Source organism: Medicago sativa, chromosome 6, assembly GCF_051527215.1.
Source record: "Medicago sativa cultivar Bolivia chromosome 6, Bolivia_mono, whole genome shotgun sequence".
NCBI lineage: Eukaryota > Viridiplantae > Streptophyta > Magnoliopsida > Fabales > Fabaceae > Medicago > Medicago sativa.
The window spans coordinates 34,039,088-34,111,176 of NC_140754.1; the positions used below are offsets into that span (position 1 = coordinate 34,039,088).

The following is a 72,089-nucleotide window of genomic DNA, read 5'->3' on the forward strand; positions in this document are numbered from 1 at the left end:
CAAGGCTTGTTAATAATTGATTGTGTTAAAAAGATTTGTATCCTGAATCTCTCAATTCTAAAATAAAATCTCATTCCACATTTGATATTTGTTAATTCATTGTTTGTGATTGTTCAAGCATATTTCAAATAGTCAATTTTGTTAAAATCATTTTTCACCAAATCTCCAAAAAGTTTTTCAAAAACGCTATTCACCCCCTAGCTTGGTAACCATCTAGACCAACAAGTGGTTTCATAGAGCTTGGTCTCTTCTTACGACTAACTACCGAAAGATTTGATCCATATGTCTAGCAAGGAGCCCAAGAGGGCGTATAATACAGCACCTATTTTCGACGGAGAAAATTATCACTATTGGAAAGAGTGCATGAGTGTTCACATCCAATCGGTGGATATGGACGTGTGGGACGCTGTGGTCAACAGGCGGTTTCAACAGCAAGTTGTTGCCAATGGTGTAGCACAAGATAAGCCTAAAGCCGATTGGAGCGATGATGACAAAAAGAAGGTCCAATACGATTTTAAGGCACATAATATCCTCATCTCCTCTCTTGGAGTAAACGAGTATCATTTTGTATCTGATTGTAAAACTTCCAAAGATATGTGGGATGCATTGGAAACCCTTCATGAAGGAACCGATGTAAACAATCAAAAATTAATACCCTTGTGCAACAATATGAGCTTTTTTGCATGAATGATGGTGAATCTATCTCATCCATGCAAATGAGATTCACTCATATTGTAAACAAGTTGCAAAACCTAGGTAAAACAATTTCAAAACAAGATTACACTAATAAGATTTTGAGATGTATGACAAGGGAATGGCAACCAAAAGTCACCGCTATCAAGGAATCACAAAATCTCACTCTTAGTTTGATCACACTCTTTGGCAAACTAAAAGAACATGAGCATGAGATCAATCATTTCAAGTCAAGTGAAGATGAGAACAAGTTGAAAGAAAGGAAACCAGTTGCGTTCAAAGCCTCTTCTCCAAAGGCAAACTCATCTAGCAATGGTGAAGATGACTCCGGAGGAGAATCACCTAATGAAGAAGATATGGTACTCTTTGCGAAGCACTTTAATCGTTACATCAAAAAGCACGGGTTAAGACGAAGTGACAAGGCTCCTAAAAGAGAGCAAATAAAAGGAGAGAATGGCAGAGAGAAAAATGCCCCAAGTTAATTTGGGTTTGATAAAGTTGACCATCTAAATAGTGAATGTCCCGAGCTGATCAAGTCTAAAGGAAGAGCAAGGTCATCCGATAAGTCTAAAGGAAGGAGCGCTTACATAGCATGGGAAGATGATGAAGCATCATCCACAAAAAGCGACTCGGAAAATGACGAAATTGCTCAACTATGCTTCATAGGACAAAGAAAGAAATCAATTGAGGTTAGTGATCGAAAATCCAAACTAAATCCATCCTATGATGAGTTGCAAAATGTTCTTATAGAAATGCATGGAGATGCCATGAATGCTTTTAAAACCATTGGTACCCAAAAGAGAACTATTCTCAAATTGGAAGCCGAAATTATACAAATGAGAAAAGATTTTGAAAACTTCAAAAAGGAACACGCATCTCTAAAGCAAGAAATATTTGCAACTCCTTCTAAAGAGTCACCTACTATTGATGTTCCCAAGTCATCAAATGGGGACATCAATGCTTGCTTGGCTTGTCCTAGACTACAATTGGAGATTGTCTCTCTAAAAAGTAAGATAGAACAAGTCACTAATGTCTCGATGAATTTTGCAAATCGATTTGCTAAACCTTCAAGCTTTAAAAAACCCTCTAAAAGGAGATTTAAAAAGAACAATCAAAAATGCAAAGTTCATGAGCAAAAAGTAAGGTGCAATTATTGTAGAGAAATTGGGCATACCACACCAAATTGCCATGTCATGAAAAATCTAGTTCCAAAAGGCATTATGAAGTGGGTACCCAAATTGTCTACTTGTGTCACTAATCCCAAGGACCCAACTCGTGTTGGGGACCTAAATCTTACCTAAAATATTTTGTAGGAATGCCTTGCAACCTCGCAAAGAAAGTGGTATTTGGATAGCGGTTGCTCAAGGCATATGACGGGAGACACCTCAATGTTCATTGATCTCACTAGGAAAGAGAATGGTCTTGTCTCCTATGGTGATAACAACCAAGGTAAGATCTTAGGTAAGGTTGTTGTGGGAAATCCCTCCACAACCACCATAAAAGATGTAATGTTAGTTGATAGGCTTAAACATAACCTCCTTAGCATAAGTCAGTTTTGTGACAGTGGGTTCACAATCACCTTCAATACCCAAGGTTGCATAATTGAACATAATGATGACAAGGATATTATGTTTAAGGGATTACGTGTTAATATTGTATATGTTCTTGATTTAGATGATGTATCATCAAGTGGTGCTAAGTGTCTCATGGCCAAAAATAAGGATTATTGGTTATGGCATAGACGTCTTAGTAATGTGCACTTTGATTTGCTAAACAAAATTGTGTCCAAGGATCTAGTTGTCGGATTACCTAAAATAAAGTCAGAAAAAGACAGATTATGTGATGCTTGTCAAAAGGGGAAGCAAACTAGAGTGTCTTTTAAACCCAAAAAGGTCGTATCTACTTCAAAACCTCTAGAGCTTCTCCACCTTGATCTTTTTGGTCTATCAAGGACAAGAAGTATTGGTGGCAACTATTACGGGTTTGTTATTGTTGATGACTTTTCTAGATTTACTTGGACATTATTCTTGTCTAGCAAGGATGATACCTTTTATGCTTTCATTAAATTTGCCAATAAAATTCAAAATCAACTTTATTTAAAAATTATAGCTCTTAGAAGTGATCATGGCGGTGAATTTGTCAATCATCGCTTTGAAGACTATTGTGACGAATTCGGTATTTCACATAATTTTACATGTCCTAGAACTCCTAAACAAAATGGTGTTGTTGAAATGAAAAATAGAGTTTTGGAGGAATTGGCTAGGACCATGATAAATGAAATGAAACTTCCTAAGTATTTTTGGGTAGATGCTATTAATACCGCATGCCATGTCTTATATAGGGTCATCATTAGACAGATCCTAGATAAAACACCCTATGAACTACTTAAGGTAAGAAAGCAAAATTTGTCACACTTAAGAGTTTTTGGTTGTAAATGTTTTGTTTTAAACAATGGTAAAGATAAACTTGGCAAATTTGATGCAAAGGTAGATGACGGTATTTTCCCAGGATACTCATCTAATAGCAAGGCATATAGAGTGTTTAATAAACGGACTCTCATGGTTGAAGATTCCATTCATGTTGCTTTTGATGAGACACCTCCCTAAGATGTTTTGAAAGGTACTTCTAGCTTTGATATTGCAGGAATAGATACAGAGGAGATTGTCAAGGATGATATCCAACAAGAAGATCCTCCAAAAGTTGAGGACAACAAGGACAAGGAATGTGAGGGAGATTTACAAGAGGGCGAAAAACAAGAAACCTCACCATCGTCTCCTCATGATTGGATAACCTTGAGAGATCATCCCTTGGAAAATGTTCTAGGCGATATTCGAAAGGGTGTAAGTACAAGGTCTTAAGTAAGTAACTTTTGTGGTTTTACTGTATTCGTCTCTCAAATTGAGCCTAAAATCATTAAGGAAGCAATAGTTGATGAATTTTTGACACTTGCTATGCAAGATAAATTAAACCAATTTAAAAGAAATGAAGTTTGGGATTTTGTCCCTTGTCCTAAAGGAAAGTCAATTATTGGGACCAAATGGGTTTTTAGAAACAAGTTGGATGAAAATGGTATTATCACAAGAAACAAAGCAAGACTATTTGCTAAAGGGCATAACAAAGAGGAAGGGATAAACTATGAGGAAACTTATGCTCCCGTAGCCCGACTCGAAGCTACACGACTACTTTTAGCTTTCACATCTTGCCTTGATTTCAAATTGTTTCAAATGGATGTTAAATCCGCCTTTTTAAATGGTTTACTAAATGAAGAGGTCTACGTTTCCCAACCACCCGAATTTGAAGATATTGAGCATTCGAATTATTTTTTTTAAATTGAAAAGAGCTCTATACGGACTCAAACAAGCTCCTAGATCTTGGTATGAACGTTTGAGCAAGTTTTTGTTAGATAAAGGATTCTCACGTGGAAACGTAGACAACACCTTGCTTAGTAAACGTAAAGGTATAGATATCTTATTTGTCCAAGTCTATGTCGATGATATTATCTTTTGTTCTACTAATGACACTATGTGTCAAGAATTTTCTAAGTTGATGCAGGGAGAGTTTGAGGTGTCCCTAATGGGGGATCTCACCTTTTTCCTTGGTCTTCAAATAAAGCAAACTCGCGATGGTATCTTCTTGAGTCAAACAAAGTATGCTCTAGAACTTCTCAAAAAGTTTGACATGCAAGATTGCAAGTCTATCTCAACTCCTATGGCATCCGCACTATCTATTGACAAAGGCGAAGCTGGTATTGAGGTAGATGGTAAGAGATATCGAGGTATGATCGGCTCATTGCTTTGTTTAACCGCAACTAGACCCAATATCATGTTTAGTGTTTGCATGTGTGCTAGATATCAAGCCTTCCCTAAGGAATCACGCTTAAAAATTGTAAAAAGAATTTTTCGATATGTAAGTGGAACCACGAATTTTGGATTATGGTATCCAAAAGGAAGTCCTTGCTATTTAGTTGGGTTTTCGGATTCCGATTTTACCGGTTGCAAATCGGATAGAAAAAACACAAGTGGTACATGTCATTTGCTTGGAAATTGTTTGATTTCATGGCATAGTAAAAAGCAACATAGTATTGCTCTTTCTACCGTGGAAGCTGAATATGTGGCAGCCGGGAGTTGTTGCTCTCAAATTTTATGGATTAAACAACAACTCCTTGACTATGATTTGAAACTAGGCTGTGTTCCAATCAAATGTGATAACACTAGTGCTATAAATCTTACAAAAAATCTTATGTTACATTCAAGGACTAAACATATTGAAATTCAACATTACTTTCTTAGGGATCATGTCGAAAAGAAGGATGTGTCTTTTGAATATGTTGACACCAAAGATCAGCTTGCTGACATTTTTACAGAACCACTTCCATCCGAACTTTTTCTCAAGATCCGTAGGGAGCTAGGTATCTTGGATACCTCTTGCCTTAAATAAACAATATCTTCTTTACAATATTCCTTCACATGTATATATTTTCTTCTTTGCTCTTTATTTTGCATGTTACATGTCATACCCCAAATTTTGACCAATAGTTTTTTTACCCGTATTTTTTAAACAGTTAAAACCTTTTTATTCGTATTTTAATTATTTAGAATTTCTATTCATATTTCTAATTATTTAAAACCTGTTATTTGTTTTTTAAACAGTTACATACTTTGTTCGCATTTTAAAAGTTTTATTCGTATTTTAATAGCCGAGTAATTTTGTCATCGCAGACGAATTTCGGCAGGGAGGTATTTTAAAATACCTCATTTACCGAAAGGGACAATTTTAATTTCTTGTTTTATTATTTTGTTTTATTCTATTTTATTATTTTGTTTTTATTTTTTCATTTATTTTATATTTAGTTTTATTTATTTATTTATTTTATATATGTATGTACAGGTCACGTAAGTGACACTTTTTATTTACACATAACTTTCTTTTTTATTCTATTTATTTATTTGTTAGTCCTTAGTCATTTGGGTCCCATTTATGTCCACTTGCCAGTTTATTATTGGCCCATTGATTTTCCCCTTCCCCAAGTTTCTCTAACCCAATTGCAGGGGTGTATTGGTCTTTGAATCATTATAAATAGTCTCAATCATTGGCAGAATGAGGCCGGCACTGAAACCCACACAGACACTTTGAATTTGCGGGATGGATTGTTTCCAGCAACACTTTGAATAAGCCAAGTCCAGTTCATATCACAACTCAACAATAACAAAACCGGTCTCAATCATGGGGGAATGGATGAATCCGAGTTGAACAAGAGTTTCACGAAAGTGTCACAATTGGTCCGGATCAACAAGCACAAACCGAGTCACTTGAACCAACCCAACAAACAGCGTCAAGGAGCAACCGAATCCGGCTCATACAACCAAAACGCAAATCCAAGCCTCTCAACAACTGAGACCAATCTGAAACGGTGCTGGCCGAGATCAAGAAGGAAGAAGAAGGTGATTCGCGTACAAAGAAGGTAGCAGTCTTGTGTTTGGCATGAAAAAAGAATTATAGATCCACAAGAATTTTTGAAAAAGTAGCAGTCTTGGTTGTCCGACGCGGCGGTGCCGCCCTGTTGGGCAGGCAGCCACCGCGCCGGAATAGGCTAGTTCGATCGGGGAAGATGAAGTTACTTGCAGAGCTTCTCTCTCTACAAACAACTTAGAGAGATGATTATTTTTGTTTCATATGTGTTTTTTCTGGAATCTTGATTTTATACCTCTGTATTATCCCACGCGCGCGCGTACGTGTTCATTACCATGCTCTCTTGTATGTTAAACCCTTGATTTAAATCTATCGCTATGATGAGTTTTCTGTGATTAAATCTGGACCTTCTGATTCATCAGACGGTCCAGATCATTCCTGTCTGAGCCAAACCCATACCCGCTCCATGAACCCTAGCCCACTGACTTGCGGAGCCCAATTGCCTTCGTATTGCTTTTTGTTTTCTGCACTGTTTTGCTATTCCCACCCCCCCCCCCCCCCCCCCCATGGCTTTGGCAATACCCCCTGCTTTATACTTTGTTTTATAGCGTTTTTTATCATCCTTTTGTCATTTTAAGGTTTTAAATGTTTCATACTTATTCATTTCTTAGCATCTTTTCATGCATGTTTCATTATTTTATATCTTTTTTTTTATTATTAGCATACTTAAGTATTTGAAAACTTTTATACCATTTCATGCATATTATTTCTTTGTTGTTTTAACTTTGTTCTATGCATCTTATTTAGTGTCCTAATTTTATCCCATGCATTTTTTTTATCTAATTCATTTAAGGACTACATTTTCATCTCATGCATTTTTAAACTCATTTTGGGACTTTGTTCCAAGCATTTTAAATACTTTAATCTCCATGACTTGTTTTTTTATTTTGCTTTAATATTTTCAAACATTACTTCATGCATTTAAATGTTTTTTTACTCCATAATATCTTGTGTTAATTTTGCTTTAATATTTCAATTTCTACTTCGTACATTGCTTTAAAATTTTGACATCATGCATTCTATTTGAAAATTCATCCTAATATGGGATACCTTTTAGCTTTTTATTATCTTGTTTGCTTTAATTCTAGTATAATCCCATGCATTTTTTTATCCTTGCAATTTCTTTAATTTCCATGATATTAGTGTGTATTTTAGGTATTGATGTAATTTGTTTTTGCGCATTTTTATTTCTTGTCATAGAATGTATCTAGGAGGGTATGTAATAATGTAGTAATTGCACACACCGACACAATGCACTTTAATTTCTTTATCGCTTTACGCCGTAATCGTTAGAATCGCGTTAACTTAGAAAAATCATTCTTCAAAAAAATCAAATAAGCAAAAAGTCTAAAATATTTTCTTAATAAACCTTGGATCCAAATCCAAGATATTTTTCCTTTATTTTCATAATCAAATTTCTAATGAATCTTAAATGAATTTAGACTAAACTTCTTAATTAAAATAAAAACAACCTCACTTCCATTTTACTTCCTATGCCTTGAGGCCTCTAATCTCATTCTTAAAACCATTTTCAAAAACTAATTAAAATCAATATAACCCACCAAAAATATTTTTTAAGAGTGAACTACATTGGTTTTGATCCCTCTTTAGGGTATGTAGGCAAAGGAGTTAATCCTTCCAAATCAAATAAAAAACAACAAAAACATACTTCTTCTCCCTCCATTCTTTCACTTAGACTCTAAGGCAATAATTTTCAAATTAACAAAATAATTTAGCACAAGATAAAGTTAAAGTAAAAGGTTCCCACGGAATACCGTGGTCGATACGGGTACCTAACACCTTCCCTAATCGAAACCAACCCCCGGATCCAAAGTCTTAAATAAGGGTTTTTGACTCGTTTTTTTCCCTTTCCACGAATAAAAATCGAGATTCCAAATATTGAAGGTTCAAAACCAATTAATGGATTGACACCTGAAAATCATCGACTACAAAATAGGGACTTCACTGGGGACTTAAATCCTACGCGGGTTAAACCCACCTTTCTTCCTTTATTTACGTGATTTATTATTTGTTTATGCTTTGTAAATATTTTACCTTGTTACGTGAGTGGTGAGATAAGCTCTATACCCGATCTTGAGGGAAATTAAGATAGGACCGGGTATAATCATAGTTTCCATGCCATGAGTACTCTTCGGTATTGGTACATGTGATAGCCCACTCAATGGAGGGAACTTGGAAGTATACTTTTGTCGACGTGAGTACTCACGCTTGGCATGATATTTTCAAGTGACAAGTTGAGAACCTTTAGTCACCTTTAACCCATCTTGGCCTTTTAGGACGTAGTGCGGTGGCTAGTCGAGAGTACTCTCGTATTGGTTGACACGCGATACTACACCCAAACGAGATTAACCTACGGATATTGTTGGAACGAGAGTACTCTCGTCACCTAACAAATATTCGGAAGTGGTTGAAAACTTTGGGAACTTGGTAGAACCCTTGTTACAAGTGCAAATGGAAACCATAGTCCTTACCAAATGGTGTTGTGTCCCTTAAACTCCAACATTGTGGAACTTAAACCTCATCATGTTTTCCATGCATAATCATGCATACATGCATCCATTCATAAATACTTTTTTCCATCAAACATTGAAGGACTTAGCCGAGTATTTTGTAAACATCAAAGGAATGGACCTTGTAAGAATGAACACCAAGCAATAAAATTTCAAAAAAATCTTAATTAAGCCTTTGCTTTTGTTAATGAACTCCGTCCTTGGTTTCGTTCTTACCTCTTGAAAAAGGAACAGATTGCAATATCTTTACAATGAAACCATGTTCCTCTACAATGTTTACAATTAGCTTCTATAAGTCCTTCAAAAAAAAATTCACATAAAACATATCATGCATCATTTAGCATTCATAGTTTCTAGTCTGTGTCTCATACTCTGGTTCTTTCTACAAAGGTTAATCCATTAGTCTACTCGCATATACAACACTCGTGGAAATTAGAATGGAGGGTCTTAAACAAGAGAATCACAAGCTTCGTGAAGAGGTGACAACCCTCAGGGCCGAAAATGAGATTATGAGGAACTTAGTATCTTTGATGACGGTTGCACAGAGTCAGTCATTGTCTCTTCCTATCGGCAGCACTCGAGCTCAGACGATTGTTTCCACTACCTCGATTTCAACAGTGTTTGCTAGTAGCCTTCAACATGCTATCCTTGAAGGTTATCTCTGGAGCACACCTTTGAGTTCTGGTGAAGTATTCCATCCTGATGTTTCTAAAGTTCAGGCTCCTTTTGTGCAACAGACAATGCCTATCCCTCAATCAGGCTCTTTGTTCCCTCAAGCTACTATGACTTACTCATCACCGTTGATTCGTACTACTCAGAAGGGCCCGAGGCCAATCTATCACTCAGAAAATGTGTTTGCATACAACCGGATAGCTGAACTGGAAGAAAAGTTTGACAGAATATATTTGGAATTGAAAGCTCTTCGTGGGAAAGAACTGTTTGGGAAAAATGCTTATGATATTTGCTTGGTTCCCAATGTCGTGATACCACCCAAATTCAAGGTCCCTGATTTTTAGAAGTACAAAGGGAACATTTGCCCTGAGCTTCATTTGGTAATGTACGTGAGAAAGATGGCTGCTCAAATAGGTAATGATGAGCTCCTTATCCACTGTTTCCAAGATAGTTTGACTGGTGCCGCACTGATATGGTATATGGGTCTAAACAAGGTTGATATCAAAACTTTCAGTGATTTGTGTGAGGCTTTCGTCCAGCGATATAACTACAACTTGCACTTGGCCCCAGACAGAAAGGAACTGCAGGCTATGACCTAGAATGATAATGAATCCTTCAAAGCTTATGCCCAACGATGGAGAGATTTCGCCGCGCAAGTTCGTCCGCCTCTGGGAGAGAAAGAGTTGACCGAGATTTTCCTGGAAACTCTGGATCCGTTCTATTTCGAGCATATGCTTGCAAGTGCATCTGGCAACTTCGCGAAGATGATGATTGTGGGTATGCATATTGAAGAATGGGTCCGAAAAGAACGTCTGGTGAAAGAAAGTATTCCCACTGATGGTTCCGAGGACGAAGATCAGGAAGTGAGTATGATAAAAAGTCAACAACAATATCTGGCTTATCACTCTGTTGCCACTGTCATGCCTGATGCCAATGCTGTTCAATATCCGGGTTATCAACCCCAGTTTCAACAATGTCAACAACAATATCCGATTTATCGCCCCGTTGCCGTTTTTATGCACGATGCCAATGCTGTTCAAAATCCGGTTTATCAACCCCAATTTCAACAATATCAACAACAATATCAACAACATCCTCGCCAACAGGCTCATAAAGCACCACAGTACGATCCAATTCCTATGAAGTATGCAAAGTTGCTTCCCTATTTTCTTAAGAGGAACCATGTCCAGACCAGGCCACCTCCTCCAATACTGAAGAAATTACCGGCCCGGTGGAGACCTGATCTCTTTTGTACCTTCCATTAAGGGGCCCAAGGTCATGATGTTGAACATTGTTTCTCTATGAAGATTGAAGTCTAGAAGATGATCAAAGACGATCACATACCTTTCGAAGAGTTTGAACTTGAAAAATGCAAATTAATCCGCTAACGGGTCTTGGAACCTGATGTTGATACATGGAATGTTTAGCTGCAATTGGGTCTTTGTTGATGCTTATTTCTACTACTTATCTGTTTAATTAATATGTTTGTTTATTGCTTCATGTTTTCCAAAACAAAAAAAATCCTTTCGTCCCACCCGAGACGGAAGTGAACTTGTTTTGGGCTTCTTGCTTTATGTATTTTCATCATTAATTAAAAAGTCGCTTTGATCCCAGATTTGTTTTGATTTTGTGCTTTTTCTGGAAAAATGGTAATACAAAAAACCAAAAAATATTTTTCTTTATTCATCTCCACATATCTGCATAATCATAATGTTTATATCAATAATCAAATCATGCATTAATAAACCCGTTGAACACTTTAACTTTGTACTCTCTCCCAACTTGGAGTTCCTTGTATCCGAGGCTGAAGAAAAGGAGGATGAAAGTTTCCTAATGAGATATATTGCCTACTGGGGCATCTTGGCCGTCGAAGCTACAAATATCAAGAAAGATTGTCCAGAAGATGGCATCCATTTACAAACACTGGCACATGATTCTACCATTTGCTTTATATGATTATTGTACTGCAGTACATGCTTCAACAGGGGCAACCACCCCACCATCCCTCAGTATACAACGTAAAAGCAGTGCCCCACATGGAGGTCAAACTCCTGTCAACGGAAGTTCCAATGAAAGTTAAGCTTGAGTGAAGTTAAAAGTGTTAGTGCCGTGTGCCATGGATAATTATATCAAAAGGATAAAACAAGTATTCGACAAAGGAGGCTCATCCCGTGAATGCCAAGAAAGTGGCTTTGTGCTCAAAAATATATTACCTGATTCCAGGGGAAAATGGATGCCAAATTACAAAGAATGGCGGTAAACTTGTATGTCCTGTGAATATCGATCCAGTAAAGAAATACTTTGTTAAAATAAAAGCTCGATAAGTCGCAAACCTGAAAAGGCGGTTTAGGCAAAAAAAGAGTGTCTCGATGGACTGAAAACCCGAAAGGGCGGTCCAGGCAAAAGTTAGAGACATGTAAAAAAAAAAAAGAGAGAAACAACTCGATAAGTCGCAAACATTAAAAGGCGGCTTAGGCAAAGCGTCTCGATGGACTGAAAACTCGAAAGGGCGGTCCATGAAAAAGTTAGAGACATGTAAAAAAATGATGATTATCCTGATAGGTTGAAACCCGCAAGGGCAATCTATGCAAAAGTTAAGGATTATGACAAAGTAACTGCATCTGGTCGGACATGACTCACTTGGGGCATTTCAGCCGTTAAATGACAGTCAACTTATGGCAAGGTAACTGCATCAAATCAGATTCATTTGGGGCATCTTAACTGTCAAAAGACCTCCGATATGAAGCATCTGCAAATCAAAGACTCGGAACAGTGGAATTCAAAGTTGTTAGGGAGAATAGTGGTTATTGTGTTCAATGTACCTTTCCCATATAATTACCATTTTCTAAACCTTTTAAAATCTGTGGAGCCACGCCTTTGGCGGGTCACTGTTATACCCTAATTTTGGACCTAAAAATACTTGTTCAAATTCCCTTTCATCTCTGATATATGTCTATTACTCTTGAAGAATTGCCAATTTGCTATTGTTTACACTGACATTTCACTCTGCTTTATCTCTCAACTTAGCTTTACAAATCTTTTTAACTGTGTATTTGTCCATGTTTTCTTGCATTTCAAGTCATCCAAGACATCTTTCTTGCATTTCAAGTCATTTGGATTTGTCTCTGATCAATTGCACCTTTCACTGCATTTTATTTCAATATTGTTTGCAAAGTTCATGGAGAAGGGTATTTTAGTCATTTCCTGCATTCAAACTCATTTTAGTCCTTTAAAAATTGTTTGAGTCTTTTCAATTGGTTTGAATAAGTCTTTATTTCAATTCTATGTCAAAATCCATTTTAGAAATTGCATTTGAAGTCATTTTGAGTCAGTTTAGCCCTAGGGGCATTTTAGTCTTTTCATGTGTTAAAACTCTGTTTAAATTCTAAAAATTGTCTCTGAGTCTTTTCAATTGGTTTGAATAAACTCTTGCTTTAATTTCATGATAAAATCCATTTTTAAATTGCATCTGAGTCATTTTGGGTCGTTTTAGTCCCAGGGGCATTTTGATCATTTCACACGAAATTTCGACAGAGAGAGGTTACTTTAAAGTACCTCATTTAAGTAGTTGGTTCATTTTAGTCCGTTTTGTCATTTTTAATCGTTTCACTTTACGTTATTTTCCAGATTACCAATTTTAATTCAATTTTATTTTTATTTTTCATTTTAGTCCTAAAAAATTCTAAAATTGCATTTTAGCCCCTTTGTGTCATGTTATTTTAGGTCTTTTTTTTAATTTTAGGTCAAACTTTTGTTTTGGTCCTTTTTAGGTCAATTGCAGTCCAGTCCCTTATTATTTTAAAATTTTTTTTCCAGTCCTTTTTCTAAAATTGCAGATTGGTCCTTTTAGTTCTTAATTTTGCAGAAAGGTCCCTAAAGTCCAAATTGGTCCAAGTTCGAATCAAACAAAGTCCAGAACAGGTGTCACAAGCTCATTGGTTCAGAATGTTACACATGGCCTATAAATAGAGGCCAACTCATCAATGCAACAGTACAATCACCATTCCAGAAACGACACATCATCAAAAAAGTCCTAACAAACTTTCTCTCTTTCCTCCAAACCCTAGCCACCGTAACAAACTCTCAACCACCACAAAAACCACCGTAACAGAATCAGAAACAACCCTAACCACCACAATTCATCACAAATTCATACCAATTTCACCACAAAAAACTCAATTCAACAATTGCTACACAAGATTGATTCGAATTCATAGAAGATTCTCAGAAAAGTGTTCATCACTGAATCTTCACCTTCGCAATTCGAGCAAAACTTCGTCAAGGACGAATTTGCGATCACGAAGGATTTGGGTGAAAGAAGAGAAGAAGAGGATCGAAGCAAAAAAACGAAGAAGATCAAACACCAGAAAAGTTCAAAAAAGACGAAGAGTGAGAAGACGAAGAAGCTTTGATTTATTTTCGAAGTTTGAATCAAAATATACATCAAAGACGAAGAAGAAGCTTCAAACATCTTTCTCACCTTTCCTTTGGTTCGAATCTCCAGTTTTCAACAGGTATATTCAAAGAACCTTCTCGTTTTTCACTTATAATCATCATCGAAGGTCCATAGACAAAAGTAAACGGTGAAACAATGTGGATTAACAAGTTTAGAACTTGTTCTTTCGAAAAAGTTCAAAAAAGATTCGAAAAGTTTGAAACGAAACCCTAAAAATGTAAATCCTCAAAGATTCACCGTTTCTTTTGAAAATCCAGGCTTATAATCGTAATCAGCGTAGAAAAAAGCATATATTAGAGCCTCGTTTCAAGAAGTTACAAAGAAGTTTCAAAAACCTAAAACTGTAAAGTTTAATTTCTGATCTACGTAGATCTAGGCTTTCTCTGTGATTTCTAGTGTTTGATTCGTGTTTAGATTGAAAAATAAACGGTAAAAAGCTTTAGATCGAAGAGTTTTGGTGTGTTTGAGTGTTAGTTAGGTTTCCGGTACCGGAATCTTCACCGGCGGCGGTGAAACCCGCCGGAGAAGATGACCAGAAGTCTAGAGAGAAGGGAGAGAACTTGCAACGTAGAGAGAGAAAGGGGAGTGAAGAATGAATGTTGGACCGGTCCTCATACTTTTATAGGGGAGTGAACCAGACCGGTTCACCTGAACCAGTCTGGTTCGTCCTTGAGCCTTGGTTACCACCGTCTGATCTAGGGTTTGGGATCCTGGGTCAATCCAACGTCCCTGATGCACTTGGATGATCCAGGATCCATGCAGGTTTGGGTTGGCCTTAGTTCCTTCGTTTGTTTTGGATTTCCTGCTATGTACACCACTGGACCTTGCTTTTTACACCTCCTGCATGTCAAAATTTTGTGCAAAAATTCCAAATAAATTTCCATGAGTTCTTGATAATTTTCTTGGTGTTTTTATAATATTTTTGCGTAATAAAATTTGATAAAAAATATGTGTATTAATTCTTGTTACTTGTTTACTTTTCTTGTTAATTTTTGAGGAATTTTGCTATGACTTTGATCATGATACATTGATGTATGATATTGGTACTTAATATGTGATTTTGAGATGTGTTTGCCACTGATTTTTGTGTTTACTCCACTATTTTGTGTTTGATTTGTTAGTTTCTTGTTTTACAAGTCTTGTGAAAACAAAGTGTCAAATGTGTCTAAAAATGCATCATGCCTTTTGACTTGAATATGTTCCTATAATCCCAATATTATGGCTGCAATAAAACTCTTTGGAAATTGCTATGATAAGAGAATTATGGGCCACATGCATATTGAGAGGTTATTATAAATTCTTAGTGTATTTTGACACTTTGTTCTTGGTTGATTTTACCATTTCATGTAGCATTTTCTTACCTCTATTTCGATTCATATTATTCCTTATGCCACTAACCACTTTATTTCATGTTTCATACATTTCATAAGCTCATCTCATCCCATATTCTAGTATAATTTTCTTGCAATTTAATTTTCATACAAAGGCTTAGAATGTAAAACCTAGGGATTCTTGTACTTTACTTTTATGCAATTTCAATTCTTACAAGACCATAGAATGTAAACTAGGGCATGATGTAAAGGACAATGGACTCTAATGATGTACACCGACACAAGCACCGACACATGCACACACATCACATAGACATTTTTAGATGTATGGCTAGGATATGCATGTTTAGATGTATGTTTAGGATTGTATGTTTAGATGAATGCTTAGGATTTACACTTAAAAAATCAATTTTCCAAAAAACATGAACAACATCACTCAAATCATTTTCACAATAAACCTTGGGGTCCAAAACCCCATTGATTTTCTCTTTTATTTTCTTAATCAAAATTTCAATGAATATTAATCATACTTGACCTTTTTTCAAGATAACTAATCAAACCTCATTTTTTCTTAAAACTCATGCCTTTAAGGCCTCTCAATCTCCATTCTTCAAGCTCCAATTTTCAAACTTAAAATCAACCAACAAAAACAAAAACATTTTTTGGAAGAGAACTACGGTGGATTTGATCCCTTAAACGGGTACGTAGGCAAGGAATCAAAATTCCTTCAATTCAAATAAAACAAAATTCAAACACATTCTTCTCCCTCCAATTCTTCACTTAGCAAACTTTAGGTGTAAATATCATTTTTCAAATAGCATTTAAAAATAAAGCGCGCGCGTAGAAAGTAAAGACGGTTCCTATAGGATACTATAGTCGTTATGGGTGCCTAACACCTTCCCGTAGCGAAAACAACTCCTGGACCTCGATTCTCAAGGGTTTTGCTTATTTTTTCCCTTCCCAAGAAAAAATGAGAATATCACCGGTTAAAAAGGTTCAAACGTAATCAATGTTTGACACCCGAAAACCAAGATAAAACAGTCACCACTCCATTACATCTAATTTGAGCCTGTGCCTATTTATTTGAAATTCTCATTTATTCTGTTTGCAAAATTTTCTTCCATTTTTGATGATAATACTTAAAGCAAAAAAAATATTTTCAAACTTTTTCATGTCTTTTGAAATGCATAAACACCAGGTACATCTTCTTTGAACTTATGAGTAGTAGAAACATACATCAACATCTGTCTCAAGAACAGTTAAACTCTGCAAGGTAAGCATGACCAAAAGCTGTGAGATGATCTCTGTAAAAAAAAAAAAAAAGAGAGAGCTCGCTAAGTCGAAAACCCAAAAGTGCGGCTTAAGCCAAAAATGAGCGTCCCGGTGGATTGAAAACCCGAAAGGGCGATCCAGGCAAAAATTAGGGGCATACGAAAGAGTATATTCCCGGTGGATTGAAAACCTGAAAGGGCGGTCCAGGCAAAAGTTAGGAATTTTCAAAAAAAAAAAAACAATACAAAAAAGAAGAATAAAAAAAGACAGAGGCATCACAGTTCAAGTGGATCGAATGGAAAGAGTGCACTTTGTGCTCGCTTACAAATGGCGACTTCTGCCAGACTTTGATTGATGGGTTTTATCCCAAGAAATTGCGACTCTTTCTGGTGGTTTGAAATGGCGACTTCTGCCTGTAGGTTGATAAATAGCAACTTCTGCCAGTGGTTGTATTGATGGCGACTTCTGCCAGTGGTTTGATTAAATGGCGACTTCTGCCAGAATGATTGATAGATGGGCTTTATCCATAAGAATGGTGACTCCTGCCTATGGTTTAATTGACGGTGTCTCCGATACGTGGTTTGATTGATGTATTTTATCCCTTAGAGATGGCGACTTCAGCCAAATTGTTGATTGATGAGCTGTTTCCCCAAGTGGATTGATTATGGGGCATTCTCCCTTCAGTGGTTTGATTAATGAGTTGTTTCTCCCTTCAAGTGGTTTGATTCTTGGGCTTTATCCCTTCAAGTGGTTTGATTATGGGGCATTCTCCCTTCAGTGGTGTGATTATGGGTTGTTCCCCCACCAGTGGTCTGAGCATGGGCTTCACCCTCGACAGTGTTTAACTCATCTCCAGTAATGTTATCCCCAATGAAGATTGCCTAGTGTTTGTACTGTGGTGTCAGTCCATCTCTCATCTTACCTGACCTGTTTTGTTTCATCAAGTTCACCTGTCATATACAGTCGTATATTCATACATTCATGTACTCATGCATTCATACGTATATTCATGCATATAAACATTCAGGCACACATAACTTTCATGCAAATATCATTCATACGTGATTGCATTGACCACCTGGTGTTTTATTTCAATTGTATTTCAAAAGTGTCTTCCCCAGTTGTGTCTGATCCAGAGAGGTCACCAATCAAACACTTTTCAAGTGTCAATTTCTACAAATGACCAGTACATAAATACATTTCGATTTCCCCAGTATCTGTCCAATTTTATTTGGTTTGTCTTCATACAGCTATCTTACAGATAGTAGATAACCATGCTTTTTTCTTCATACAGTTATCTTACAGATAGTAGACAACCATTCATTTGTCTCCATACAGCTATCTTACAGATAGTAGACAACTATTCATTTGTCTTCATTCAGCTATCTTGCAGATAGTAGACAACATCTCTTTCATTTGTCTTCAAACAACTATCTTACAGATAGTAGGCAACATCCCTTTCTTTTTTCTTCATACAGCTATCTTACAGATAATAGCAACATATCTTTCATTTGTCTTCATACAACTATCTTACTGATAGTAGACAATGTCCTTTTTACCTTACCTTCATACAACTATCATTGCACGATAGTAGGTAAAACCTTTCATTCGTCTTCATACAGCTATCTCACAGGTGGTAGGCGATGTCTCTTTCATATTTCTTACCTTCATACAGCTATCATTGTACGATAGTAGGTAATGTCTGTCTTTTTGTCATCATACAGCTATCAGTGCGATAGTAGACGACCCATTATTCCCCAATGAACCTGCTCTATCCCTAGAAGAATAGGTATCTTTTCCTTCTGTTCGTCTTTGCCCCAGTAAAGGTAATAGACATGTGTTTATCTTTCTTGTAATGTCGTCTTTACCAATTCTAAAGGTAATAGACATGTGTTTATCTTTCATGTAATGTCGTCTTTACCAATTCTAAAGGTAATAGACAGTCTTTCCTCCCTAGTAATACCTATTAGTTTATCCCTAGTCAATTTATCTTCGTTGTCTTTACATTCATACTTGCATCACAAAGCATTCATATCATTATATTCATCAGCATCGCATCCTTAGCATTTCAACTGGTCAAAATTGGTGTACTTAATATTTAAGTCTCTCCGGCCTGTTGATTTAAAAATTTCATCTTTTAAATCCCCATGACGAAGAAACTTAAATAAGGGCATCTGTCATACCCCAAATTTTGACCAATAGTTTTTTTACTCGTATTTTTTAAACATTTAAAACCTTTTTATTTGTATTTTAATTAGTTAGAATTTCTATTCATATTTGTAATTAGTAAAAACCTTTTATTTGTTTTTTAAACAGTTACATACTTTGTTCGCATTTTAAAAGTTTTATTCGTATTTTAATAGCCGAGTAATTTTGTCATCTCAGACGAATTTCGGCAGGGAGGTATTTTAAAATACCTCATTTACCGAAAGGGACAATTTTAATTTCTTGTTTTATTATTTTGTTTTACTCTATTTTATTATTTTGTTTTTATTTTTTCATTTATTTTATATTTAGTTTTATTTATTTATTTTATATATGTATGTACAGGTCACGTAAGTGACACTTTTTATTTACACATAACTTTCTTTTTTATTCTATTTATTTATTTGTTAGTCCTTAGTCATTTGGGTCCCATTTATGTCCACTTGTCAGTTTATTATTGGCCCATTGATTTTCCCCTTCCCCAAGTTTCTCTAACCCAATTGCAGGGGTGTATTGGTCTTTGGTTTGTATCAGGTGATAACCCTATTTGGTCACTATAAATAGTCTCAATCATTGGCAGAATGAGGCCGGCACTGAAACCCACACAAACACTTTGAATTTGCGGTAGCCTCAAAATATAGATCAAAACCTCCTTTCTTCCCAAAATTATCTCAAGAACACCAATTCATTTTTCCAGCAACATTTTCTTATCATCATCACAAGCTCGCGAAGTCCAGTACAACACCATAACAAATATGTTCACAAAACCACATCAAATCACTGTGCCATGATCACATAAGCCGATCCATAAGCCAAATCCAGTTCATATCACAACTCAACAATAACAAAACCGGTCTCAATCATGGGGGAAAGGATGAATTCGAGATGAACAAGAGTTTCACAAAAGTGTCACAATTGGTCCGGATCAACAAGCACAAACCGAGTCACTTGAACCAACTCAACAAACAGCGTCAAGGAGCAACCGAATCCGGCTCATACAACCAAAACGCAAATCCAAGCCTCTCAACAACTGAGACCGATCTGAAACGGTGCTGGCCGAGATCAAGAAGGAAGAAGAAGGTGATTCGCGTACAAAGAAGGTAGCAGTCTTGTGTTTGGCATGAAAAAAGAATTATAGATCCACAAGAATTTTTGAAAAAGTAGCAGTCTTGGTTGTCCGACACGGCGGCGCCGCCCTGTTAGGCCGGCAGCCACCGCGCCGGAATAGGCTAGTTCGATCGGGGAAGATGAAGTTACTTGCAGAGAGATGATTATTTTTGTTTTCATATGTGTTTTTTCAGGAATCTTGATTTTATACCTCTGTATTATCCCATGCGCGCGCGTACGTGTTCATTACCGTGCTCTCTTGTACGTTAAACCCTTGATTTAAATCTATCGCTATGATGAGTTTTCTGTGATTAAATTTGGACCTTCTGATTCATCAGACGGTCCAAATCATTCCTGTCTGAACCAAACCCATACCCGCTCCATGAACCCTAGCCCACTGACTTGCTGAGCCCAATTGCCTTTTTATTGCTTTTTGTTTTCTGCACTGTTTTGCCCCCCCCCCCCCCCCCCCCCCCCCCCCCCCTCATGGCTGCTGCAATACCCCCCTGCTCTATACTTTGTTTTCTATCGTTTTTTTATCATCTTTTTGTCATTTTAAGGTTTTAAATGTTTCATACTCATTCATTTCTTAGCATCTTTTCATGCATGTTTCATTATTTTATATCTTTTTTTATTATTAGCATACTTACGTATTTGAAAACTTTTATACCATTTCATGCATATTATTTCTTTGTTGTTTTAACTTTGTTCTATGCATCTTATTTAGTATCCTAGTTTTATCCCATGCATTTTTTATTTAATTCATTTAAGGACTATATTTTCATCTCATGCATTTTGAAACTCATTTTGGGACTTTGTTCCAAGCATTTTAAATACTTTAATCTCCATGACTTGTTTTTTTATTTTGCTTTAATATTTTAAAACATTACTTCATGCATTTAAATGTTTTTTTACTCCATAATATCTTGTGTTAATTTTGCTTTAATATTTCAATTTCTACTTCGTGCATTGCTTTAAAATTTTGACATCATGCATTCTATTTGAAAATTCATCCTAGTATGTGATACCTTTGAGCTTTTTATTATCTTGTTTGCTTTAATTCTAGTATAATCCCATGCATTTTTTATCCTTGCAATTTCTTTAATTTCCATGATATTAGTGTGTATTTTAGGTATTGATGTAATTTATTTTTGCGCATTTTTATTTCTTGTCATAGAATGTATCTAGGAGGTATGTAATACAGTAATGTAGTAATTGCACACACCGACACATGCACCGACACAATGCACTTTAATTTCTTTATCGCTTTACGCCGTAATCGTTAGAATAGCGTTAACTTAGAAAAATCATTCTTTAAAAAAATCAAATAAGCAAAAAGTCAAAAATATTTTCTTAATAAACCTTGGATCCAAATCCAAGATATTTTTCCTTTATTTTCTTAATCAAATTTCTAATGAATCTTAAATGAATCTAGACTAAATTCCTTAATTAAAATCAAAACAACCTCACTTCCATTTTACTTCCTATGCCTTGAGGCCTCTAATCTCCTTCTTAAAACCATTTTCAAAAACAAATTAAAATCAATCTAACCCACCAAAAATATTTTTTAAGAGTGAACTACATTGGTTTTGATCCCTTTTTAGGGTATGTCGGAAAAAGAAGTTAATCCTTCCAAATCAAATAAAAAACAACAAAAACATACTTCTTCTCCCTCCATTCTTTCACTTAGACTCTTAGGCAATAATTTTCAAATTAACAAAATAATTTAGCACAAGATAAAGTTTAAGTAAGAGGTTAACACCTTCCCTAATCGAAACCAACCCCCGGATCCAAAGTCTTAAATAAGGGTTTTTGACTCGTTTTTTCCCTTTCCACGAATAAAAATCGAGAGTCCAAAGATTGAAGGTTCAAAACCAATTAATGGATTGACACCCGAAAATCATCGACTACATTACACTAGTGCTCAATTGCGATTGCCACTTGTGTTGTTCCTTTATGTTTTTGGATTTCCACTTATGTTTCTATCTTGCGATTGCAATATCCCTTTTTGACGTTGTTAAAGCGGGAGTATTAATTGTTATTGTCTTGAGTGATGGGTTACAAATTGTTTGTTACGTAAACCTAATTAAACTATAATGCGATAATTAAAATAGAGTTAAACAAAGATATAAAATTGTTGGGATTAGACTTCATTAACCAATCTTCACACATATTATCTTGATTAAACATATAGACTATAATTATTAATTGATATTATCAAGTATCACTCGACGAACATCATTTATGTCTAAACAATCTCGTGGGTTCGATCATATTGTTAATCGACTTGATATTTAAAGTGATTATCAAATCCAAATCCATATCTAGTATTTAGGTTTTAATAGATGATTATCCTATGTCTAGATTCAAAAAGCATTTCTCAATAACAATTCAAATCATGAATTAAACATATGAAACAAAGATAACATCGAATCATATATTGCTAAGGTCAAAAGGAATACATACCAAGTTTGGTTAATTACATCTAATCCCAACAAATGAGATTTAGCTAGTCAATGTCATGGTAGCCTTGCAAAAATGAGACGAAAAGAGTGAAATACACATCAAGATAGTGATTTCTCAAAGTATCTTGTTGATGCACCTTCAAACACACTTGCCTTGTTTTTCTCCTAAGAATTCGCCTTTGTCTCTCCCTAAAAATATGTGATAGATCAGTTGGAAATGAATGGCTAGCTTGTATACCCTTTCTGAAAATTGACTGGTTGCTGAGCGACTGCAGGCTCGCCACAGCAAGCAAGGCTTTCTTTACCATTGGGTTTCTGCCACATCAAGAAGGTGGCCCAGAAACTGACTTTGCTCGCCATTGCGAAGGCTAGGCTCACTTTGCCACACCCTGTTTTGCTGGAAAATCATGCTCTCTGAATTGCCTAGCCTTGCCTTCGCTTCAGGCTCGCCGTGGAAAGCCTTCTCGCCATGGCCTCGCTTGGGGCTTGTTTGGCCACACCCTGGAAATCTGTATTTGAGGACATTCTGTAACAACTCGTTTATCGTTAGGATTATTTGATTTATTTATTATATGAGTTTATATGTGTTTAATTGCCTGTTTGTTTGTTTGATTTGGGATTAGTAGATTTTGTGGCGAGAAGTGTATTTTAGTCATTTTTAGGCTAAGGGTATTTTAGTCATTTTTGAGGTTAAGGGTATTTTGGTCATTTATTAAGTAATGGTAAATTAGTAGTTTTAGAATGTATAGTATTTTAGTGTTTTAGTGTGAATAATTATTTTTACTAAGTTAGTTGTAGCTTGAGGTAATTATTTTGAGGTGATAATTAATGAGATGTTTTAAAAGTTAAGTGTTTAGTAATTTTTAGAATTAAGTGGTATAAGAGGTTTGACGCCCATTATAAATTGTAGTAACCTAATCCATATTGAGGTATATATATACTTAAATCATGAGAGGACATCAGAGTTAGCTCATTTCACACTTTCACAATAGAGAGGCTAGAAAGAATTGAGATATATAGAAGAGAAGAATAGAAAAGAAAGAGGAAGAACCCATCTGAAGGAAAGTGAAGAGAAAGCTAGAATTCTTTGGATAGAGTGAAGATTCTTGGAGATTAGCTTAGCTTTTGATGAAACAAGGTAAGGGGGATAAGTTTGCTATACTTAATAAGCTATAATCTACTTTTTCACTTATGAGTCATAATTGTTTTGAATAAATTATGAATTTGATGATTTTGGATGTTAATTTTCGTGCTCATAATTAAGTGATGATTTTAAGTATGTGAAATTTGTTGGAAACTTGTTTTTGGTGCTTAATTTCCTTGTTGATAGTAGCGTTTGCAAATCTATTTTTTTTTAAATGCAAGGAACTTAAGTCTAAGAGTTTCAAATTTTAAAAAAATGATTTTTATGACAGTAAACAAATAGAAATAACTTTAGATTTTTTTAAAAATCTCTAAAATAAAATCTCTAGATTCTTTTAACTCAAAATCTATTTTTTTTTTTTAAAGATGAAACAAACACACCCTGTCTCTCTTACAATTTTGGTCGCCCATTTTATATTCACAAATTTGGTTACTTAATTTTCAAACTATCTGCATTTTCTCCATCTATACGTTTGGAGTTGATATTTGATGATACGACAAGTGAGATGCTTTTTGACAACTATAGTGGCATTTTTAGCACTGTAGCATAGTAGAATTTGAACATCTATTCTTCGCAATAGATATCTTTAAAAGACAAAAGACCAATGACCACTGCAGCGAGAGATGGTGAAAATTCGGTTTCTGAAGTAAAAGAAAAAGACCCACCCCTCTGGTGGGTTACTCGGTTTTGCTCAAGAAATCCAGCATTGTTAGCCTTGATGCAAAAAAATGTTCTACATTAGATTTTCTCAAAAGAATAAATTGACTAAAATTATAATAAATATACCATATCAAAAGTTAAATTTGTATTGGAAAAAATGTAAAAAGTTGTTATGAAGTTACCATCAATCTACAACTACCATCACTCTACAGATCTATAGATGTACCTAAAAAAAATTATAGTAAAGAGTTCATTAATTTCCCCTATGAAGTGAAGTATTATATTATCTTGCAATATGTCTGACAATTTACCAGTACATGTAATGTAAGGTTCTTTTAAGAAAACCAAGAAGCAAATGATTTGACTTTCATGACAGATGACATATCACAAATCAGCATGAAAAATTATCCAGTCAAGAAGATCACAATGGCATTTACTATTTCCAATCAAATCAACTAAATTGTAGAAAGAGTCATAAAGCTTATGCTTAATACACAAGATTATGAAAGTCTTATGATTTGGAATTCATTGATTTCGAACACTTGACTTCCTCTAAAATTAAGTTGAATGTAAAATGATTTTTATTTAGATGAATTTATATAAAAGTGCGTTAAGCATTAAATTTGAGGTCAAAAATCAATGTTAGGGACAAAAACTCTACAGTTCAGACAACATTGACTCAATTAACTCATATACAAAATGTAACGTAAATCTCCATAAAACAACTTTCACCTTCCTCGAATTTCATATCTTAAACATCAATGGCAAACTTCAAAGGAACAACAATATCAAATCTTAGGTCATGTGTATTTGTAATAGCAAATTTTTTCTTCTAAAACGTCAAAATGACCCAAGTACGGACCATTTGTTGGTTATACCCTAGAAAATCCAACCAATTTGAGTTGGCTCGACAACTATAAAGCATTTGAGAGAGTAGAGTGTTTAACGTTTAAAGGGAAATGGAGTGTGAAATTCAGGGCAGTAAGGTCAATGCAATTTGGTTATACTCCGCAAATTGCAGGGTTAAACAATTAATTATGATATGTTTCCTATAAATAGAGATAGAATAAAAAGGATGAATAGTATTGTAGCCATTTCTTTGGGTGTTGAATATATTTTTGAAGAAAAAGGTAAATGTTTTGACAGAGGAAGACAAGTACAAAAAGATAGGGGTGAAAAGAATTTGCAAGAAAAAAGAATAGTAAGAATTCCGAATATTAGAGGATATAATTTTGGAAAATAAGCAGAGAATTATAGATGACAATATAATTTTGCAGGATGAGATCAAGTCAAGACGAGAGAAAATACTGGCAAATTGAAAGAAGGAAAAGAGTAGAATTGACATATTTCCGGATGTATTAGAGGACGAGATAAAGTCAACAAGAGATAAATCCGTATGTTTGACACGACAACATACAGTCAAGACGAGATATGTCCTAAATCCTTTGTTCACTTTTTAGTTTTTCCAAATTGAAGTCTTTAGTACAACGGAAATAAAATACAGTACAAAACTGCATTATAACTAGATTTTATAGGCAATATTCCTCTTCTTGGTGTAGATTTTGACATTTGCATTATAACTAGACTAGATTGTCGATCCGTGCTATCGCACGGGTCAATGATGAGCAGAATATATTAGCAATTTAGGAGTCCAACATCAAATGAAAGACAGTAACTTAAAATAAGTGAAATATATGGCTGTATACAATTTTATAGGCAATATTCCTCTTGGTATGATTTATAATTAATGGTTTGCAATGATCGTGCTTTATAGATAATTGTAAATTAAGCATCTTTTGGTGACACGGTCATATGCTTAGATCATTATTTAGCCAATAGAATATCACATGAAGCATTCAGCCAATTCTTATTAAATAATCATCTTCTTCAAAACAATGATATGAATCATGGTTTACAACTTAATCTGTTTTTTGGATGGCTCGAGGGACATCCCTTCCTAGCACAGAAACTATTAAAACCATCTATTACATCTAACGGTCATGGAAGTAATCAAATAATCATTTAGGGGTAATCTTTGACAACTTGTTTAAGAAACCTTGATAATTTAGTGTCTACCTTCATAGCTTCGATTGCAGCTATTTGATACAAATTGAAAGTACCTTGATTTTAATATGACATAAAGAATCTTGAGTATAAAAACTATTATTATGAACCCAACATTGGTATTAGTTGTAGGGCTGGTGGGCTAGGCTAGGGTTATAGAGTACTCCCAAAAGATTTAAGTTATGAGCAACCATTTTGTACAATTTGAAAGGCTCAAAACATGTGCTATCAATGAAGGTGCAGCTATCTTGGAATTTATAAGAAAAGGCTAGGAAACCTCCCTCTCAGCTAATAATGAATCTATCAACAAAAAAAAAATAATTCTAATTATTATACAAAAGAAGTGTACATACAAAAATAGCAATACAATAGTGTGCACTTTGGAAGGATCAAGTTCAAGCTCATAAGTTCACATCTTCAACACGACTCATAGACTTCTTGTACTCATCAGTACCATAAATTACTGATGTTAGAATGAAAATTAAAACAAGAATTGCAGATGAGAAAAAATAATGGCAGCACTACTATAGAAGTTAGCTAAACCAATTAGCTCTAAGTGATACTAACTATAAAAATTGTACCTTAATCAAATATTAACAATGCAGACTATCTAAACTTATGAGAAGGATTGCGGTAAAAGATGAATGCAATCAAGAATGTAGCTACAAAACAGTGGTGGGAATTTACTTCTCTTAGAATTAATCCAAATTCTGAAAATCATATGAAGATTTGGTAGGAAGCATGGTACCAAATTCCTCCATTCCCAAATCATTGAAGATATTTAGCAATTTTCTACAAAGCATTGCAATTCTTGCTATATGCAATATGTTTTCACCAGTATGAAGTTAAACTCAAAAATCAATTTCCCCTTAAAATTAAAATTTTTGATTGAAAAATTAGACTCTATTTAAACAAAAAAAATTCTGGGTAAATTTTTTTTCTTGTGGAATCTTGAAGTATGAGAATAATTAACTCTAATTTGTACCCAAATAAAGTAAAATCATGAAAATAGTGCCCTCGAATCTGTCTCAATACCAAAGGATGTATAACGTTGAAAAAAACTGATGGCATTAATTCAACTATATAAAATTGATACAACTTGATTAAAGCAAGACTTGATATGGTTATCAACCAATAACTAATGTCAACAACAATTACAATAGAGTTTTCTTCTTAAACTATAGAATTTATTTTATAGTAATGAGAAAATGTTGTAACTAGAAATAACATTATCACCCATATGTTTTTTACAATAATACTTTAAGGTAATTTTAAAAATTTAAGATTCTAAAGTTTAATAACTCAAAAAAGGTCATATTTTGAAGTTCTAAAAACAAAACAAAAAAAACTTCCTTGGAATGAAAGATATAAAATGAAGAAATGAGTTGGTGTATTTTTGTATTTTTTCCTAAAAGTCATAAGTTGGAAAACAAACACATTATCTCAATATAGAATAAAGAAGCAGAGAAGGTGTTGTTGTGACATTATCGTCATGAAAGATATAAAAAGATGGACAGAAAAAAATAAGTAATAAAAATGAAGACTAAGATAATAATCGATGGTGTTCATATAAAAATAAGAAAACAAAATAACCAAAAACATAATACTATCCAGTAAATAATATGCATTGTCAACTGAACATGTTCTTATTATTGAATATCATTGTGGCTATGCTCATAAGAATTAAGAAGCAATGCAATAAGTGGAACGATGAACATTATTCATAAAATTAATAATGCTTTTACAATACAAAAGGACACAATAACAAAAAAACCTAATAGTTACGGTGGAAGCCAAGGTAGATCCTAAAAGTTATACTGACAACCGCAGCAAGCACAAGCCCTATAACTATAACCCTGAGTTTCATAGTCTTATCTTCATACCACAACTGCAAAATAAAAAATATATGACTCAGTAACAACAATTATTTTTTCACTCAAATTACAATACAAAAATGAAAAAAAAAAAACCAACAAACATTATAGTGTTTGAACTCTTTATTTTCTTCTCTTTCTACTGCAATCCCTTGTATTGCGTGCCCACCCCACGTAATGTCTGAGAGCTAGCACATACCATCCAAAATGAATCAATCTCAAGTTAGGAAAACATTGACTCATTTTCACTGGTATTTAATAGCTCAAACATTAGGTGGGCACACAAAACAAGGGCTTGTACTAGATAGAGAAGAAAAGAAAGAGCTCAAACACTATAAGGTATGTTGATCGTTTTGTTTCATTTTTATATTGTAATTGCAGTGAAAAAAATATTGTTGTTTTTGAGTCATATATATTTAATTTTCCAGTTGTGGTATGGAGATAAGACTCTGAAGTTCAGGGTTATAGTTCTAGGGGTTGAGTTTGTTGTGTTTGTGAGTATAATTTTTGGGATCTGACCCGACTTCCTCGTGTCCTTTTGTAATGTAAACATTAATTTTATGAATAATGGCCATGGTTCCACTTATGCATTCCTACTAAATTCTTATGAGCAAGGCCACAGTTGATATTCAATATTAACAACATGTTCAGTTGACAATGCAGATTATTTATTGGGTTGTATAATGCTTTTGGTTATTTTCTTAATCTTCACTTTTATTACTTATTTTTTTCTTGTTCATCTTTTTATATCTTTCATGATTGTAATGTCACAACAACACCTTATGTGCATCTTTATTCTCTATTCACATAATGTGTTTGTATCCCAAATTAAGACTTTCAAGGAAAAAAATACAAAAGTATACCAACTGATGGGAATGTGAGTAATGAGGTGGGCCTTGACAAGGGGACCAAGCCAAAAGTGTGGAAGGTTTATACTAGGAAAAGGACAAAAGGAATAAGGAATGATGACGTGGATAGAAAGGCATGAGGATTATGTGCATGTGAGGCTATTTAAGCAGAAGAAGGAAAAGGAGAGAATCATCTCAGAATTCAGTTATCTTTTGTGGGGTCACTTCTATAGTGATTTGGGAGCACTGCGTGCTTAGGGGACTGATAGTATCTCACTATCAGTTTGTTACTTGCTTAATTCTCTTTCTGTTACTTTTGTTCAGCTTTGCTACTCTCTGTAATTGTTAAACTCCATTCATACAATTACAAGTATTTTCCATATTTTTGCTATTCATTTACTGTTTCATTCACAATCAGTTCATACCTCTATCACCAACTCATTTCTTCATTCTAGGGATGATTTTTAGAACTTCAAAATCTGACCTTTTTTGAGTTAGAAAACTTTAGAATCTTAAATTTTTGAAATTACGTGGAAGTATTACTTTGTTTAGAGCAAGTTACATTTTAAATAGGATTTCAAAAAAGTTTTAAAACTTCAAAATTTTACCTTTTTATAGAATTTCGGATTGCAGGTGTTTCAATCTTGTTCCAACTTCTCCATGGATGAAGGGCTGAACATGAATGTGTAAAAGATGTTCCATTTACTATGGTCTGTAGAGCTACACAAATTCTTAAATAACAATCAACCTCAAGTGATTTTTTATAGGTTGAAACTACTTATGTCTTTATACCATCTGTTTGTTAACCTATAACATTTTTACTCGAGTTTTATTGTTTATTATTTTCAATATATAAGTCAGAAGTTGAATTTTGCAGGGGCTTTGCATTTTGTTATATTTTCATCTGCTCTGACCTTAATAAAAACTTTTTGTCTAAAGATTCATTGATGGAATTACTGCAAAATCTGGTGGATATTGATATTACATTCTAAGAGTTGAAGGTGATTGATTTTTTTTTTTAAATGGTTATTTTCAAGTTTGCATATCAAACAACCCTAATTTTCTTACTAAATACTTCAATCAATCAACCGTAAATATAAATTACCTTCATTGTTGGATTCCTCTTTTCTCAGTTTATTCACTACTCTCGCAAATTAAGGAAAGTTCCCTTTCGAAACCTACACACCAAAACATAAATTAATCACATATGAAAATAATGAAGAAAAAGGATACGAAGAGCAGATAAAGTAGCAAAATAAAGACATACCGAACCAACAGTAAGCAAAGAGGAAATGAGTCAAAACAAAGAATGGTTTCATAATGAGACAACCTAAGGGCCTGTTTGAATCACTTTTGGTTTTTCCGTGTTTTTGGTTTTTAAAAACAGCAAAAGTGAAAAGCAAAACAACATTTATCTGTTTTAGTTTTTTCCAGGTGTTAAGTTTTTAAAAACAGCAAAAGTGAAAATAGTTTTCAAAAACTATTTTGCAAAACAATCAATTCAAACAAGTTTTCAATTTTTTAGTTTTTGAAAACAGAAAACAGTTTTTAAAAACTGTAATCAAACAGAAAACAGTTTTCAAGTAGTTTTCTATGTCTTCTCTCCTCTTCTTTAGATGCAGTTTGGGCAAAGGAAAAAAAAAAAACTTGCGGTTAATAGAATACATGCAGACTATTCTTAGTAGTTGATTCTCGAAGTTGAAATAAAATCAGAGATCACAGTACCTTTACTAACAACAAGCCTATAACTAAATTTATGTAACAAACAAAACAAAAGTGGAAACTCCCAAAATCTTCACAAAAGCATCAAGATCAACACACAAAAAATCAAGCAGGAAAATAATATTCTCAAGATTCATAAATAACGCTTATCTTTATTTGGACTTTCCGGCCACTAGAAAGCCAATTTTAAATAGAAAGAAATAATTTCTTTTTCTTACCTTATATAAGTGGAAGTTTGGGAAAAGAGTTCAGTTAAAAATACTCATAACATATGATTAAAAAAAGAGCATTTTTTCCAGTTATCTTACTGGTGAACCAGAGCATACCCTCAAACAATTAATATTAATATGAACTAATACAATACTAAAAATAAGAACTAAAAACAGATTTTGAAGGTTTACCATTTTTTCATATAAAATTAATTATACAGCTTCAACATGTAGGAACGTAATTAATGATGAATTACCTATGAGTGGGTTTTGCAAATGATCAATCTCCAACACATCAGCACGAAAAAGCCGACATTGATCACCCAGTTTATATTTCAGCAGCATTGTTCGACACGCTGCCAATAGATGCCTTGCACCAGAAACTCCAGATAAAGGGCCCAAATCGCCAAGGTCTAGTATCATACAAAGTTTAGCACCTTAACATCACATTTGTCGGAAAATCATTTTGATCATGACTATATAATTTTGCAAAAGGTTTTTTACCTTAGCATAAGAAACAAGCTCAGAAGTTTTTCATTTAGCACATAGTAGCTCATAGAGTGTCCATATATCAGCTTTTTTTGGTGGTGACCGGGGTTCGAACCCCGGCCATCCATATTTTATGCATTGTCCATACCGATTGAGCTAAGCTCACGAGGACACAGAGAATACCTATGATCATCAGCATTATTTAAAAAATATATATGGTACATTTTAAAAATATGATCCCTTTAAAAAAGAAAAAAGAACATTCAAATCATAATTTTATTAGAAGCTATGGGCATACTTTTAGAACTAAAAAGAAATAAGTTTACAAATTTTCATTCTTCAATGATAAAAATGCTAATAAGATTCTTACAAAATGGCCATCAAGCAATTCTGACTCACTATTCCAATGAAACAATTTCAACATAATTGAGATTAGTAACACAATAGACCAATCATTCTCACTTGTTAGTTTTACATAAAAATAAGTATCACTAAATATAAGAGTACCACCGAATACAATTTTAATGAAACATGGAGTATACTCTTAGAATGAAACCAAAAATTATTTTCAAGTACTAGAAAGTTACCTTTCAACATCGGCAAAGAATTTGTGTTCTACTACCAATCATCTTAAAATTGGTTCTTTTGTTAATCTATTTATAGTCTATTTAATAATAAAGTTTTCATTTTCATTGCTCCGCAAAAGCAACATCATATACAAAGGCCCATAATTTGATATCATATAATTAAACATGAGTTTAAAGGTTAATAAACTTACCTATTAAGGATTTGGGTGGTGACTTCTAAAGATTGAATCTTTCTTCTTGTATCTACCTCTTTTGCTTTCCATCTTCATTCTATGTTTGATTTATATTTCCATAATGAGAGAGAGGAACAGATAGTTACTTATAGGGAGCAACCCTACGCTCCCACTAACTTCCGTCCTAAATGAGTGGGACTAGATCATGGACTGAAAGTACTAGTGTGGTGTGTCATGGTCGTTTGAATAGGGAAACAAGTTGTACTTTGAATTTTTAAAATTGTATGCGATGCATAGCGGGATGAAAAACATGTGTTTCCTATTTTCTAGTAACTGAACATGTGTTTCATATCAGATGGATGAATGACAAAAATGTTTCATATTTTTATTTGAATTTAGTAGGAAAACAAACAAACTACATATCCTTTAAATAAGAAACTTTTCAATTCCACTATGATAAACAATAATATAGTCCATAAATTGTAGCTCTACCAGAAAAATACTCAAATTGTTGGGTCGGACGCCGTCGTAGTCAGTGTTTGAGTTTCAATGGTATTTGTCATTTATGTGTATGAGTTTCAATGGTATTTGTCATTTTCTCTATCTACCCAAAAAAATATTGTGTATCTCCTAACTAGCATAAAATAAGAAGAGAAAAAGATAATAAAATTAAGTTAGCAAACCCTTCAAAAAAAAAAAACCAAGTTAGTAACATAATGAGTGTCATCCATTTTCCCTATTCTAATATAATTAACCAATCCCATTAATAATTTCAGTTTCATTATACTCATAATATAATAAAATAAATATCCATATGGTTATCTAAAAACGGATAAATAAAAAAGACACGAACTAAACAATTAGGTCTACTAAAAAAAATTAAGGATTCTTACTAGGATGAACCTCGTTTACTGTATAGTTTTCGAGTGTATGTCCTACCCCTTTTGTGGGGTGTTAAGTGTGTCGATCGATCACTTGCTTGTGATTTTCCCTGTAACATTCTCGTTTGGTATAAGGTGTGTAGGTGGCTGGACGAGAAGTTGGTGTTACTTGGGACTGTTTAAGGTTAATTTCAATTAGGAGTGTCTTTTGGTGAGAGGGCTATGAGTAGGCTTTATCTTATTCTAATTTGGCATGCATCTCTGTGGACCATGTGGAAGTACCCGTCGTAATCATATTTTTGTGGGTAAGACAACTGAGGTTGAGCATCTCGTGTAGGATTTATTTCCCTTCTTGCAAGTGGTTTTTCGATAGACACACTAGTCACTGTTGTTCCCTCTTTGAGTGGGGTGGAACCAATGTTATGCAAGAACCTCTAGTGGTTGACGTAAGTATTAGAGATGGAACCAACCTGTGCAGGGCGATGGGTAGTTGGGTGGTCCCTAGACCTGTGCTCTTGTTTCTACTTGAGGGCTCCATGGTTATGTTTCTGACTTTGGACAGGGTCTCTTTTCATGGTGGGCTTAGGCCAATGTAGTTTCTATTTGTTGGTGTTGTTTTGTTGTTTCTGAGGCGTTCGTCTGTTGATCTCCTAGTTGGGACAACTAACCGACAATTTGTACATTTTTTCTCTCTTCTTTTTGCTATATATATTTTTTTACAATAAAAACAACTAGAAACCAATATTTAACCATATAAGAAATAAAAATTAAGAAAATAATATTATCACTCGATAAATCATAAAAATAAGATATTTTATGTTCGGAGGAGGGTGGGGAGGCTTGCAGTGGCATATGAGGTTGTGGGATTGGGAGGAGGATTTGGTAAAAGAGTGTCGGTTATTGTTGTTGGATGTTGTTTTAAATGTTTCGATTGTTGACCGATGGAATTGGCTCCTTGATAATAACGGTGGCAATTATGTATGTAGTGTTTACCATATGCTTACTGCAGATGATAGCCAGGTTTTAGAGGCGCATTCGAATTTTATTTGGCACAGACAGGTGCCAGCGAAAGTGTCTATAATGGCTTGGCGTCTTCTCCGCAACAGGTTGCCTACGAAATCTAATATGCTGGCTCGCAGGATCATTTCTCATGAGGCTCAGAGGTGTGTGACTGGGTGCGATGAAGTGAAAACGGCGCAACATTTGTTTGTTTCTTGTCCCATTTTCAGTGAGATGTGGCCTCTTGTCTGGCAGTGGATAGGAGTCTACGAGGTTGATCTGCTTGATACTCACCAGCATTTTATTCAGTATATTTATTTGTCAGGCGGGTCGACAAAAAGAAGATCTTTTATGCAACTTGTGTGGCTTTTATGTGTATGGGTTACATGGTCATAACGCAACAACAGGTTGTCCCAAAATAAGGTGTCAAATATGCAGCAGCTAGTTGATAAAATTAAAATACATTCATACTGGTGGATGAAGGCTGCTAATGCTTTAAGTTTTAGGTGTTCATAATTGGCTTGTATGCCCTGTAGATTGTCTGGGCACTTGTTAGTTTTATTGTTTGTGTGGACTGTTTGTAAAACTGTGGTTGCATTTTGTTGGCACACCTTGTGCTGACTATGTTAACCAGTTATTGATGGTATATATAATTAATTTTTTTTTTTGACAAAATATATAATTCATTTTTGCTTCTTCAAAAAAAAAAAAAATACAATAGCATAAAAATAAGATAAAACATTTGAATCTTACGTTCTACCCACCTAAAATTGTTTTATCCTCAATACTAAATGTAGTATATAAAAAGTAGGATAAAATATTCGGACCTTACACACAACACAGTGGTCTATTATGGGCCTTCTATAGATGCACACTTAGGTTGTCGAGTTCTATAATCCTACTTATTGAAATATAACACAAATATGTAGCACACCAGAATGTCGTGGGTGGTTATGGGATCTTTACAATAACCACACAGTGTGTACATCCAAAATGGTTATAACTAAACCTCTATCTAACCTCAAGCTTCACATAAGTCTGAGTATAGGGTCTCACTCATAAGTGTGCGCAAAAGTGGACATCAAAGTGTGAAGGGAGCAAAAATTTGAACTACCCAACCTTTAAAACAATATAAATGGCCCTTTGAAACAAGATTTTAGGTTCTTGAAGAGATTATGCGTATGAAAGGTATTAGCACCCTACAAGATCCGTTAAAAAGCAGTTACCTCTAATTAATTGTGTGAAAATTTTGTTAACTTCTAAGTTATTTATTTTCTCCTTTTAGCACTTGTAAGTTATTTATTTCTTGCTCATACATATCTCCCAGTCCATGTAGACTTAATTTTAAGACAATATATTGATTGTAAGAGAATTGTGGCAAGTTTGTTAGATTACGAAGGTGAGAAAAACACAAGCGCCGGGGGGGGGGGGGGGGGGGGGGGGTGTGGTAGTTTCGCTCTTTTTTGGTTGCTAACTATTTTTTAACAATTATATTGAAGGTCAAGTGAAGTACGTAACGAGTGAAGGGAAGAGAGATACGACCCAAGAAGTTGTTTTTATTTAATTACAACAATGTTACGTTACCCGTGCAAAAATACAGGTCTTTTACTAGTTTAATAACATAATAAGTGTCATCCTTGTCCTGTATTCAAATATAATTAATCAATCCAATAGATAATTTAGGCCTCATTATACTGATAATGTAATAAAATAAATATCCATATAGTTATCTAAAATCTGATAAAATAAAATAAGACATGAACTAAATAATTAGGTCTCCTAAAAAAACTAAGGATTCTTACTAGGAAGAACCTCATTTCTCGTATAATCATTAGGGATATACAGTGTGGGCATTGCCGGGAAGTGTTTTAGGTTTGAGGAATGCTAATCCAAACCCTGAGACACACCCTTTTTTACCCGGCAGAGGATGGCATCCATGTGAGTCTAAGGAATCTAGTTACTGGAAATGACACTAATACTTCCCTTCTCAGGCGACAAACGTTGTCGATTGATTTTTTGGCACTGGGTCTCAGTAAAGCGAGATGATGTAGAAATCACCCGTTGCAGTGAGAAGCCAAGATGATGAGCACGAATTTTTGATGATATTGTGCTACGGTTCCAAGTGGTGGTGGTGGGACTTCTGCAGCTACGTATTGACTTTTAGTGAATCTGAAAAAGAATCATAAAGTGGGTATTTGTTTATTGAATCTAATAAAATTTAGGGAAGGTTTGGTGGCAACGAAGGTGTGAGTGTGACTTATATTTTAGTTTGAAAAAAAAAAGGTGTGTAAACTTATCAAGTTAGAGAAATGATAGCAATACACATTCTAACACATACTTTTCAACGCATTATGTTTGATTGATTTAAATTCACTTGAGTCCCACCAAATTTATATGGGACGCACATGATTTGGTGGGACCCTTGTGAATTTTAACCAATTAAAGAGAATATGTTGGAAAGTGTATGTTAGAATGCGTGTTGCTTGCATTCTTCGTCAAGTTAACAAATAACAAGTAACAGTTGAGGTAAACATATGCCTCTAAGATATTGTCAAATTACATAGTTTTCCATCCAGTGATCTTAGATAGGGACCAAACTAAAATTTAGTTTAGTCAACCATCCATAAAAGCCTTAAAAGGCACAACGCTTAACCATCCTTGGACATAAACACAACAACGCTTAACCATTTATGACGGAAGCTTATCAACATGGCTTAACCATCATGAACAGAAGCACAATACAAGAATCAAGCAATGAACCCAAATGAATCCAACAAATCAACAAAAACAATGAGCCAATGGAGATGCATAGCCATGTGATGTGTCTTCAAACCATAGAAAACAAATCCATGTTGATGCAACTTCAAGCCATAGGCCAAGAAATCAATGCTTCCAACAATGAAGCTTAAGAAAGAACCAACATATCCAAAATCAGAAAAAAAATGCAGCAGTAATGTTGCACAATATAAATCCAAACATGCAGCCAAGAGACATCAAAATGAACCCAAGAAAATGCTTTAAAAGTCTGCCCAAAATTCATCAACGATCCAAGAACAAAATGAAAGGTAATCATGCGTTTAAGGACCCTTTTTTTATTGCTATATTAGATTAAAAAAAATTGTCCATAGTTTTTTTTTTTGGGCCTTCTTTTTTATGAATATAAAGTTTGCATTTTCACTCCTATTCTGCTTTTTCCCTTAATTTGCTAGAATGTGAAAAATGCAGCTATTTCTTTGAAAAATACAGCTATTTCATCTAATTTGCTCATTTTTCGTGAATAACAAACTATTTGAAACGGGTTTTTAACTAGTAATTTGGGAAAATGGAATAAATTATACTGCAACCTAAAAATGATTGATTTAGCATAAATAAGACAGTTATTTGTAGATGTGGTCTTTCAGATTTTTCTCAAGCAAACAAGCATTGTTAACCTTTATGTAAAAAAGGTTCCACATTAGATTTTATTGAAGCGAATAAATTGAATAAAATTCTACAATTACTATATGATAAGTTAAGTTTGTATTTAAAAAAATAATGGAATAAGTTGTAATGAAGTTACCATCAACCTACAGATGACCCAAAAGAAAATTATAGGTAAACTTACCATCAATTTCAACCACGCACTGAAGTGTTATATTTTCTTACAATATGATTGACAATTTACCAGCAGTTGTTCAGTGAGATTCCTTTTAGAATTATGGGTTAATAGGTCTTTACCCCCTGTAATATAGGTCATTTTCGGTTTTGCACCATGTAAATATTTTTTTTATTTACCCCCTGTAAAAAAAAATTGTTTTGATTTACCCCCCTAATAGGCTAAACAAAAACGAAAATTATTTCTTGAAAAAAATAAAATAAAATTGGTTTTTGTTTGGCCTATTAGGGGGGTAAATAAAAAAAATTACAGGGGGGAGAATCAAAAAAAAATATTTTACAGGGGGAAAACCGGAAATGACATATATTACAAGGGGGTAAACACCTATTAACCCTATAATTATCTAGTCAAGAACAATCACTTTGTCATCTACTATTTAAAATCAAATGAAAGTATAATTAACCTTATGCTTAATACAATACAAAACATTATGAAAGTCTAAGTGTGTGTTTAGTTCTGCGGTGACATAATTGATTTTGAATGAATTAATTGTGTAAATTTGACTTCATCTAATATTAAGTTTATTGTAAAATGATTTGTATTTAATCCTGCCAAGGCCGGTCCCAAGCCCGGGTAAAAGGAGAGGGTTGTGTTAGGCCTCGATAGTCAACGTAAAACTTTGTTGAATCTCTATGACATGGACCAAATATGGAATAATGTGATTAGTGGTATGACTAGACAAGATAGGATTAGGAATGACATGTAGAGAGAGTGGTAGAAAATAGGCTTAGATGGTTTGGACATGTAGAGAGAAGACCTGTAGATGCCGTTGTTAGAAGAGTATATCAAATGGAGGAGAGTCAGGTTAAAAGAAGTAGAGGAAGACCTAAGAAAACCATTCGAGAAACCATTAGAAAAGATTTAGAGGTCAATGAGTTGGATCCAAATATGGGTTTTGATAGAACACTATGGCGTCAGTTGATCCATGTAGCCGACCCCACTTAGTGGGATAAGGCTTGGTTGTTGTTGTTGTTGTATTGTAAAATGATTTGTATTTGGATACATTTATATAAAAGGTGAGTTAAACAAAGAATTCAAGGTTAAGAATCGATCTTAGAGATAAAAACTCTAAATTCTAGCTTCAAGACAAATTCCATTTTGTAGGTTAAATCAATTATACTCAAGAAAATTAATTAAAACATATCAAAATTAATTATACGCCTACATAATCGAGTTCAACTCCTCTAAACGTGAAACGAAACATGCACTAATACTTTCTATGATTAAATATGACCGGGGAGGTCTATCAAAACTACATTGACCATACCACCTTGAACTCCTCAATCCACTGCTCTTTAAACCTAACAAACTTGACCCTCTCAATCGTATTCAATAGCGGCCTCGCCAACTCCAACGGGTTGGACTTTCTGGGGTATAAACTCACATTGTTATTATTGCCGGGAAGTTATCGATCGATATATGGGACATCAAAGCAGAGGATGGTGAAAGCGGTTTTATGATGATTTATGCAAACACGAAAGCTCCAGACAACATTGACTCCATTAACCCATATATCGAAGGTGGATAATGGAGTAAATATTTTCTTGAACCTTCATGCGGCATAAATCTTCTTAAAACTGCATTCGCCATCCTCGACTTTAATATCCTTGATATCGAAGGCCAACTTCAAAGCAATAATAACATTATCACCAAAATAAGGGGATATGATTTTGGAAAAGTAGATAATTATGGATGGTGATATAATTGTGGAGGACGTGATAAAGTAAAGATGTAAGAAAACACTGGATGATCTGATTAAGGGTTAGATAAAATGGAGAGATTTCTGTATTTTGGAGATGATAAGAAAAAGTCAACACGAGATAAATTTGTATATTGAGAGAAAAAGATAATTTCCTATGTTGGAGACGACAAGATAAAGTCAAGACCAGATGTTTCCTAAATCCTCTATTCACTTTTGAATTTTACAAGTTGGGGACTTTAGTCATCAATTATGTTTCATTCAAAACGGATTTAGTATTAGAAAGACTAAATAATTACAGCGACAATGACTAAAAATGTTGCATATTTTATTCTAAATCTTGAGCTATATGGGTAACCAAAAAATCTTGAGCTATATGTATGGTCTGTGAACAATGCAAGAATTGACTTCTCTTTGTGCGAAAATTTTGATTGAATTAAGCAAAATATACATCGCAAAGAATCTAATTCAAGGAACCTTGACCATTTGATGCTTTCTACCTATGAACGATTTTAAACACCAATGTTTACAAAATTATAATCTATAGGTTTTCTTTGTCATACAATGCAAAGATATAAAGTAAAGATGAGAGAAAATGACGGACGATACAAAGGACAAGCATTACTTACGATTTTGAAAAGCTTTCTTTTGGTGCAACCTGCCATTTTAAATGTATCATAAAATAACATAATTAGACAAACAAAAGAGAAGTTAGAGAAAAACCATTCAAGTAATCTCTATGAAGATTCATGTCCTGATATCAAACAAAAGAGAAGTGAGAGAAAAACCATTCAAGTAATCTCGATGAGGATTCAAGTTTGAAAAGTGTCGATGAGGATTCAAGTTTGCATCATCAATTACTCTTTCTCTTCTTCCTTAACACAATTTAGGGGTTACAGGATGAGAAGCCAAATGTTAATTACTTTTTATTTCGTGCCTTCAATTTTCACGTTTATATTTCAGGCGCATAAAGAAACTGAGTACTTAAATTCAAATCATTGTGATTGTTTTAGCAATTGTAGCGCAAAAAATTATTGAATAAATCATCAAGATTGTGGGAAACTGAGTACTTAAATTCAAATTATTGTTATTGTTGTTATGTTCATATATGCAAACTTATGATGCCAATATCCCATCTAATTATATCATTAACATACCATGAATTAGAATCACAATCAACAGAAAACAAGCATAGATAAATTCCAGGACCAATAATCTCTTTGTTAAGAAGATCCCTTTTGACAGAATCTTGAATATCAGGACCAATAATCTACATCACAAATTCCATGAGTCACATTTTGTTAGAAGAAGAAGGCACATAAATAAACTTATTACATAAATTCGAATCATTCGCTAAAAATCATTGAAAACAAAAAAAAAAAAAAGATAGAGATCAAGTAAACTTATCTGTCCTTGATAGTGTTGTATAATTGAGCCATCGACACAGTTTCAATAACATCTTCTGGCAATAACTAATATGAAATATGCAAAATAATAAATCATTACATAAACTTGAGTTGTTTCGCTCTTTTTTGGTTGCTAACTATTTTTTAACAATTATATTGAAGGTCAAGTGAAGTACGTAACGAGTGAAGGGAAGAGAGATACGACCCAAGAAGTTGTTTTTATTTAATTACAACAATGTTACGTGACCGTGCAAAAATACAGGTCTTTTACTAGTTTAATAACATAATAAGTGTCATCCTTGTCCTGTATTCAAATATAATTAATCAATCCAATAGATAATTTAGGCCTCATTATACTGATAATGTAATAAAATAAATATCCATATAGTTATCTAAAATCTTATAAAATAAAATAAGACATGAACTAAATAATTAGGTCTCCTAAAAAAACTAAGGATTCTTACTAGGAAGAACCTCATTTCTCGTATAATCATTAGGGATATACAGTGTGGGCATTGCCGGGGAGTGTTTTAGGTTTGAGGAATGCTAAGCCAAACCCTGAGACACACCCTTTTTTACCCGGCAGAGGATGGCATCCATGTGAGTCTAAGGAATCTAGTTACTGGAAACGACACTAATACTTCCCTTCTCAGGTGACAAACGTTGTCGATTGATTTTTTGGCACTGGGTCTCAGTAAAGCGAGATGATGTAGAAATCACCCGTTGCAGTGAGAAGCCAAGATGATGAGCACGAATTTTTGATGATATTGTGCTACGGTTCCAAGTGGTGGTGGTGGGACTTCTGCAGCTACGTATTGACTTTTAGTGAATCTGAAAAAGAATCATAAAATGGGTATTTGTTTATTGAATCTAATAAAATTTAGGGAAGGTTTGGTGGCAACGAAGGTGTGAGTGTGACTTATATTTTAGTTTGAAAAAAAAAAGGTGTGTAAACTTATCAAGTTAGAGAAATGATAGCAATACACATTCTAACACATACTTTTCAACACATTATGTTTGATTGATTAAAATTCACTTGAGTCCCACCAAATTTATATGGGACGCACATGATTTGGTGGGACCCTTGTGAATTTTAACCAATTAAAGAGAATATATTGGAAAGTGTATGTTAGAATGCGTGTTGCTTGCATTCTTCGTCAAGTTAACAAATAACAAGTAACAGTTGAGGTAAACATATGCCTCTAAGATATTGTCAAATTACATAGTTTTCCATCCAGTGGTCTTAGATAGGGACCAAACTAAAATTTAGTTTAGTCAACCATCCATAAACAGATGAACAAAGTGAGGTGGACAATATATTCCTTTAGACGTATTTAAGACGTTTGACAAGTACAAAACAGAGCAGTGGGATAAGAAGTGAATATATATTAGGTGGTCACAAGAATTTGAACATTTCATTTAATTTGGTCACACACACACAAAAAAAAGTATACATGCTATAATCATTTGAAAATTAATGAGTATTTAATTATTATTTTTTTACTTTTTTCTTTTTATCTGTGTGTGACCAATTCAAGTGTCCAAATCCTTGTGACCACCCAAGAATTACACCTAAGTAGTGATGTTGGACATAATTCTAGTTCTAACGGCTATTCATATAAAGCAAGAGAGTTCTATATTACAAGATAAAGAGAATGAGTCCAAAGATACCAAGAGAACTCAATTACTTGCTACTCAAGTCACTTAGCATTAGTTTTAGTTTGGTGCTATTCAGCCTACAGAGCTTATAGTGCTCCTTCATTTTGTATATAAATAGACATTGTATCTCATCATTGACTAATAATAACAATTCAGTTTTCTATTTTCCTCATTTCATAATATGGTATCACGCGCCTTCTCCCTCGCGGGAAAGGTTGTTACGATCCAAAACGGTTTGTAACCGTTTTTCTTCTTCTCTTCCGTTGCATCTCTGTAATCGATCTTCATTCTTTGATCGATTTTCTTCGTTTTTTGGTGCTTGATTCTTCTTTCTTACCGTGATTCTTGTTTGTTGATTCAATTTTCATCTTTTGTTCGGTTGATTTTTCGATTCAATCGTTCTTCTTGCTTCATCTTCTTCGTTGCATCATTACTCTGTTTTTCTGCAACTTTTTCATCGTGATCATGGCTCCACGTTCTTCTTCACCTGACACTGAATCAGTGTACTATGTTCATCCGAGTGAAAGTCCTACTTCTTTATCCATCACTCCCAAACTCAATGGTTCCAATTACATTTCTTGGTGTCGAACTGTTGAACGCGCATTGGGAACGAAGAACAAATTGGTGTTTATCAATGGTTCCATGCCTATGCCAGATCCAGAATATCTGAATCGTTCTGCTTGGGAACGATGCAATCATCTCGTTCAGTCTTGGCTTATTAATTCTGTTTCTGATTCGATTGCGCAAACTATTGTATTTTGTGACACTGCTTTTGAGGTTTGGACTGATCTCAAGGAAAGATTTTCCAAGGTTGATCGTATTCGTATCTCTAATCTGCGTGCTTCTATTCACAATCTCAAACAAGGTGCAAAGTCTGTTCTTGAATACTTTACTGAATTGAAGTCTCTCTGGGAAGAATTATCTTCACACAGACCTATACCTAGTTGCATATGTGTTCATCCTTGCCGTTGTGAAGCATCACGTGTTGCTAAAAATCATAGGAATGAAGACCAGATCATGCAGTTCTTAACTGGCTTCAATGAGAATTTTTCAGTTGTTAAAACTCAAATTCTCTTACTTGATCCTCTTCCTACTCTGAATAAAGTTTACTCCCTTGTTGTACAAGAAGAGAGCAATACCTCTTCTTTGATACCTGTTAGTGTTGCTGAGGATCCTTCTGTGCAATTGAATGCCACTGATGCTAGAAAGTTTCAGTCTCGTGGTAAAGGCCAGTTTCCCTCTAATTCAAACAAACCTCCAAGGTTTTGCACCTTCTGCAATAGAACCAATCATACAGTGGATTTCTGCTATCAAAAGCATGGGTATCCCAATGTTATCAAGCAACAACAAGCACGTTCTAATGCTGTTTCTCATACTGATTCTGAAGCTGTTACTTCTGAACCAAGTGTTGCTACTTCAGGTTCCTCAACTGGTCTCTCTTCAGAGCAATACTCTCAACTTGTTACCTTGCTTCAACAAGCAAATTTGGTTACCTCAGCATCATCCTCCTCTAACCCTACTTCCAATCATATCACAGCTTCACCTTTGATCTCTTCTTCAATTGCCTCCACCCAAACCTCCACCAATGGTATAACTTCTAACACTTCTCATCTTACACATTGGCTCATTGACTCAGGAGCCAATGAACATATATGTTGCCATTTATCTTGTTTTACTTCTTTATATACCATTTCCCCAGTTAGAGTTTCTTTACCTAATGGTCAATTTACTGTCATTTCTCAAGCTGGTACTGTCTCTTTTACTCCTCAGTTTTACCTCACTAGAGTTCTATATTGTCCAAATTTCCTTTTGAATCTTATTTCTGTTGCTAAAGTATGTGATTCATTATCATGTAGTTTCCATTTTTCACTTGATAAATGTCTTATACAGGACAACAAATCCTTGAGGATGATTGGTTTTGCTAAACAGATGGATGGATTGTACAAGTACCTTCCACCCAATTCTGAGTCATCTCCTGTTTTTTCTAGTTCTATAAATAAAACTTGTAATAGTGCAGTTCAAGTTCCTTGTATTTCTAGCAATATTATTAGTTCTGATGCCTTGTGGCATTTCAGACTAGGTCATTTGTCTCACTCAAGATTATCTCATATGATTTCATTGTATCCTTCTATCAAAGCTAATAAAAATGATGTTTGTGATCTTTGTCATTATGCTAAACATAAGCATCTGCCTTTTACTCATAGTATTTCTCATGCTTCTAGCAACTTTGAACTTCTCCATTTTGATATTTGGGGTCCTTTATCAACTTTATTTGTTCATGGCCATAGATACTTTCTTACCATTGTAGATGATCATAGCAGATTTCTATGGATCATTCTTTTAAAATCTAAATCTGAAGTATCTAATCATGTTAAAAATTTCATTGCCTTGATTCAAAACCAATTTCACATCACTCCCAAATATGTCAGAACTGATAATGGCCCAGAATTTTTGCTCACTGATTTTTATGCCTCTCATGGCATTATTCATCAAAGATCTTGTGTTGAAACTCCCCAACAAAATGGGAGAGTTGAACGTAAACACCAGCATATTCTTAATGTTGGTAGAGCCTTACTTTTTCAGTCAAAATTGCCTCCTTCCTATTGGTCCTATGCTATTTTACATGCAGTTTTTCTTATCAATAGAGTGACCACCCCATTACTCCACAATCAATCCCCCTATTTTATCCTTCATAATCAACTCCCTGATGTTCATTTGTTCAAGGTTTTTGGCTGTTTATGTTATGCTTCTACTCTCACCAATCACAGAACGAAACTAAACCCTAGAGCTCGCAAATCTCTCTTTTTAGGGTATAGACCAGGATACAAGGGTTTTGTCCTTCTTGATTTGCTTTCTAGAGATATTTTTGTCTCTAGACATGTCTCTTTTCATGAAAACATCCTCCCTTATCATATTGATTCTACTTCCACCACTTTGAGTTGGGAATATTTTTCTCCCATTTCAGTTTCCTCAAATTCCCAACCTCCTACTCCTCCCACCAATAACTGTCAACCCATCATTTTTGATGACATTCCCACCAATGATTCAACACTTTCTGATTCTTCTTCACCCATCATACCTGCTCCTAGACATTCCACCAGAGTCAGAAACCCTCCTACACATCTCAAAGACTTTGTTTGCAGCAATATTTCTGCATCTACCTACCCTTTACATCATTATCTCTCATATAATAATATTTCCTCTTCTCATTTTTCCTTTATTGCTGCATTGCATACACAAACTGAACCTACCACCTATGCTGAGGCAAGTAAATATGCTTGTTGGAACCAAGCCATGCAAGTTGAGTTATTAGCTCTTGAGAAGACTGGTACATGGGATATTGTGGATCTACCACCACATGTTAAACCCATTGGCTGCAGATGGATTTACAAGGTTAAACATAATGCAGATGGGTCTATAGAGAGGTATAAAGCACGCTTGGTTGCCAAGGGATACACACAGATTGAGGGGCTTGATTATTTTGACACATTTTCACCTGTTGCAAAACTCACTACTGTAAGATTGGTGATTGCCCTAGCCTCAATCAATAACTGGTATTTACATCAGCTTGATGTAAATAATGCTTTTCTCCATGGGGAATTACAAGAAGATGTGTATATGTTAATTCCTCCAGGCATTAAAACTGCTAAAACCAATCAGGTTTGTAAATTGAAGAAATCTCTTTATGGTTTAAAGCAGGCCAGCAGGAAATGGTATGAGAAGCTCACATCTGTTCTCATTCAACATCACTACACTCAAGCAACTTCTGATCACTCTTTGTTTATCAAGAAGACTGCTTCTTCTTTCACTATCCTCCTGGTGTATGTTGATGACATCATTTTGGCTGGAGACTCTCTTCATGAATTTCAACATATCAAGTCAGTTTTGGATGCTGCATTCAAAATTAAAGACTTAGGGTTGCTTAAATATTTCCTTGGTATTGAAGTTGCACACTCCAAGCTTGGCATCTCTTTATGTCAAATAAAGTATTGCCTTGATCTTTTATCAGATTCAGGTCATGATGGCTCTAAACCTGTATCCACTCCTTCTGATTCTTCTTTCAAGTTACATCATGATTCCAGTCAACCTTTTGATGATGTTCCTGCTTATAGGCGTTTAGTTGGTAGATTGTTATATCTTAATACCACTAGACCAGACATAACCTTTATTACACAACAATTGAGTCAATTTCTTTCTCATCCTACTGTCACTCATCATCAAGCAGCTTTAAGAACTCTCAAATACTTGAAGGGTTGCCCAGGCAAAGGATTGTTCTTTCCCAGAAATTCATCTCTCACTCTTCAGGGTTTTTCTGATGCTGACTGGGCAGGATGCTTAGATACAAGAAGATCCATCACTGGTCAATGTTTCTTCCTAGGTCATTCTCTTATTTCATGGAGAACTAAGAAGCAGGTAACTGTTTCCAGATCCTCCTCTGAAGCAAAGTATAGGGCATTGGCTTCAGCAACATGTGAGCTTCAATGGATTTTATATCTCCTTCATGATCATCACATTACTTGTTCCAAGCTTCCTGTCCTCTATTGTGACAATCAAAGTGCTCTTCACATAGCTGCTAATCCTGTCTTTCATGAACGGACCAAACATTTAGAAATTGACTGCCACATTGTGAGAGAAAAGGTTCAAGCAGGCATCCTGAAGCTTCTTCCCATATCTTCTCAGGATCAGTTGGCTGATTTTTTCACCAAACCCCTCTTGCCTCGCCCTTTCTCCATTCTTTTGTCCAAGATGGGTTTGATAGACATCTATCAACCTCCATCTTGTGGGGGGCTATTACAAGATAAAGAGAATGAGTCCAAAGATACCAAGAGAACTCAATTACTTGCTACTCAAGTCACTTAGCATTAGTTTTAGTTTGGTGCTATTCAGCCTACAGAGCTTATAGTGCTCCTTCATTTTGTATATAAATAGACATTGTATCTCATCATTGACTAATAATAACAATTCAGTTTTCTATTTTCCTCATTTCATAATATTCTATGAACAAAGTAATGATGAATCATTTTGTATCATAGACCAATACTAGTGTTTGTTTTTTACATGGCCTTTACATACTTAAACAGTCTGCTTAGGCTTGGTTAAATAGAATAATAATGTTGTTCATCAATTTGGTGTGGCTGATCACTCAATAATTCATCATTATTCAGGCACATCGTATATTTACTTGTTTGTGTATGTTGACGACGTCTGTAATTAACGACATTGGTCGTTAAGGTATCACTAATAGAAAACATCTTTGTCGCCACTTTGATGAGATTGTGTTGTTCCTTTTTCATCAATACAATAGGGAAAAAAAAAAAAAAGTGTACTCTAACAGAGTCATCTATTAATTGCTATGAATTTGTAACACACACATTAACATTGTACCTTATAATGACACGTCAACATCAATAATAATTTGAGAAAATGGAATAAATTATACTGAAACCTAAAAATGATTGATATAGCATAAAAAAGACAGTTATTTGAAGATGTGGTTTTTCGATTTTGCTCAAGCAAACCAGCATTGTTAACCTTTATGTAAAAAAAGTTCCACGTTAATTAGATTTTATTCAAGAGAATAAACTGACTAAAAATATACAATTACTATATCAGAAGTTAAGTTTGGATTGCAAAAAAATGGAAAAAGTTGTAATGAAGTTAACATCAATCTACAGATGTATAAAACAGTATCCTTAAACAATCTATAGATGTACCCAAAAATAAATTTGTAGGAAAAAGTACCATCAATTTCAACCATGCATTAAAGTATTACATTATCTTACAATATGATCGACAATTTACCAACGCATGTACTGCGAGATTCCTTTTAGAAAACCCGGAAGCAAGTGATTTGATATCTATGACAGATCACAAATCTACATGAAATATTATCTAGTCAAGAACAATCACAAAGGCATTTACTATTTAAAATCAAATCAACTAAATTATGGAACCTTATGCTTAATACACAAAATTATGAAAGTCTAATAAGTTTGTGTTTAGTTATGCGGTGACATATCAAGATTAATTCTACACCTATATAATCGAGTTCATCTCCTCTAAAAGTGAAATAAAACATGGACTAATACTCCTGATGATTAAATATAGATGGGGAGGTCTACCAAAATTGCATTGAACTTACAACCTTGAACTCCTCGCTCCACAACTCTTTAAACCCTACAAATTTTAGCCTCTCAATCGTCTTCATAGTGGCCTCGCCAACCCCAACGAGTTGGGTTATCCCTGGTATAAATTCACACTGTTATTACTGCTGGAAGTTATCCTTAGATGTCTGGAATATGAAAGCGGTGGATGCTGCTGGCGGTTATATGATGATTTATGCAAACACTAAAGTTTCAAACAACATCGACTCAATTAACCCATATATCGAATGTGGATAATGGAGTCAATATTTTTTGGAACCTTCATGCGGCATAAATCTTCATAGAATCGCCATCACCTTCCGCAACTCTAATATCCTAGATATCGATGGCCAACTTCAAAGCAATGATAACATTATTACCGATATAAGGGAGTAGAGAATTATTGATGACGATTTCAGATTAAGTACAAGATATAATGGAGAGATTTCTGTATGTTGGAGAGGATGAGAAAAAGTCAACACGAGATAAATTTGTATGTTGCAAAGGACGAGATAATTTCGTATGTTGGAGAGGACGAGATAAAAGACTAAATGTTTTCTAAATCCTCTAAAATGGACTAAGTATTACAAAGACTCTCACTAATAATGTACTTTGTGATCAAATAAAATGGACTAAGTATTTTTTTGGACTAAGTATTATTTTTTTTTTAGTTTAAAATTAAATTAAGAATGTACTTTGTGATCAAATATCTATTTTTTATTTACATCAGTTATCAAACTCTCGCTAATAATATGAGAAGTCTTTCTGCAGATTCATGTCTTATTATTGCTATTTTATAACAAGTAAGAGCACGAGAAGCCAGATGTCTATAATTTTGATTTTGTGCCTACAGTTTTCATGTGTGTGACCTCATTGAGCTTCGATATTCCGTACTCTTTCCCTTAATTTTTTATTTTTTTTATGTTTATACCATGAATTATAGCATTAAAATACCATGAATTATAATCACACTCAATAGAAAACAAGCATAGACAAATATAGCTTACTTGGCTCCTTATATTATGTTTTCTTATCTTTTACATCTCTTTCTTAAGAAGATCCCTTTTGATTTAAAATCTTGAATCTCAAAACCAATAATCAGCAATTGGTGCTGCATCCGTCAATAAACTACACTGCAAATTCAATGAATCGCAATTCGTTAGATGAAGAAGGCACATAAAGAAACTCAAATCATTGTGTTTTTTTTTAGCAATTAGGTCGCAGAAAATCATTGAAAACAAAAATAAGAGAGAGATCAAGTAAACTTATCTGTCCTTAATAGAGCTGAAGAATTTAGCCATCGACATGGTTCCAATAACGTCTTCCAGCAATAACTAATATGAAATTAAATTCAAATCATTGTGCTTTTTTTAGCAATTAGGTCGCAAAATATCATTGAAAACAAAAAAAAGAGAGAGATCAAGTAAACTTATATGTCCTTAATAGTGCTGAAGAATTTAGCCATCGACATGGTTCCATTAACATCTTCCGGCAATAACTAATATGAAACATGCAAAATAATAAATCATCACATAATCCTGATACAACGGAACAACTCGAATTTATCTCACATATTACACGAGATGTACCCTATAAATATTGTTTGCCATGGGTGTATCTTTTTTTCTCTACTCAATGTGGTTCTTCTATCACTCTTACAGGCATAAGAATCTGATAAAACTAAAGCTGAAAAATGTAATAGTTCCGTAGGAGCGAAAGACTACACAACATGTAAATAAAAGACTACAAATACATTTGATATGGCTTATTCCAAATGCGATCAATATTTACCATTATTCAATTCAATTCAATTGCGAAAAACATTGACAAACACAACATGTAAATAACTAACGCAACAATTTGAACATTATGGAGTCATCAGATAGGAGCGAAAGACTAAAATTTGAATAATCACGAATTGATCATTTGAACTATGCTATTAACCATCATTTGACTCTCCAATGCAAACAATAAGTAAAAAAAATTCAAAATCATATTGAGATCAAAGAATAAATAAAAGTGAACAAAATGGCCTCATAGAGAATATCAGATTTTTCAACATGAATTAATTCAGACATATGCTTGTCTATTGAATAATTTATAATCCTTGGCCAATTGAAAACACAGAACAATGAGAAAGTAAAGGAGAAAAAAAACTGCAATGAAATTAGAAAATATCTGGATGATGAATAAGAAGGGACTCAGAGTATTACAGGATTTGTCGGCAAGGTCAAATTGGCCAATTACGACGAACGAGACCTAATTAGAATCGTCACTGTCACCTTTAAATACAATGTAGTTTTAAGAAATTAGTTAGAACAAAGATGAAAACGAAAAGGGATATGGGAGAAGGAAATAGAATGTAATGAAAAAATGCGGCTGCTGCTATGAGAAACCCTAATCTGAGTGAGGGCATAGTATAGAGAGGTGCTTATAAAGAGTAGCGAGTGAGAGCTAGGGTTTTGCATACACGTGAAAAGTTCAGCCTTTGAATGAGTCACTTAAAACATAAATATAGGGCAAAAGACTTATTCTAATATTTCGTGAAATATTAAGCTTTTGAAAGAGTCACTTGCATAAAAACCGTTTATTAGGTGAGAAAAATAAGGCAAAGGTCAGTTTCAGTAAATTTTGGGAAAAATTAAACGTTAAAAGAAAATTCACTTTTTGGATAGCCTTAATTTTTATTAACTTTTGAAATAAAATAACTCTAAAATCACAACATTAAGATCATAGTAAGAAAAGAATTTGGTGCATTAATTCCAAATAGAATACTTCATTTTTTATCTTGGCCCCGTTTGGATAAACAGCTTATATTGGTGCTTATAGCATTAGAGCTTATAGAACTAGAGCTTACATCATAAGTTCTTATACTCAATAAGCTATTTACGTTTGGATATGTACACTAAAAAGTACTTACATAAATTGAAGTGTTTGGATGTGACATTACATAAGCAATTATCGAAATTTTAAATATTTTTAATTTAACAAAGAAATCAAAGAATCGAACCACAATTATCAAGATTTTTTTGATAAAATTAATCAAGATGTAAACAACAATATTCTAATATATTAATTATACTATATATATATATATATATATATATATATATATATATATATATATATATAGTATAATCAATATTCGTCCTTAAAAAAATATCAATATTCATATGACAAAATTAACAACATTAGAGGTGTAAATAAACTTACCATATATATAGATATTAGTGTACGGTTTGTTGCCAAAAAAAGACAAGTTAAGTTTGTTTTTTTTATTCAGTTTCATTTTGTTACGTAACAAAAAAATAATAAAAATATACCTTCAAAAAAAAAAAAAAATCTTAGTTACGTGTGTTACTTTAGTAAAATAAGTATATAGCAATTTTGTTACTCATGCACCGCCAAAGATAACTAACATTATAATTAAAATATGAGTTTTGAAAAAGTGGATCCAGAGAGAATCGAAGGAGGTTACATAAATTCATAAGCTCCTTGTTAAGCCGGAGGATAAGCTGAAAATTTAGCCTTATTAAAATATGACATAAGCAGCTTATGAAACTATGATAAGCTATTTTTATTTATTTACCCAAACACCTTTAAAAAGGCTTATGGGAGTAGATAAGCCCACATAAGCTCAAAATAAGCCAATCCAAACGGGGCCCTTGTCTCATTCATATTCTCTATTCTAATACACATGGTTTTGTACGTTTTATCTTGTCTCATTCATATTCTCTATTCTAATACACATGGTTTTGTATGTTTCAAATGACTAATACTTTAGGAGGGTTTAGAAAGTTGAGGAGAGTGGAGGGCATAATTTTATTTTTTAAATTATAGACACTAAAATGTTTAATTTTTAACTAATTATTTTATAATGTTCTTAGTTTAAAAAATAAAAGTGAGCTCTTCCCCTCCATTCCCATCCTAAACTCTGGAACTTGGGAAGGAGTAACCCACTTGAGTTAGCCTGATGGTATATATTGACTTGGAACCTAAGATTGTGCCCCTCCTTAAGGTTTCAGGTTCTATTCTCCTCGGTGCTAATTTGGGTAGGCTACTTTATCTTCTTCAAAAAAAACGTTGCGGAGGAGTAAGCCTGTTTTTAGGCTGGATGTGAGGCAGGAAACTAAGCTAAAGAATGAAGCACATGTTTTTGTCCTCCCAATTGTCAAGAATAATGTAGTAGTAGAAATGAACTGGTTTTTAATAGTTACATTTTACATTTGATATCTCTCCTTTGTAAATATTTCTATTGATTTACCCTCTCAATCATCTTTATAGAGTCCTTGACAACTCCATCTGGTTGGATTTCCTAAGCTATGAACTCACGATATTATTGTTCCTCAAAAGTTGACTTTTGATATCTAGAATATGAAAGTGAAGGATGTTGAAGGCGGTTTTATAAACATTCACTTCATTGACTCATATATCGTAGGTGGTTAACGGAGTCAATGTTTTCTGAAACCTTCATTCGACATAAATCTTTGCAAAATCGTGTTCACCTTCCTCGATTTTAATATCCTAGATATCGAAGGTCAACTTTAAAGGCACAATAACATTATGACTGATATAAGAGGGTATAATTTGGAAAAGTAGAGAATTATGGATGACGATGAGATTAAAATTTGAAGAACAACTAAAAATTTCTCAATGTGTTTGGCTCACAACTCTTTCAATGCATTCTCACTAGTGCAAAATATACAAAAGAATTATTTATATTATACCTATTTTATTAAAAAGTGGTGTGAAATATAATTAAGGTGGCAATTTTGTAAATATATTAAAAATTTTGTTTTAGTGAGTAAGTTTTTAAACCTAATTTTAAGATTAAATTGGTGTCAAATATAAAATAAAAACAAGGTGGCAAACTTGTATTTATTATTCTATACCTAATTTTAAGAAAAAAGGTTTGAAATTTAAACTTTTTTATTTATTTATTTAAAACTAATAATATATTACTTATTATATTAGTTTTGTTTCTCCTTGGCAAGACTTGAACCATTGACCTCCAACCCTTTATTCCTTTGTTCAAACCAACTCAGCTATTTAACCTCCCTCGGATCATTCCAAACCTGCTTTTAAGAAAAAAAGGTATGATCTTTTTTTTCCACTAAAACTCTTTCACTCTCAGCCTGATGATATATAAGTTCTCGAGTATATCGATCAATTTGTTTCACTCTCAACCTATTTACCTCTCTCCCAATCGATCTGATTCTCTCTCCCTTTCCTCAATCAAACTTTGTCGCTCACCCATTCTTCATCAAACCCTTCAATCAAACTCTCATATTCCTCAATCGAATTTCCCCTATCTCTTTCCTCAATCAAACCCTTCAATCAAACTCTCATATTCCTCAATCAAACCCTGCTGCAATCCAATTTCACAATCGTTCTCCAGTTTCGCGATCGAACTCTCCCGTCTCTAAGGGGTACAGTTCCTCAATGGAATTCTTTCATCATAGTGAAGGTAATCTTCAGTTCCTCCCCCATCCCTGAGATTTTGATTAATTAGCCATATTGTTATGTTTTGGTACTCTATTATTAATGTGTTTGTGATTTTTTTTATTTCTAATGGTGGTTATTTTTTGTTGGGTGTTGTTTTGATTGAGTGTACTATTTTATACATAATTTTTTTTTGCTAATGGATGAAGATTGCATCTTGACTTTTTTATGACTGGTGTTGGAACTTGGAATCATAAAATTGTCTTAATAGACACTCATATTTTCAGTTGTGCAACAACTAAATGGAACTTGCAGAATCATGCATTGATTTTAGTAAAGGTTTTAGTAATGCAATTGATACTTCACTATTGCTATAATGTACAAAGGTATAGAAATCAACGTTTTTCATATCTCAAGTGAAGTACTCAATGGATCAATGTTTTTTTATATCCTTATAATTGTTGTACCCAACTTTATTTATTTTATTTATATCAAAATTTGACCTTACTAATTAGGTTGAACTAGAATCTCTTTTGCCAAAAATTCCTTTTCTATATGATCGAAAGTCTCCTTTTAAATATTCACATTTCTATTTCTAATTTACTTTATATCTTGCTTCGTCTTTTTTAATTCCATTCAGGTTTAAGAAATTTGTACAATTGGCTTCTGATATTGAAGGATTGCTATTGTTGAATACATCCAAGGTAAGCTTGCAATATATAATGATAAATTGTGCTTTAATTGTCGGGCAATAATATCAATAACCAATGCTGATAGTTGTAGTAAAGCTTTTAGAACTGGTTTGGGCAGCTAATCAGTAGCTAGTTAAAATATTAAAGGAAAAATACCTCTTTTGATCCTTTAAGTTTGACAAAAATATCGGGTTAGTCGTTTAAGATTTTTGAGTTCCAAATATGTTTTCTAAGTTTCAAATATATCCCTTAAAAGTTTTTTTAAGTTTCAAAGAGGTCTTTAAGTTGTTAACTTAATGCACCTATTTGAAGTTTTTTAAGTTTTTATGTTTCAAATAGGTTCTTAAAAGAGTAATAAAGACCTATTTGAAACTTAAAAAACTTAAAGGATTAATCTGGTATTTTTGTCAAACTTAAAGGACAAATGAGATATTTTGCCAACATTAAACTATTGTTCACTTTATATTGATTTGATGACTTTCCTAGCTATGTTAATCTCTATGTTGATGCAATCAAGTGGATGAAGCTCTATGGGTAACTGAAAAAGTTGTTCTAAAAGCCAAATCAGAATGGAAAGAAGCTTTTGCATCAAACTTAGTGCTTGTTTGGGATTGAGTTTGGAAGCAAAAAAGCGAGTTTGGGGGATTTCCAAAGCAAAAATTGCCGTGATTTTTAAAAGCTAGCAATTGGAGCTTTTGAGTTAAAGTGGATTGCTACCGTGCTTTTATGAAAACGTGGGTAGAAAAACTTGGTACCAAACAGGCTCTTACTAAAGGTAAAATGATATTATGTATGAATGTCATTATGGTTGTTGTCTATTACAATTTAGAAATATTGATTTCTCTTCTCGTATAGTTCTAAATATTATTTTGTTTTTTCTTTACAATTGAAATTTGTTAACTTTTGCATGTAAGATTAAGTATTTAGTATTATTATATGTTTAAAGAAATTGGTCTAACTTTACTTTTGGTTTCTCTCATATGAGAGAAATAAAAATTTCTGTCATATTGATTTTTAAAGCTTCTAGGCTGAATTTCTTGTCTTTTCTGCTATGAATAAAGCAGCATTGTTTCAAATGATTTATATGACTCTTCAAAACAAATCATGTTTTTTTTTTGTTTACTGTTGTTTTCTTTCCTTGATTGGATTTAATGTTTGGATATTGACGTTCCAGGCTTTAATTATTTCTAGAGGATACCTCTCCTTGCTAAGCAGCAGCTGTTTTGAGGCATCTTGTTTTCAAACAGGATGCTTCTTGTAACATGTTGGTTGCATTTGTGTACTAATGTTAAGACTTTGTACAACCTGCTTAAGAAACTTGTGCAGAGTTTGAAATTTTAATCTATGGTTATGCTCATGGTCAATGATTTCAGGAAAAAAAAATAGTTTTACATATGTTATTTTTCTGTCTCAAATGTGCCTCTTTGTTGATTTGGTTTTGACTCACATTTTACTCTGATTTGTATTTTCATAGGCACATTCTCTTGATAGCCACACAAGTGCTGGTGCAGGCATTGACTCAACTACACAGAACCTTGCTGATAATGTCGGCTTTGACTCAACAAATCTGGTATGGGTTTCTTACTGAATCATCATTAGTCTTATTTATGGATCTCATAAATTTTATTTTCTATTCTTATGTTGCACCTTGTATTACAACAGGGTATGATTTTATTTTCTACATTACAGGTGCTGATTTCCCAAGGTCTTGTATCTTGTACATTTCAGAATGGGACTATTAACACTTATTCCTTATCATTCTGATTGTGTCTTAATGTCACCGTAAGTTAATTCTTATTTGTCCATCTGCTTCTATCTCTTAATTAAACTTTTGTCAGACAACAAATTAATTTAGTTGGTGACTTCAAATTTTTATAGCACAGGGCTTGCAGGACTAATTGCTATGTTGCATGAATGCCTCGATACAAAAGCTATCGTGTTGGGAAAATATCACTATGTTCTCTAGCTCCTCGTGTTGGCCATGCAGGTTTGTTTGAGTATCAAATTCCTTTCTCTACCATCCCCTATTCGAAGCTAGTCTTAGTTAAACTCTGTTGTAACAGCCGAGGATGTTGTTGACTATGGATGAGAACTTGAAGCCTCTATTGGTGCATGGTCGGGTTGGCAAAGCAGTAGACGTTGTTAGACAGGCAGGTCGACCTAAGACAATCATCGACTTTCAGACCCATTCCACTCATGTTCTCTTTTTTTATATGAATAAAGCAGCGCTGAGAAATTTTTTTATCTGAGGTGTGGTGGTTTTAGTTTTGTTAGAGGAGTGATCCACACATTTATGTTGTTGTTTGGTATAGCCTCACAAAGGGTGATGAATAAGAGTTAATTAGTGTGTTTGATTGGGCAGGGTTAGTGATCTTTCTATTGTTTTGAAGTTTGTATATGTGGGTTAGACTTAAGTTGTATTTTCTTTTTTCTACCTTGTACAAATCTTGTGCTTAATGGGGAGCTATTAATTCAAATGTATGCATTTATCCCAGGGCACCATTGTAGTATATTTAGTTATATATTTATGTTGGTTTCTGAACAAACATTAGATGATATTCACTGCAAAAAAAAAAAAAAAAACATTGTGGAATTGAATAACCTGTAGGCGACTCTTTCATATAAAAAAAAAAAAAGTGTAGGTGACAGTGCCTGCAGGTTAATTTTTTTTTAAATTTGCTCCTAGCTTTCTCAGACCGGTTTTTTTTAATAAAATGGGTGTTATATGTTTGTTTTAACACCTGATTTTGTATTTAAAAAGGTGTTACATGCGCGGTTTTACACCTGTTTTAGTGTAAAAGTGGGGTTACAAATACACACATCACACCAGTTTATAAGAAAAAACAGGTATAATATGTAGTTTTTATACCTAATAAAAAACAGGTGTCGTATCTCAAACTTACAACACCCGTTGATATAACCCCGGTAAAAAACAGGTCTTAAATCTCTAAAAAATAGGTTTTGTATCCCTGATTTGCACTAGTGTCTAATCTCTCTGAAACAATCTTCTTAAAAGTCTAATTATATGCACTGTTTTTATTTGATAATAGAATAATAATAGTTGAGTCTTATTATCTCGCTACAAACATTTATTATTAAAGAATAATGCTATTTATAGCGAAATGGTTTTTCGAGAAGCATAGCGACCATGTATTTCAGTTACTCACATTTTGTTGACCAGCTTCTTTCCATTACTCTCCCCATGATTTCCGCTCAGGCTGCTTTCTTATCTGTTGATTTCCTGTTCGTGAAGAATTCGTATATATTGCTGTATATAGGACTACCGATTATTAAAAATAAAGATTGAAAAGAAAATGTGGTTTTTACGGTTATATAATAAATGATGATGAAACTTTTCTTGTGACATAAAGGAGAAAGAAGAGTGAAGAGGCAAGAGTGAAGAGGAAGGAGTAGAGGCAAGAAGTTGGTACACAATTTTGTTGATTGTGGTCAAGGAGAGAAAGAAATGAAGAAATGACAAATAATATTACGTAGAGAAGTTGCAGTGTTTGTTTGTGGGAGTGGGGTCCACAAAAAACCTATATTTTTATTATGCATTTTCAGGTTTGATATTTAACTTGGTATAAGTGAAGACCAAGTGTAAAAAGAAAGTATACCTTACATGACTATTAACATGAGAAATATGGCCAAAGGAATATAATAGTTACATATGATATATATCGGGGCAATGTTAAAGCTTGAGTTCACTTGCACCTTCCCAATCCTGGTGTGAAAAAGAAAAAAAGGTAATCAATCACCTTCAACTCTTGGAACATAAGCAAGGTTCTTCTTTCATTTCAAATAATTAATAATAAAAGAAATTATTCAAAACTAAACATGGAAAAGATCTTCTAGTAGCTCTTTAATCTTCTTTTGTCATCATCAAACAAATCACCGTAAGGATCTATCTCACTTTCATCATCAATGTTTCCTTGATGGTGCATCATTTTAGGAGAGGAACCTTTGCGGTGCTGAGGCTTAGGCTATGGCTACTTTCTTTCTCGATTTGGTCGCCATCTGTCACGAGACGGTATCCATCTTCACAATTCTGACACATCGGAGTTGGCTCTATGTAGGCATAAAGATGCATGAAAATTCTGTGTGTCCAACGCTCTAACTCGTTGGGTTATCGTGGTAAGCGAGAGCAATCAAGGTGACAATAAACATCTACACTTTGTGGGTTGCACATCAATGAAGTGTGTATATTTCAAAAATCTAGAGATAAAAACAAGTTCAAAAACCAATGACTTCTCATATATTACATAAAAAAATCTAAAGCTATTTTATGTTTGTTTACTATCATACAAATCATTTTTTAAAGATTTGAAACACTTACACTTGAGTTCCTAATGTTTAGAAAAAAATAGATTTTGAAAAGGCTACTTGAATTAGCTTTTCATTTTGAGGCTAAAAATGATTTTTTTTAACAAAATGGATGTTTTTAAATTCCAAAACAAACACTACAAATAAAAAAGTGATTTTAAAATAGATTTTTTTTTCAAAAAAATTCAACACAAACGGGCCCTGAAACACCCACAATTCAAAATTCTATAAAATGTAAATATGAAGTGAGGAAATGAATTAAAAAATTACATTGTCGGTTGCCATTGCCAATACCAAAGGTAAAATGCTGCAAGTCGAAATCCATATAGAAATTAACATGTACTGTCAATTTATTTGACAGTGTCTCAACCTCTTGTAAACCATTTTAAACGAAATGGTGGAGCTTAAGGTGCTTTAACAAGCGTAAGCTGTTTTCACTATATATACTTCTTGATTGCAGTTGCTACATGTAAACATCTCATGAATATTTAAACTTGTGTCAAATTTGACCTCATTTTCCATATTAGTTTCTTCTTCTCTTTAAACTCGATCCTCTTAAAAAATAAACGAAGCTTTAAACTAAGTATGACTTTACATGGTTGAAAGATTTCGGTTTTTAAAGTTGAAATTGTTCAAAAACTTCACTAAAATGAGTTGTAAAAAGGCCTGGAGATTTAAAATAACTAATACTTCTTCATAGATTTTAAAAAGGTAAGATTTTGAAGTACAAAAACTTTTTTAACATTCTATTTAAAATGTAACTTGCTTTAAGCAAAGTAAACTTAAAGGTAATTTAAAAAATTTAAGGTTCTAAACTATTATAACTCAAAAAAGGTCAGATTTCAAAACTACAAAACATCCCTATAATTAAAGATATAAAATGAAGAATTAGTTGGTATACCTTTGTATTTTTTTCCTGAAAGTCTTAAGTTGGGAAACAAACACACCGTCTGATTAGAGAATAAAGAAGCAGAGAAGGTGTTGTTGTGACATTACAGTCATGAAAGATATAAAAAAATGGACAGAAAAAATAAGTAATAAAAAAAAATAAGTAATAAAAAATAAGATAATGATGGTGTTCATAGTCACTTTAACACAGGCAGCAATTAGAAAACAAAATAACCAAAAACATAATACCATCCATTAAATAATATGCATTGCTAATTGAACATGTTCTTAATATTCAATATCAATTGTGGCTATGCTCACAGAAATTTAGTAGGAATGCAATAAGTGGAACCATGGACATTATTCATAAAAATAATGCTCTAACATTACATAAGGACACTATAATATAAAAAACCTAACAATTATATTGGAAAATTATACTAACAACCACACAAAATACAACCCCTAGAACTATAACCCCGGACTTCATAGTTTTATCTTTATACCACAAGTACAAAATAAAATATATATGACTCAATGTTGTTTTTAAGTCATGTATTTTTTATTTTGCAGTTGTGGTACGACGATAAAAGTTTGAAGTTCAAGGTTATAGTTCTAGGCGTTTTGTTTTTTGTGGTTGTCAGTATAATTTTTGGGATTTGCCCCGACTTCCAATGTAACTGTTAGGATTTTTATGTTATCGTGTCCATTTTTAATGTGAAAGCATTATTTTTATGAAAAGCTAGCCCATAGTTCCACTTATTGCATTCCTACCAAGTTCTTAAGTTCATAGCCACAACCATTATTCAATAATAAGAACATCTTCAGTTGACAATTTATATTATTTATTCGATGGTATTATGCTTTTGGTTATTTTGTTTTCGTATTGTTATTTGTGTTCAAGAGATTACGAACAACATCATTATCTTATTCTTTATTTTTATTACTTATTTTTTTGGCTTAATTGATCTTCCGATCCTTAACTAAAAAAAACGTTTCAAATTGGTCCCTTATGTATTATGCCGTTATCTATTTTGGTCCTCGTAGTTAGTTTTATTATGTCTAATATTTTTAAGATGACTATAAATGTTCGATTGCTGGTCCATAGTACATTACAGCGAACCACCCATAAGTGTTCGATTGCAGGTCCATAGTATATTATGGTGAACAACCCTAAATTTCTTCCTAAATACTTCAATCAATCAATCTTAAATAGAAATTACCTTCATTGTTGGATTCCTCTTTCTATTCAAATACCAACATCAGTATCAAAATACTTTTCAACTCTCTTCTGAAGCTTATTCCATGCTCCCGCAAAATCAGGAAAGTTTCCTTTCAAAACCTATACACCAAAACATAAATTAATCACATATGAAAATAATGAAGAAGAACGATCCGAAGAGCAAATAAAGTAGCAAAATAAAGACATACAAAACCAACAACAAGCAAAGAGGAAATGAATCAAAACAAAGAATGGTTTCGTAATGAGCCAAAATAAAACGTTAGCGATTCAAGTAGTTCTATGTCTTCTCTCCTCTTCGTATACCAACAAACTATAGTTGAAATAATACTTTTACCAACAACAAGTCTACAACCCAATTTATGTAACAAACAAAACAAAAGTGGAAACTCCCAAAGTCTTCACAAAAGCATCAAGAACAACACACACAAAAAATCAAGCAGGAAAATAATATATATTGCCAGGCATCAAAAATAACTCTTATCTTTATTTGGACTTTCCGGCCACTATAAGGCCAATTTTAAATGGAAAGAAATAATTTATCAAAAATAATTTTTTTTCCAGTTATCTTACTAATACAATACTTAAAATAAGGACTAAAACCAATTTTTAAAGGTTTAGAATTCTTTCATATAAAATTAATTATACAACTTCACTTGCAAATGATGAATTACCTATGAGTTGATTTTGCAAATGATCAATCTCCAACATATCAGCAACAAAAAGCCTCGCAGCCAGAATCACCTAAACATCACATTTGTAGGAAAACCATTATGATCATGACAATATAATGTTGGAAAAGGTTTTCACATTACCATAAGAAAAATGTTCAGAAGTTTTTAATTTAGCACATATTTAAAGTAGGGGAAGTATTTTGTGGCATGTTTTCTCACATGTAATTTAATTGATACACAGTATTATTTTCAATACAAAAGAATAGACATCAAATTTAAACAAGCATAAGGTTCCAATACCCAATAAAATTCCAAACTAAGAATCAAATTATATAACCCATTATATGCCCAAAATAATTCACTCTAAGAAAAAGAAATGAATTTTGTTTTGGATCTAAATGAATTTTGTTTTGGATCTATCTATATTTTGTGCTAGCCTTTGGTAACCGTAAATTACCAATAATAATATAACCCATTTTATTTAATATAAAATTATCAACCATAAACAAATAGTATTCATGTCAACACATCATCACAAAGACAATTATCACAACACATAAATTACTTAAAAAAGCGCATAGAGTGATACCCTTACCTTTGTAATAGCAGTTCTTAAACTCATCACAATTAAATATTTCCTAACTTAGTTTAAGATATTCACTATGCTTTGGTTTGATACCCAATAAAATATGTTTCTATTATTATTGGCTCAACACAAGAACCAAACATGTTAGACAAACTTATTTTATATAAAATTAATTAACTATAAATAAATGAAGATATACTATTGAGAAATTCCCTTTCAAAAAAAAAAAAAAACTATTGAGAAATTCAAAATAATTTACATAAAACATAACCAAATGCTTTTATAAGAGTAGCCAAATAGTAGCTCATAGAGTGTAGATATATCAACTAACTACTACACAAAGAATAGCTATGACCTTTAATTGGACCAATTGTTCTCATGGTTTAACACACATAATATAATTTGGAACGTCTTAAAAATAGGATTCCATTAGAAAATAAGAGATTATTCAAAACATAATTTTATTTCATGGAGAGATTTCAATTGAAATTTGACACCATATAATAAGATCATGAGTTGAAAGGTTAATAAACTTACCTGTTGAGGATTTGGGTGGTGACTTGACACTACAACTACAAAGTTTGCTTGTTATTTCTTTTTGGAAGTGTGAGAGGAGCCGATAGTTACTTATAGGGAGCAAATCCTTCTACTAACTACCTTCCTAAATGAGTGGGACTAGATCATGGACTGGAAGTGTTATGGTCGTATGAATAGGGAAACTAGTTATACTTTTAATTTTCAAATTGCATGCCATGCATAGCGGGATGAAAAACATCTGTTTCCTATTTTCTAGTAACTGAACATCTGTTTCCTATTTTCTAGTAATCTGACAAAAATGTGTAGTCTTCCTCCGCATTGTTTTCTAACTATTTATTATTTATTTATATTATCATTTAAATTTAGTTGGAAAACAAATGAACTACGCTTCCTTTGTCAAAAAATAAAATAAAAATAAAACTAAATGAACTACGCTTCCTTTAAATAAACAACTTTTGAACTTCACTATTATCAACAATAATATATATTTCAACGGGTAAATATTGAAAATGATATGTCAAACAACGTGATTAGCGTTAGAACCCCAACTCCTCCACTTATGTTTGTGATTTATCATTTTGTGGCATTGACAACAAAACCCATACCGGGTACTTACCCGAACCAAACTCAATTTGACGGTTTTCCTGCTTTGACTGGGTTTGGGTATTGGTTTGGATTTTCCCCGATTTTAAAATACGAGTACGGGACGGGGTAACGGGGATATAACTATCCACCCCAAAACCGTCCCGAATGTAGAAAATCAATTTATTACCCCTTTTATATAATTAGAAACTTAAACTGTAAATCATTTCACTAACACAGTCAGAGTCTCAAACATTTAGATGACACTCACTCATCATAGTTCTCTCTTTTCCCATACCATGCCTCACACTCTCGGCCTCTCTCTTCTCCTTCACCATAGTCATCGATTGCCATCAACTCTTTGTTGGATCATGCTTTAACATTGTGCTCGAGGATGCAAAATACTTTTATTTTTATCAAATAAAAAATATCCATTGCAGGGATGGGGATAGGGAGGGAATACCCGAACCCGCCGGGGACAAAGATGTGATTTGATTTCTCATATCCCCACTTGGTATGGGTAGGGTAATGTGTAAGTTTATGAGATTAGGGTTTGGGGCAGGTGTTAGCCTGTAATTTCAACATGCTCATTTAATTTAATCAACACTAGACTTTTGACCCGTGCACCGCACGGGTCTGATGTGCTATTTAACATTTGAGTAAATTATTATTTATAAATCAACATATTTTAAATAAACTGTCTATCTCATTAAAAGTAATCCAATGTCCAAAGGGTTGAGACGTTAAATAGTTTAAGAAAGAGATCCATGGTTCAATTCGTAAGTAGTTGAGTAGCGTTTTTTACACCAAAAAAATGTACTTAGACCATCCACAATAGGAGCATCTTGCTCTATAAGACTTCGTACCTAATAACGATTTTTAGTGTGGAGTCAAAAAGAGAGTATACCTATTATGGAGACTTGGTACTAAATAATATGATTGTGGTATCGGAGAATTGATGGTTTCTTGATATAGTTTGTACAATAATATATTAAAGTATTTCAGCATAACTATAGTTTAAATCAAAAGAATAGTTGATAATTTCTAAATTCATATTTTCTAGTGTATTACATGTAAACTGCAGTATAACTTTCAACAAAAATGATGTAGTAATTCATCTTGAATTAATTGAAAATCATCCATAATTACATCAAACTCTAAATAATCCAAAGGATTCATCAATGTCATGTCATATTATTGACATCTAAAGTATAGTAATACAAAAAGGAAAGAGTTTTAAAAGCACAATTGCATTGAGACATTAGTTTTTTGACAACACCAATCTTGGACATTAGCTTCATGGTGTTAATATAGTTTTCTTTGTTGCTGAAATCATGTAGATCCAGTGGGGTTGTAGCAGAAAAAATATAGGAAAAATAAGTTATGAAAAAATATAGGAAAATATAGGAAAAGTATAGTAATACAATGATATTCAATGTTCTTTCTTACCACCATGAGCGTGTAGCGTATGAAAGATAAAACCTACTATGTTAGGTATCCTCCTCTCCAGTTTCTTTTCATCTGCAGCTGCTAACTCCTTATAGAATATGCAAACTATAAGAACATACATATATGTTAAATTGCTAATATATCCATATTGATAACTCTTGGTCCTTTATCAGTTGAACATGAACATGGAACACACATGGTTATTAAATTCAACAAACTACAGCCTGCACACTATATCCAAATTTGTTAATTAAATTAAAAAACTAAAACTGCCCAAGAATTGTGGCGCAAACAAATACCTTGAGCTGAACCATTTTACTGCCAATAATAGTCTTTCATTCTTCAACTTTGAACATGCAGGAAGAGATGTGAATACGGACACTGCAAGACAAAATTAAAACAACCATAAATAGAAACCTCAAAAACATAAGTTGATTAAAAACAATTGATGGAAGTAAAAGATCCCAAACTAAGTGGTAGCAGATGAAATTGGTCATGGTGAGAAGGAATTCTCTATTTCATGGTGCTGTATGACATGTGCAGGCCAAACAAATCATAAACATTAAAACGATAAAAAAAATTGCATATAAATTAAGAAATTAAAGTAATAAATCAATTACTTTAACGATGATGTTGTATTGGTGAGCTTTAACGTGTAGTAGCAAGCAACTGATTCAGATTTCCAGTGAAGGTCGTGTAGAACATAAACTATCTTGTTTGCCAATTTGATATTACGGTCCATATTATTCAGTAGGTTTCTTATTCAACAATATGAAAGGGATGAAATACCTTGGATTAATTCGATGAGAGGACTTAGATTCTTGAGAGCACTTGAGTTGCAGCAAATACGTCGTTTTTTTAGTGAATATATATGTTGATAACTTAAATAGGGTTGTGCCGTAACAAGCATTATATGATAAGTGACCATCAATTTTTGATCTGTTAGTTTTTCATTTTAATTAGATAAGTTCCTTATTTTTTGTTACTTGTTGTTAGATGAATGAAGCATTATCTGGAGGGCTGTGCCGTAACAAACATTATAGGATAAGTGACCATCGATTTTGGATCACAGTTTAGGTTTTTTTGTTGTTGAGAGAAACACGGTTTAGGGCTTGCTATATATAGCCAGGTTTACATAGAAATTACAGTAGCCGAGTTTGCATGGAAATTAGGGTATTCTATTTGTAAACGTATTAAATAAGTGTACAAAAAAATACAAAATTAATATCGAAACTATAATGTGATAAACTAAGTGCTTCAACTTCACCTCTAAAAAAAAAAAATGGGTTCAACTTCATACTAAATGAAATTTAATTGATTGGATGTGTAACACTATAACTTGGAGAATAAGGTGAGAGCGTCAAAAAAAAAAATAAAAAAATAAAAAGGCAACACATGATAGGAATGAAATTGGTGCGATCCTTTTTTTTGGTATTAAATAAGTGTAAAAATATTGTCAAAAAAAATGAAAAACGCAAAAGGATAAGAATGAAATTGGTGCGATGCATTTTTTTTAGATGAAATCTGTTAGGTTAAATTACTGCTAACCTAATACAGCAAATGAGCGGGAAAAAAATTAGGTTAAGTTGCTGCAGACTTAAACAAAATTAATAAGTAAGGATTAGTTGACTTTTATCTTTGCATGAATCGAAGTCTTTTCCTTCAACTTGAGGCGTTCGACGATATGTGGACTCTAAAAACCCTAGAGTTCGACAAGACTTGAGTAAAGGATGCAAGACACTCGAAGCCAAGAAATTACCGTTGAGGCGGGAAGATTTTGAATTTCAAAGAGAAGTGGTTTCCTCATTGGAAACGTGGGAGACAAGCGGTTGTCTACATTAAAGAAGTGTTGATCGTGGAGTTAGGCAATTTAAAATGGATTCTAGAGAATAATGATACCTATGGGAGTCTTGTAGAAGGAAAGAAAGTAGACTGGTTGAGAGGACACTGTATCTAGATATTGTTTCTATCTTGTTAACATGGTATCGAGAGCTTGTTTCTCTCTTGAATGTGTTGAAAGAATCTTGTGGAGTTGGAGGTATCTGAACAGGTTTAGACTCAGCTGGAACTTCTTTCACTACAACTTCTTCCCTTTTTCTCTTTTCTGGAGTCTAAACAGGAGATTTTGTCTCCTCATCATCCTCATCTGAAGATGCACTAACCACTTCCCTTTATTTTGATTTGATACTTTCCACAACCTCGGAATCTAGACCAACATCAATTTATGACTCTTCTTTAGAAGTAGTAGTATCTTTCTCTTCAAAGCTTTCTTCATACTCCAAGCTTCGGTACTCTCATGAACTTCAGATGTAGGTTGCTTTCATTGATCATTCATAACATAATTTCTAGTTAAAGTACCGCCGATATCCATAAAGGTATCAATTTGGTTGACATCAAGAATATAAAATTCTTCTTGAGCAATCCTTTCTTTTGGTAATATTTGTTCACCAATCACATTTTGATAATCAGAGTGTTCAACTTTCTTAGAATCTTTTATAGGTTCTTCTTTAGATTTATTATAATCTTTTATCTTCCTTCTCCTCCTCTTTCTTATCTTCAACTTCCTTCAAAGCTGATTTGTCATCAGAGAAAAATGGCTTCATATTTCTCTTCTGAACTAGTTCACTTTTCTTTCTTGATAAGCTGGGGAGGAGTAGAAGATTTCTTTCTTGCATTCTTTCCTTTAGGATTTCATACATTCTTCACAAGTGAAACATTAAAAATTCTCAGACTTATGAGGTTTCTTTTGTCAAATACCATGTAGTCTTCCACAAATCCTTCATTTTCCATAGGCACGTTAAGTTGCTAGAAAATGAGAGTTAGAAGCATATTATAGGGAACAACAATGCTATTTGTAGCGAGAAATTTTATAGCGAATTTCTCAAGAATGGCCTTCCAGCCAATGAAATTTCACACTTTCCACAAAACATGGGGTTGTGGGGTATAATTATGGTTTGACTTTGAATTATCCAGCAGTATTCAACCATCGTGATCTTCTCAGGACACTGCTTTTCGCTTGATTAAGCATTTCCCTGTAGGGAATAATAGAGCTTCTCTTCTTCTTTACTATAGCCTCAATCATGTGCAACATAATGAAGTGGCTGAGGCTCAGAGGTAGCTTGTTCAATAAATGGTGAATATTAATGCAGAGATTAACATCTACAATGTTCTCAAAACTTCCTGACCTTGGAAGTCGAGAATGCAAGTACATGTTGTAAGGAATATTTGGCACATATTGAAGGTTGGAGGAATTATTCCTTCCTTCTAGGTTTTTGATAGGCTTGGAGATCAACTCATCCTTGTCAATCTAAGAAAGTGAGGACTAGTCTTCATAAGGGTATTCCTCACCCAAATCTGGAACCTTCGAGATTTTGGTTAGCACCTCCAAATTGATTTCTATATCAATTCCTTTCAGGTTTGTTGTGAGTGTATTTTCTTCTACATTTACCACAATATTCCCATAGAATTCTCTGAAAAGTATTGGATAGTAAGGTTTCTTGATTTTCATCACTGGATTCCATTTCTTGCGGTATTTTAGCACAAGGATGTTTAACTTTACACTTAGAAAGCTCTAAAAGTCATAGACTTTTCCTACAACTATGGCACTGTTAGCCCAACATGTGTGACATTTGCTTCATCTTCAGAACTTAAGAATATAGGAATGCAAATGTTTTCTTTGGCCTTGAAGAAAATGGTTTTTTCTTCTTAACTTAAATAGAAGCATGTTGAGGGACCTTTCTCTTCTTGGAAGATGAAGGTTTAACAACTTAGCTTCAGAAACTTCAGAAGCAATATCTTTTGATGATTTAGAAGACTTTGCAGGAGAGACTTTGTCTTTGTCATCATCGTTATCAACAAAAATATGAACAACTACACCTTTACGATCCTTAGACTTTAATGTTTGAAGTCTAGATGATTTTCTGGAGGAGTGGAAGTAGAAGGTTTGGTTTTTGTAAATGGTTTTTTTTGTGCAGTAGTATTTTTGGTATGTGGTGGTTTTGGTTTTATGGCGTTGAGAGGGATGGAGTTTAGAGCTTTTTATGTTTAATAAAAGGCTCTTGAGTTGAATTTTCTGGTTAAAAATACGAACAATGTTATCAGTGTGGGTTTCAATGTTATGAGATTCTTTTGGACAAGATTGTAATCTTGAATATAACCCTAGTGTAGAGACTATATCATGCCTAACTGCAGTCAAATATAGCAATGATCCAATCATGACTCTAAATTCCTTGTCAGAGAAATGTTTCCCATTCTCATCTTTGTCAAGAATAGATGTTAAGTGCATGGGAGTTGTCATGATTTTGCTTCACTCATTTAGAAATTCTTAAGCATATCTTTGACATATTTTTCTTGACCGATGAACATTCCATAAGTTTGTTGCTTGATTTGCAAGCCAAGAGAAAATCTTAATTATCCCATCATGCTAATGTCAATTTCATTTTTCACAAGGTTAGAAGATTCCTTACACATATTTCCATATTTTGAGCAAAAAGATTCATTTTTCATAAGGTTAGAAGATTCCTTGCACATATTTTCATTTGTTGAGCAAAAAGATGATATCATCAACATAGACTTGAAAAATCTACAAATCAGATCAATTTGATTTTTTTTGAAAAGTGTTGTGTCAGTTTGTTGTTTTGAAAAAATATTTTCTTTCAGAAAGTGTTGATCCAAAGATGTCATTCTTCGTGCTTATTTGAGACCAAATGAAGTCTTTATGAGGTTTGGCATATGTAAAAAATTAAAAAATGATAAATAATAAAGAATGGAGGGAGTATCTTTTATTTTAAATGTGCTTTTTGAACTAATATGAATTGCTCGATTCACCTTTACATTTGTATATCAAAAAAGAAATCACTTTGCATTTATTTGGGGACCCAAATTATCTAACGCATGACATCACTTTGCTGTTCTTTTTGGCTGTTTTAGGGTTTTGGCTTAATCCCCCTCTTACATATATATTATTAATTTCTCTTTTTTAATAATATATATTGAGTAGATGGTAGAAGATGGGAGTTATATTTAGGTGCCAACCTAGTTGAAATATTTCCGACTCTCCTAGATGCCTCACCTGATCTCTCTTGGCTGATTAAAACAAAATAGATGACATCACTATCTTTTGTTTTAGTTTTTGCGTTTTATTTTCCTCCCTATTTTCTACCCTACTTGTGTGATTTTTATTATGCTAATTATTCTTCTCTTTGGGTCCTACCCTAATCATGTAACTTTTAGGTACATAAAAGTTGTATGTTTCCTCTTATTATTAAAAAATTATAAATAAAATGTAATCGTTTTCTAATTTTCCAAAATTACATCCTCTAATATTAGGAACTCTCACTGGTATCTTTTCGTCTCTTCCTTGTTAGTCATTTTTCTCTGTCAATACAATTAACCTTTTTTTTTTTTGTGGTGTCCACGATTCTAACCACATATATTGTGCATTATCTCTCTACCAACTGCTTGTCAAAAAAAAATCTCTCTACCAACTGAGCTAAACTCACATGGACAATTAACTCTTTTTTTTTTAAAATACATTCAACACCCTAAATATGGCTACAATATACTATTCATCCTTTTTATTATATCGTTGTTTTTAGGAAACATATCATCACTTAATTGTTCTAACCTATTTGGCTTGAGGAGGTCTATTAAAACTGCATTGAACTTACCACATTCAATTCTACGCTCCATTACTCTTTAAACCTTAAAAACACCCCCCTTACAATTGTCTTTATAGGCCCTGCCAAATCTACCTGGTTGAATCTCCTGGGGTATAAACCAAACCAGTCAATGAATGGTTGAGGCGTAGGTCATCACATCATTTAAAAAATAAAATTATGGTCACCAAAACATTTTACCTTAGATCTCACACTATTATTGTAACCACGAACAATAACAGCGGGAGATCTAAGATCAAATGTTTTAGTTACCATAATTTTCTTATTTTTAAACGTCATGATGACCTACACCCCGACCAATCCTTGGTCGGCAGAGTTTATATCCTAGGAAATCTAACCAGTTGGAGCTGGCAGTACAACTGTAAAGACGACTGAGAGGTTGAGTTTTTAGGGTTTAAATTGCAATGAAGCTAAGAATTCAATGTGGTAAGGTCGATACAGTTTAGGTAGAATACGTAAATTGTTGGGTTGAACGGTTAAGTGATGATATGTATCTTAAACATAGATACAGAATACAAAGGATGAATAATGTAACCATTGTTTGGGTGTTGAATGTATTTTTGAAGAAAGAGTTAATTGTATTGAAAAACGAAGATGAGAAACGGCAATATATATGCGAAAAGAATTATATGAACACTGACTAGTGAGAAAACCATATGTTAGAGATATAATTTTAGAAAAGTTGAGAATTATGGATAAAGATATGATTTTGTAGGATGAGATAAAGATTATAGATCTTCACATATGTTGGAGAGAACGAGATATATTCAACACAAGAAGACGAGATAAAGACAATTTCGTATGTTGGAGAGGACGAGATAAAGTCAAGATGAGATGTTTCCTAAATCCTCTATTAAATTTTTGAGTTTTTCAAATTGAGGACTTTAGACCTACTGAAATAAAACGAAGGACTAAAGTTATATTAAATGTTATAGGAAATATTCCTCCTACTGTTTCTTTGAACGTTGATAGTTTCTGAACATATATATATATATATATATATATATATATATATATATATATATATATATATATATATATTGTCGACTTTGTTATGATTATTAATGAAAAAATTATATTAATCTCACAAAATTTGGCTTGTAAACTGGTTCTATAACTAATTACAACATTTCATGTTGAACTTTCGGACTACGGTTGATATATGGTGTTGTGTAGGGAATTTCAATGTGATTTGATTGTTAGAGAAAAGAAAATTAAAGGAGTGGCAAAAGAATAAATGTGTCTTTTTAACGTCTTTATTCAAATGCTAGGGATTATGGATTTACCTCTTTAACGAGTCGTTTGGAGATGCTTATATCACATATATAACTTGGGGAGTAGGTTGCTGCTTGTTGGCTCTCCATAGGGATGTTTCAGACCACACTAATATTATCATTTGATACGAAGATTTGGATTAGGGCTCTCCAACAAGAGTTTTTAATATGTGGTGGTGGGGTGATATGAAAATGTTTAGGTCTTTAATTGGTTGGTTGCTCTTGCTAGATAGGAGCGAGGATGTGGGGTTGACATGGTGTGAGGAGACAGAACGAAAGAGTCATGATAACATAATGGTACAAAGAGCTCG

General features: G+C 33.6%; 2 long non-coding RNA genes and 2 other non-coding genes across 4 annotated transcripts; 1 reads left to right on the forward strand and 3 right to left on the reverse strand.

Annotated features, from left to right (window-relative positions):
- Window positions 1–36,483: 36,483 nt before the first annotated feature.
- Window positions 36,484–40,720, reverse strand: LOC146914702 (uncharacterized). The gene is made up of 4 exons (XR_015013130.1): window positions 40,363–40,720; window positions 39,994–40,080; window positions 39,835–39,863; window positions 36,484–36,755 (listed from the first exon to the last, which is right to left on the reverse strand). It is a non-coding gene; the product is annotated as an uncharacterized LOC146914702 (long non-coding RNA).
- Window positions 40,721–50,283: 9,563 nt separating this feature from the next.
- On the reverse strand, window positions 50,284–50,372 carry LOC146914703 (small nucleolar RNA snR60/Z15/Z230/Z193/J17). Its single transcript, XR_015016916.1, has one exon. It is a non-coding gene; the product is annotated as a small nucleolar RNA snR60/Z15/Z230/Z193/J17 (small nucleolar RNA).
- Window positions 50,373–50,610: 238 nt separating this feature from the next.
- LOC146914704 (small nucleolar RNA Z43) lies at window positions 50,611–50,694 on the reverse strand. Its single transcript, XR_015016910.1, has one exon. It is a non-coding gene; the product is annotated as a small nucleolar RNA Z43 (small nucleolar RNA).
- Window positions 50,695–54,937: 4,243 nt separating this feature from the next.
- LOC146914705 (uncharacterized) lies at window positions 54,938–57,041 on the forward strand. The gene is made up of 5 exons (XR_015013133.1): window positions 54,938–55,322; window positions 56,022–56,117; window positions 56,237–56,329; window positions 56,431–56,534; window positions 56,611–57,041. It is a non-coding gene; the product is annotated as an uncharacterized LOC146914705 (long non-coding RNA).
- Window positions 57,042–72,089: the final 15,048 nt, after the last annotated feature.